Raw genomic sequence first — 72089 nt, forward strand, 5'->3', positions numbered from 1 at the left:
TTAAAGATGAAGTGAAATAAAGTGCCTCAGGCTTAGAACTGTGTAATAATACATAATTAAGATTCAATATATTTTAATTTTTTCATTATCTCATTTAATCCTCAAAAATCCCTTCAACAATAAATCTGCATTTTGCTGATATATTGGAGGAAATAGCATCCCATTTATCACAGAGGATAAATAAAAATATGGATGTATAAAATAAGGTCCTTACTTTTGAGGAGCTTGTAATCAATTACCTCTTTAGAAAGAACTATGTGAAAATAAACCTAGGTAATGATTCACCATTCAATTATAATGATATGATTGGAACAGTGTCTCCCAACCATAATGTGTAGAAAACTCAGTTGAAGAGCATGTAATATGCAGATTCTCAAGCCCAGACCCAGTGATTCTGGGTTCAGGAGTCAGAAATCTACTGTTCAACAGACAGATGGCTTCAGATGATTCTAAAATCACAGCTGATGTGTGAACTACACTTAAACAGTTCAATAAAGTTCCATCTGAAGCAGCTTTTTGAAGAGATAGGCTTGCAATTGAGTCTAAAAAAATCTAGGTAAACTATGGATCAGCAAAGGGGACAGGAGAGGTTATGTTTCAAGAGGGGACAGATTATGAGCAAAGCTGAGAAGACAAGAGTGGATCATATTTGCAGAACTAACCATGTTAATATACATAGTAATTCAAGTTTATTGGTTTTGCTGGACTTTAATAATGTAAGTATTTTCTCATTTTCATGACCTTTTCCTTGCAAAGAAACTTAATTAACAAACCTTTTCATTTTTGAAAGTCTCTCCAACAGCCCCACATCTCTTGCTGAACACCATACTAGGGAGTATTTGAATATGCATATTGTATCTAGTCACTGCGAAAGGTGACAGCAGCCTTGAAATTAAAAGACACTTGCTCCTCGGAAGGAAAGATATGACAAACCTAGACAGCCTATTAAAAAGCAGAGGCATCATTTTGACAACCAAGGTCCTTACAGTCAAAGCTATGGTTTTTCCAGTAGTCATGTATGGATGTCAGAGTTAGACCATAAAGAAGGCTGAACGCCGAAGAATCGATACCTTTGAACTGCGGTCTTGGAGAATACTCTTGAGTCCCTTGGACTTCAAGGAGATCAAAGCAGTCAGTCCTAAAGGAAATCAGCCCTGAATACTCATTGGAAGGACTCATGGTGAAGCTCCAATACTTTGGCCGTGCTGAGAAGAGCCAACTCATTGAAAAAGACCCTGATGCTGGGAAAGATCGAGGGCAGGAGGAGAAGGGAGGGACAGAGGGTGAGGTGGTTAGATAGCATCACTGACTCAATGGACATGAGTTTGAACAAAGTCTGGGAGATCATGAAGGACAGGGAAAGCTGGTGTGCTGCAGTCCATGGGATCTCAAAGAGCTGGACATGACTTGGTGACTGAATGACAAAATTATATCTAACTTATGCAGAATGGGAAGCTCCAAGGGTCACACAGGAAGCTCCGATCGAGGGTAAAGTGATGTGTAAAGTTCTAGGAACTCATACTCTCCCTGAGATGTGCAATTTGGGATAGGTTCCACTGAGAGCTGAGAGTGAAGGGGGGCAGGGGACAGGCCAGGCCAAGAGTTGTAAACCAATGCTCTGTCCGCCCCCCCCCCCCATTTCCTACTGAAGTTTGTTCTGTTTTGTGTTGTTTTAATCAGAGAGAGCTCTCCTCTACAATATTAAAAATTAGTGACCACAATTAAAAAAAACGGAATTACAAAAACGGCATGTCCTACTTCTCTTGAAAAGTTGGTTGATTGATTGATATATCCCTTCAAGGGGGAGGTGTATTTTCATCAGCAGGTAACAAATAAAACCTTACTTAGTCTGACTTGGCTTGAGCCATAAGGAAATTTGTTATATCATATAAAACAATTCCAGAGGTTGGTGCCAGGTGTGGTTTTCTGAGATTTCCTCCAGGTGCCCTGGACTCTGTGTGGCAGGATGGTGGCTGCAGCTTCTGGCATTTCAGAGAGACACAATTCTGTTCAAGGGAAGAAAGACTGTCTCTTTGGAAGTTCAGGCATCAAAGTGGCCTTTCCTCATGTGTCATTGACTAAAACCGGGTCATATGTTTGTTCGTATATGGGTCACTGACAAGGAAAATGGAAGTCTCCTAACTGGCTTAGACCAGTTTGGTTCCAGCCCTGGAGAACAGCCTGAGAATAGGATCAACTTTCTCTGGGTCACGTAAGCGGAGGGGATTACAAGGACAAAGAAGTGGAGAATGGGTGTTGGGAGGCAATCAACAAAATCTATTATAATCTGACATTACAGGTTCCATATTCCCTCTTGGCAGAAATTCACTGGAGCTGGGTTTACGTTCCCTCCTTTAAAAGTAGATGGATTCTTCAGTTTGCCATTGAACCACCGTATATTTTATACCCTATTTGCCTCAGTCGTTAAGTTAACTGCTTAGCTCCTAGAGGCATGCAAGTGTGGGACTCCATAGCTATCTGCTTCAGGCTTGCCATACTTTCATTAAGCAGCGGTTCCCACGGCGCCATCCGCTATGCTTGGGTGATCAATTAGAGTGACTGTTTAAGTGTTCCTCTGTCCCTTTGCCCAGTAGATGCCGCTTGCCAACCTTCCGAACAATTGATATTTGCTTTCCTCTTGCGATCAATTGCCCCCCTCATTTCTTACTTTCGGTGATGTACTGAGCCTGCGTGGGGCCACCAGGAAAATCCCAGCAAAAGTCTTTGGTCCTATTCCTACTGTGAAAAGGTCTCCAAGAGTTTGAGTCTTCAGAAAGCTGCCTCCTTAATGAACCAGTTTTAGTGACGAGAGAAAACATACAGTGTCAATCTTGGCTGGTGACAGGGTGTAATTAACCCCGGATCGAATTGCAGCGAGATGGATGGGGCCAGATGCTCCTGTTCTCCTAACAAAGGGATTGCGCAGTAAGTGCCCTTCAGAAGGGAGATGTTTTTCTACGTAGAACTCTAGAATGAAAAGAGACAAGGGCGAACTCTTCACAATTTCCAAAACAGATATTATAGAGTAGGGAAGCTAGCAAGTGATGTTTTAAATCATCATTCCATTTCTTAATTGGTGACTGGTAAGGCACGCATACACTGACAATTTTGATACTTCTTGAAGCTGTAGCTCCTAGGAAATTCTAGGTTGAAAATATCTTAGCCTTGAAAGGCCTCCATTAGGAAATTCAGAATCTTAAATACAGTGGGGTACATAATATATAGAGAGTATATGGAATGAATTCATTCTTTCAGAAAGAATTTTTAAAGTTCTTACACATGTGCTTTGAAGTGTTAGGGATATAGCAATGAGAAATTTGGATTATGTGTCTACTCTCTTTAGATTAATCTGGAAGAGAATTAATAAAAATGGAACACATAGAAAAGGTGATTTCAGAGCGGTGGTGCTAAAGAAAATGAGAAGAACCAAGTTTTGGGGAGGAGCCGATAGGAAATAGAAGTAGGCCGCTGCATGCTGGTAAGTGTCTCAGCACTGTTCTAGGGGGGGAAGACCCTGATTTATTGGCTTTGCCGATTTCTTTTTTAATCAATTTTTATTGGAGTGTAGTTGCATTACAATATTGCGTTAGTTTCTACTCCACAGCAAACCAGATCAACCCTGTGTATACAGATATCCCCTCTTCCTTGGATTTCCCAACCATTTCGATTTCCACAGAACGCTGAGGCGTGTTCCCTGCGCGGGACAGTATGTTCTCATCAGTTACCTGTTCGACACACAGAGGTGTCTGTGCAGTAACCTCCCAGTTCATCCCACCCCGCCTTCCCCCCTGGGAATCCGTGTATTTGTTCTCTATACCTGTGTTTCCACTTCTGCTTTGCAAATGAGATTATCTACAGCACTTATAGACTACACACATACGTGTTCATATGGTTTGTTTTTCTCTTTCTGATTTCCTTCCGTCTGTGTGGTAGTCTCTTGGTCCATCCATGTCTCTACAAATGGCCTATTTCATTCCTTCTTATGGCTGAGTAATATTCCGCTGCACGTGAGTAATATTCTGCTGTACGTATGCACCACATCTTCTTTGCCCGCCCCCCTGTTGATGGACATTTAGGTTGCTTCCATGTCCTGGCTGTTGTGAATATTGTGGCAATGAGTGCTTGCCAGTTTCTTTAGTGTAAACCTTCCCACTGTGGCTGATTTCAAGCTACCACCATGACTAGGGTTGGGAGCAGATGCCTACAGCGTGTGACAGCTGAGGAATACCTCTGGGAGTGTGTTACATGGCTTTCAGAAAAAAAGTGAGGCAAGAGGCAAAATCTGTTTGAGAAAGGATATTCATCCTCCATGTTATCCAAGATGGAGGTGATAAGGAGAGATGGCCGTGAGAAGGAAGGTCCAGGGGAAGAGCTTTCTAGGCAGAGGGGATAGATTGGAAAGGCAAAGGTTCTGAAGTGGAAACAAACTTAGTGTGTTCTCCAGAGGAAACGAGGATGCTGAGGGAGTAGAATTTAGGGGCAGAAGACATTAAGCGGTAAAAGAGATAGATGCGGTCTAAATCATGCAGGGCCTCAAAGATCATTTTAATAAATTTAGATTCCGTTATAAGTGTCATGGGAAATCATGTGACATTTAAGCAGGTGATCAACCATATCTAGGGGCTTTGCAGGTGGTTCAGTGGGAAAGAATCTGCCTGCAATGCAGGAGACCCAGGTTCAATCCCTGGGTCAGGAAGATCCCCTGGAGAAGAAATGGCAACCCACTCCAGTATTCTTGCCTGGGAAATCCCATGAACAGAGGAGCCTGGAGGGCCACAGTCCATGGGGTCACAAGAGTCGGACATGACTTAGCAACTAAACCACTGCCTCCAACCATATCTATTTAGCAAGAACCTGTGTTTAAGTTTTATGGAAGGAATTCAGGATATGGTTGCCCTGTAGCAGAAGGTGGAGAAAGAGAAACAATGGACTCTGTTGAATTTTAGTCTCTGTTTTGATTTTGTTTGCATTTTCTCAAAGAAAAAGCTGTGTATGAACCAACTAGCACAGTGCCTGGCACATAACAGGTGTAGGTGTTGATTATGGTGGGTGCTGCGTGGGGTTAAATTGGAGACGAGTCTCAGGGAAGGTCAGTGTTGTACTGACAGCAGGGCCTGGACCTCGGGGCTGGGACATCATAGAGCCAGGGGCACAGCGGAACTCAAGTTGCTGACGATGTGGTTATGATCGGCACTGTCTCCAGATTTTGAAACTTAGTTCAAGTGAGACAGATGTCAGGGTGACACATTCCCCAGGGATGAGAGTTGGCCAGACTATAAACTGTGCTTATGTCTTAAACTGAAGCGCATCTATTCATTTTCTCCCATCAGGAACACTTGTTCAGACACCAAAGTGGACACCATCTGGCACCTTCACACAGAACATTTTAATTGTACGAGTATGAAAAAAAGATTTCTCGTGGGTTTTTCCTTTTTGCTAGTGTTGATTTCCTTCTCTCCTTCCTTTATTAACTAGTAAAGGAGAATTCTTTATTTTTTAAACTGCTTATTTTTTAAATATAAATTTTTTTATTTTAATTGGAGGTTAATTACTTTACAATATTGTATTGGTTTTGCCATACATCAACATGAATCCGCCACAGGTATACACGTGTTCCCCATCCTGGACCCCCCTCCCTCCTCCCTCCCCATACCATCCCTCTGGGTCATCTCAGTGCACCAGCCCCAAGCATCCAGTATCATGCATCGAACCTGGACTGGCGGCTCGTTTCATATATGATATTATACATGATTCAATGCCATTCTCCCAAATTATCCCACCCTCGCCCTCTCCCACAGAGTCCAAAAGACTGTTATATACATCTGTGTCTCTTTTGCTGTCTCGCATACAGGGTTATTGTTACCATCTTTCTAAATTCCATATATATGCGTTAGTATACTGTATATTTTTTTAAATTAAAATATAGTTGATTTAAAATGTTAAGTTAATTTCTGCTTATAAAACTTTTGTGTGTGTGTGTGTGTGTGTGTGTGTGTGTGTGTGTGTGACTGCAAGGCTTGTGGGATCTAAGTTCACTGACCAGGGATTGAACCTGGACCCATGGCAGTGAAAGCCCAGAATCCTAACCACTGGGCCACCAGGGAACTCCCAATGAGCATCCCTTAAGAGAGGAAGGAATGTAGGAACCTTATTATTTTCTTTTTTTCCATTAAATTTATGTTTTATTTTATCTTGGAATATAGTTAATTTACAATGTTGTGTTTGTTTCAGGAGTACAGCAAAGTGATTCAGTTATATATGTACATATATCCATTCTTTTTCAGATCCTTTTCCCGTATAGGTGATTACAAGTATTGAGTAGAATCCCCTGTGCAATACAGTAGTTCTTTGTTGACTATCTATTATATATATAATAGTATATATATGAGGAATCTTATTATTTCTACTGACAGACACAAAAACATTGATATCAGTGGGTAGAATTTATAGAGAGCTCACTACATATTTGTTCAGTGTGCCGAACACTTTATGTTTAGTTGCCAAGTTGTGTCCGACCCTTTGTGACCCCGTGGACTGTAGCCCGCCAGGCTCCTCTGTCCATGGGATTTCCCAGGAAGAATGCTGGAGTGGGTTGCTATTTCCTTCTCTAGCAGATCTTCCCAATCCAGGGATAGAACCTGCATCTCATGCATTTGCAGGCTGATTCTTTACCACTGAGCCTCCTGGGAAGCCCAGTGCTTTATATGCTTACATAAACTTCCTAACAGTCTTAAGAGGTGGGCCATGGTTATCTTTATTTTACAGATGAAGAAACTGATGCTCAAGAAGTTTGAGTCATTGCCACGGGGTGAGACAGTGGTGGACCGCATTGCATGCTGGTTTCTGCGGCCACTAGAGCTTTGGCCCCAAGCCTACATAAAGAAGGCAGGGCCTTTTACACTTCTGTCCTGTGACTCCTGTGACTTTGCACTGCCCCCTTTCTCTTCTTGCTACTACAGTTTATGTTCTGCTCTCTGGGGTTTGCACGGCAGTTCCCAGGGGGGTGTCTACCCTTGCAATCTCTCCTATTCAATGCTGTCTTACGAACGCTCTGAATTGAATGCTTTGAAGGGCAGCTCTGGCCGTAGTGCACTGACTTAGAAACCTCAATAGCTCCCCATCGACTGAAGAGCGGACCTCCCATTCTGGCATTCCGAGCTCAGGAAAAGAGCTTGTTCAGCCAGAGGACGGAGCACGGGCATTTTGTAACGTGGCGCGCTGGCTGCTCTCTGCGCCCTCAGCCGTGGTGGTCTGTGCTCTTCCCTTCTCCCAAAATTCACGTTAGAGTTTGTGTTTCTGGACGGCAGGGACTTCACTATGTGTTTCTGCGTAAACAGTATGGATTTGCATCATGACTACACACAATGTCTCATACCTTTTCCTTCTAAATCAATTCCGGTGTGTTTATTCCAAGGCTGTACCCCAGGGTTGGTGAGCAGTCTAAGTCTCTCATGCGTACATATTTTCAAGAATCCTGGCTCTCCTTAGGACAGCAAAAAAGCTGCAGGATTTTATGAGTATCCTCCACAGTTGGATCAATCTGGAGTCACTTTCTTTGGTGCTGGGTGCCCCGGCCCGTGTGACCATTGGAAGGGTGTGGTACGTTCAGTATCATTTGAAGGGTGTTCCTTCAATGCCAAGTTCAGGCAAAGGACTGGGTCATAAACAGCCAGGGTATCACAGTGACTAAGAAAACGAGCTCTGGGTTTAAACTTCCGAGGTCAGACCTAGCCTCACCATTTATAGTCATGTGTTCGTGGACAAATAACCTTTGTGCTGTAGCCTTCCCCATCTGCAAAGTGGAGTATCAATGCTGCTGTCTCCTCATGTGCTTCTTATGAGGATAAAAATAATATAGGGCTTAAAACCATGCCTAGCAGGTAGGAAGTGCTTAGTAAATGTGAGGGGGTATTCCCCCACTTCCCCATTTGGGGCTTGTAACCTCACCAGAGATGTTGCAGGGTGTAGGAGAAAAGCGCCTGCGGCAAGGGCGTTGATATTCTGCAGTGGTAGGTCTCTTCCAATCTCTGCTGACTTTGTGAGGACATTTCTCTATGTACAGTCCAGTTAGGTGACCCTTGGTGGCTCGACTTGTCGCAGTGTCAGTTTCCTCATCTGTGAAGTGGGAGCACAGTGTGACTTTCAAGGTTTTGGAAAGGTCTTGCGTATTGAATATATTTGGCATAGATCTTAGCACAGAATGAATGTTGGGATCAAATCGAGCAGGCGGTGCAATGTGTTTAGCACACTATCTGCCAGGAAGCAAGGGCTCAGTTCCTGTCAGCTATCACCATTATCCCCATCATCACCCTCATCCTTACATCTGACCTCCCAGATCATTCTGCTTGAACATTCCAATGACTAATACATGCTGGTTACCTTGTGCAATTAATTTGAAAAACATCAAAAAAATAATAGGGAGCTTAACTCAAAGGCAATATACTTTACTAGAAGTTTTATGTAGATTCAATTCTTTTATGTGTATTCAATTCTTTTCTACAAACCATTTCTTAATAGTTGAGTCCCATGGTTTTGCAGTTAATAATATCTAAATATATTAAAAATATGTCTCAAAGGGCTGTCTGAGTGATATAGGGTTTTGATCAACCTCACTTGCGCTGGGAATGAATTGATTCAGTTTAAATACTTTGTCTAAAAGTTATTTGGCCTGGAAAATACCAATCTAATTCCCTCACAAGTAAGAAAATTATAAAGAGAGAGATCTAATCAGTGAGTAGAATATAGCCTCAGAAAATCTGTATCAGCATACCTTAACGAAAGTAGAATAAATCTTGGAACTTTAATATCCCCCTTTCTCGGACCTAAATAGGCCCCTTTGGAAAACTATTTTATTGTTTCTCATTAAATTAGAATTGTGCTGAGGTGCCACTATCCACTGTTTCCTATTATTATTAATGTAAAAAAAATCAGTGCATATTCAGCATTTCCCCAGTTAAAGCCAACAGAAAATCCTCCCCATGCTAATGCTTCACTCTAGCTCATTTTTAAACAAAATTCCTTTTTTTGTTGTTTACATCTGCATTTAAAGATAGCAATCCTTTCTAGTGACAATTAAGGAAATTTAATATATAGCTTTACTTCAGCTCTGTGAAACTAGCAGCTTTTGTAGAAGAAGCCTGGAAAGAGTTAGAGGCAAGAACCGTCTGGTTAACCTTGGGAGGATGCAGTCATCGCCGGGTGACAGAACGCAGGAAGCATCGTTTTTCAAAAGACAGGTAGTTTGCTAGTACATCAGAGAGGAGTAACTCAAAAATTTGATTTGCCAATGAGATGAAAGGTGTTTTAGTGTATTGGGTCTGTTTTATTAAAATGAATCAATGTCGTTGCCGTGTCGGGCCTTTGTTGCCGCTCGGGCTTTTTGCGGGTCGTGGTGGGCGGGGCCGCTCTCTAGCTGCGGGTGCCTGGGTTTCTCGCTGCAGCGGCTTCTCTTGCCGTCGGCCACGAGGGCTTCAGTGGCTCCGGGCTCGAGAGCTCAAGCTCAGCGGTTGTAGCGTATGTGGCCTTAGTTGCTCCTTGGCATGTGGAATCCTCCTGGCCCAGGGATCGAACCCGTGTCTCCTGCACTTGTGAGGGGATTCTTCACCACTGAGCCCCCAGGGAAGCCTATTTGGGCTGTTATAACAGAATCGCAGGGACTGGGCCGGCTACAAACAGCGGACATTTATTTCTCACAGTTCTGGAGTCTGGAAGTCCAAGGTCAAGGTGCCGGCAGGCTTGACTCCGCTGCGAGCGCACTTTTGCTTTTATAGATGGTTGTCTTCTCACTGTTTCTTCTTTGCATGGAAGCCAGCATCGACTTTCTCATCAGGTCATGGATTCTATTCACGAGGGCTCCACCCTCATGATCTAATCGCCGTCCAAAGGCCCGCACCTCCAGGTACCATCGCATCAGGGATTCGATTTCAACGCAGGAATTTTGAGGGGACACACATTCAGTTCTAGGACATGCTGGCTGTTCACAGTATTTCTCAAAAACGCTACATCTTCCTGATACGCTCATGAAACAGACCCTGGATGACAACAGATGCTGTGCGTTGGTGGCCTGCCAGCCACTGCGGGCCTAGAGATCTGTGATGTCGAAGGTCTCAGGACCCTATTCCACATGGAACAGTTACTGGAGCCTTGCTGAGACCAGGCACCCCTCTTTCATATTTCCAGCAGCTTCTTGCCCACTAAGAGTGTTCAGCCCCTGGATGGGAAACACTAAACATGTTTGATGGCTCTGATATTATGTTTGGGGCAAAGCTTCCAAGTCACCAGACGCACAGAAACTGGAGAGACTGCTTCTGCCATAAAGAGCTAATGTCCAGGCCCTCATGGCAGACTGTCAAGCCCCTACGTGGAGCCCTCTGTCTGCAGCCCTTACCATCTTGTCTGCTACTTCCTGTCCTGCTCACTCCATCCGGGCCACACAGACCATGTTTCTACCAGTGTCTAAAGGCAATGGCACCCCGCTCCAGTACTCTTGCCTGGCAAATCCCATGGATGGAGGAGCCTGGTGGGCTGCAGTCCATGGGGTCGCTAGGAGTCAGACACGACTGAGCAACTTCACTTTCACGTTTCACTTTCATGCATTGGAGAAGGAAATGGCAACCCACTCCAGTGTTCTTGCCAGGAGAATCCCAGGGACGGAGGAGCCTGGTGGGCTGCCGTCTATGGGGTCGCACAGAGTCGGACACAACTGAAGCAACTTCGCGGCAGCAGCCACTCCCTCACCTCTTCCTGTGTTTTGTTCACATGCCACCTTGTCAGGGTGACTTCCCTGCTCCTTCACTTTTAACTGACATTTTCTCCGTTCTAGCATTCACTGATCCCTTTCCCAGCTTTGCTTTTCTACCAAAGCCGTTATCGTTATCTGACGTACTAAATATTTCATTCATTCGTTCATTGTCTGTCTCTTCCAAATTAGACTGTGAGCTTCACGAGGGCAGCAGTTCCGTCTTACTGTTGTCTCTCTAGTACCTACAACAGTGCAGGTACCTGATCAATAAGATGACCCATGAGTATGTGCGCATGGTCTATGCTGAAAGAGACCTAGGACGCTATGGGAACCACAAGTAACTCATGAGGCTGGAGCCTGGAATTTGAGGTTGGGGCGGGGCGGGGTGAGGGTGGACTTGGACAGGAGGCCAAGAGGGAGCCACGGGCAGGGGAGTGAGCAGAAAGCAGTGGAAGGGTGAAACTGCTAGGACTATTGTACTCTGTTGTTTTGTGAACCCAAATAGTATACATAGCTATTAATGTCCATGAGTCTGAGAACAGCCCTTTCTGAAGATTTAGAAAATGCTAATGAGTCTGTTTAGATAGAGTTTTAGCCCCCAAATGCGGTTTACCTTGATTGTCCCCTAAGATGCTGGCTTGATTTCAAGCAACTTCAGCCTTAGGTAGACAAGAAAGTAAAAGGCAATAAGATAGATCCAGCTTGAACACAGGATCATTCAGATCAGACCCAAAGTCCTGCTCCTCTGCCTACTAACTCTGTGAGTTAGAAAAATGACTCAACCTCTCTGAACCTGGTTTCTCATCTGCAAAATGGGGTCAAATATGCCCATTATTCCAAACTGTCCAAAGGATGAATTAAAAAAAAAAAATCTCTGTCTCATGCCTCCTATAGTTGTAGGTACTGAAGATACAGTAGCCATATTGATGGAAGTAATCATACATTTTATTAACGATTATGCAAATTAATGCATCTTATTTTAAGAATGTTAAAGGTTGACTTAAGTTTTACAAGAAAAATGTAACTGGGCATATAATATTGCAGCTTTTCTTTTTTTTTTTTTTTGCTTTGTATGTCTTTTAGAATATATGGAGCTGTTTCTCTCTGCTGTTCCTTATGTACTTTCCTAGTATTGGTGTAAGTTGCTGCCTTGGTAGAGTGTATTCTTGACTTGCAGACCTATGTTACAAATGTCTCCCTCTTTTGGGGAGTCAGGTAGACTCTGTTTTGAAACCAGGGGAAGAGTACCTCATCATTTTCTGAATCCTGTGAGTACTGTGGATTATACTTTATTTAATGTATACAGCATGTAAATAAGTTTCAGAGGCATAAAAGCTTCAAAACTAAACGAAAAGGAAAATTTAATAACCAGCTGATTTTTAGATTGTGCACTAAATAATCTGCTTTTCATCTTAAGAAAGAAGAGGAGGAAGGCAGAGTTTAACAGACATATATAACAAATTAAAATCCAGTATCTAGGGGGTGTAAATCACATTCCGTGAACCGAACAATGTGGTTTTCATCAGATCACCTCGAGCCGCTCTGCCTGGGAGTCTGCATGAAATTCAACCAACTGGAGTACAGGAAGATCCTCCCAACAAAGGGAAGGACACCACACAGCGTCCACAGAGCTTGGCCAAATTCTGCCCGGCTGAGCTGTGTGTATACGAGCGTGTCTGTCAAGTGACGTGTTTGGAACTATCCTTCTAAGGGCAGGGGTTCAGAGAAGAGCAGAATGTGAAAAGGAATAAGTCGTTTGCACAGTGGTGCCCGTCTGCAGACAGAAGGGCTAGAATTGGTGCTGGGGTGAACGGAGCGGAGGGCTAACCGGGCGTGATCTCAGCCCCACGGGAACACGTGATGATGCCTGGAGACGCTTGTGGTGGTCACAACTGGGCAGGTGCTGTGACGTCTAGAGAGAGGGCGTGAGGGGTGCTGCTGCACATCCCATAGCTCACAGGACCGCCTCCACCCCTACTCCAGTAACGTGTTATCCAGCCCTCCAACATCAATAGCGCTGACATGGAGAAACCCCTGTATATAGAAGCTGTAACTCTGACTGCTGGTAAGATTGAGATTTTATCACATGATTTAGCCATCTGAAATGATGCTACTGCGTTGAACACAGTGTGTTCTCACCTGTTCTGGGTTCTTTCCTTGTGTTTGGTGGGAAGCCACTGGATTGATGCAGGGCTCTGAGCGATTAGTTGTGATCTGGTCAATGGAAGGGTCTTTGCTGACAAAGGTGTGGATAGTCAAAGCTGTGTATTTCCAGTGGTCATGTATGGGGGTGAGAGCTGGACCATGGCTAAGCACTGAGGAACTGATGCTTTTGAACTGTGGTGTTGGAGAAGACTCTTGAGAGTCCCTTGGACAGGAAGGAGATCAAACCAGTCCATCCTAAAGGAAATCAGTCCTGAATAGTCATTGGAAGGACTGATGCTGAAGCTGAAGCTCCAATAACTTTGGCCACCTGATGTGAAGAGCTGACTCATCTGAAAGGACCCTGATGCTGGGAAAGATTGAAGGCAGGAGGAGAAGGGGATGACAGAGGATGAGATGGTTACATGGTGTCATCAACTCAATGGACATGAATTTGAGCAAGCTCCGGGAGAGTGGAGGACAGAGGAGCCTGGCGTGCTGCAGTCCAGGATCACAAAGACTCAGACACGACTGAGTGACTGAACAACAGTGACAAGAGGGGAAGGAAACCATGGCTTTTCCTTCTCCTGGGTGAGAACTTGCATCCTGATGAAGCCAGCCTGTGAAATGACCACGAGTAACCCAAGCAGGGGCCACTGTGCCCTCTCCCACGCGTGTCTCCTCTGCAAGTCTGAGGGGCAGAGGTGGGAAAGCAGGGGCATTGCCACTGCCTATGTCTGAGTTTCACCCGGACTGTGGTTCAGCAGGAGCCTTCAGTCTCCAGTGCTATCAATCCACCCCTTTTTAATAGCATCCACTTTGTTTTAAAAAATTCATGCTGTGGGTTTTGAGGTAATAACTGTAGCTCCAGAAAAGTTTGTTAAAGATTGCATTGGACTGATACTTTTTAATGGACAGTGTCTGTACTGGGGCATTTATGCCTTAATGACAGATACATTTGGGGAAGGAAAAAGAGTGTGAGAGCTTTTTCACTTAGCTATTGCTGTCTTTGTCCAAATGTCTCTGAGAATTTGATGGGAGGAAGAATTTTTGTCTTTATTATGCTTGACTGAATAATTTGTTAGATTATGTTTTAAATCAGCATTTCCTCAAATTGAAAAACAACTAATGCTAAAGCATAGCATGGATTATTGTACATGCAATTTGCATAAAAGTTAAAAAATAGTCAGTACTTCACTAGTATCAGGTCGCTGCCTAGAAAAAATGCACAAAACCGATGGTTAAGATGAATATTGTTGGTATTCAGACCTTCTGCTTGCTAATTATAAAAAAAAAAAGCATAGCATAGCCACCCAATTGAGTGGGCTCATAATCAAATCATAATCATTTGGAATAAAATGGAAGCTTAATGTGAAACCGCTGATACAGCAAGTTTAATTAAAACTCTTCTGTATTTAGAGAGTAAAGTTCTAAATTTCTGTATTTCAGTGATTTCTACAAGTGGTAGGTCTGGGTCCGGTGGGGATTCAGGGTCAGAGAGACTGCTAAATGGACGTCCAGGCCGGCCTTGCTCACCAGCCCTTCACCCCAGGCTTCATCTAAAACAGCTGCAGGTCATCGGTCATATTTATTGGATTTCTGCAGTTTTTGTGTGAAGACAGGCATCTACAGTTAAGGAAATGCTGGAACACTGTTGGAGCAGTTGTTAAAGTTTCCCAGGTGGAAGAGCTATTCTTTAAGGCACATAATGCAGATGAAGAAATGAGATGAAAATGCAAGAGCAGAAAGCATTTTAAACAAGGTGAAAGGAGAAGGTCAGTGTGTATGTGACTGCATGTTTGCGTGCCGTGTGCTCTATCCGTTGTGTCCAACTCCTCGAGACCCTGTGGTATGAGACCCTGTGGTATGAGACCCCACGGTATGAGACCCCGGCCGTTAATTGAACCCGTGAGCCCTGCAGTGGAAGTGCGGAGTCTTAGCTGCTGGACAGCCAGGGAAGTCCTCCCGACCACTATTCTTGATGGAACTGAAGGGGAGAATGTGCTAGGTTGTGCAGGCATGCTAAGACACGTTAGCCATATCCAACTCTGTGACCCTGCGGACTGTAGCCCACCAGGCACCTCTGTCCATGGGATTCTCCAGGCAAGAATACTGGAGTGCGTTGACATGCTCTCTTCCAAGGGATCTCGCTGATCCAGGGATCGACCCACGTCTCTTATGTCTCCTGCTTCGTCAGGTGGATTCTAGTGCCACCCTGGAGGCCATGTGCTATGCTGAGGACTGTGTCTTTTAAAGAGCAATAATTCGCTCAACAGCTATAGGATGAGAACGAGGCAAGTGTGCAAAGATATAGATGTTAAATAGACATGTGAACATGGAGATATTTTGAATCAACTCCAGGAGGTCATGAAGGACAGGGAAGCCTGGTGTGCTACCGTCTGTGGGGTTACGAAGAGTCGGACACAACTTAGTGACTGAACAACAAGGTGCTCGCTCAGAGGGAACAGCTCTGCAAAGGCTTGGCGTGGGAGAGCTCACCATGTCAGGCGGCCAGATGCTGACATTCAGGATGGCTCTGGGGCCCAGATTCAGCTCAGCTCCCACTCCCTTCTCTACGCTCCCCTGCAGCGCTCTCACAGTGCTCCGGGTTGTCCCTCAGTAGGACTGCTGAGGGATTTAATACCTCACTGATGACAAAAGCTTACAGGCCTGAGAGGCCACTGCCAACAAAAACAGCAGCAGCAGCAGCATTAGCAAATAATTGTGTGAGATCCTATGGCTGTTTCTGGTACAATCCAAGAGCAAAATGAGTTCAAAGTTTATGAGGCATTTTCAGTTCAGTTCAGTTCAGTCGCTCAGTCGTGTCCAACTCTTTGCGACCCCATGAATCGCAGCACGCCAGGCCTCCCTGTCCATCACCAACTCCTGAAGTTCACTCAAACTCTTGTGTATCGAGTCGGTGATGCCATCCAGCCATCTCATCCTCTGTCACCCCTTCTCCTCCTGCCCCCAATCCCTCCCAGCATCAGGGTCTTTTCCAACGAGTCAACTCTTCGCGTGAGGTGGCCAAAGTATTGGAGTTTCAGCCTCAGTATCAATCCTTCCAATGAACACCCAGGACTAATCTCCTTTAGTATGGACTGGTTGGATCTCCTTGCAGTCCAAGGGACTCTCAAGAGTCTTCTCCAACACCACAGTTCAAAAGCTTTCGGCACTCAGCTTTCTTCACAGTCCAACTCTCACATCCATACATGACCACAGGAAAAACCATAGCCTTGACTAGTCGGACCTTTGTTGGCAAAGTAATGTCTCTGCTTTTCAATATGCTATCTAGGTTGGTCATAACTTTCCTTCCAAGGAGTAAGCGTCTTTTAATTTCATGGCTGCAGTCATCATCTGCAGTGATTTTGGAGCCCAATAATATAAAGTCTGACACTGTTTCCACTGTTTCCCCATCTCTTCCCCATGAAGTGATGGGACCAGATGCCATGATCTTCTTTTTTTGAATGTTGAGCTTTAAGCCAACCTTTTTACTCTCCGCTTTCACTTTCATCAAGAGGCTTTTTAGTTCCTCTTCACTTTCTGCCATAAGGGTGGTGTCATCTGCATATCTGAGATTATTGATATTTCTCCTGGCAGTCTTGATTCCAGCTTGTTCTTCCAGCCCAGGGTTTCTCATGAGGCATTTTAGCCACAGTTTGAAATTATTGCCATTATATTTCTCAAGTTAAAATTTAAAAGTTAAATTAACTATTGTTAGTACTTTTGAATATATCTGAAAAAAATTTGTTGGGAGGTGTATGTTGGATAAATATATAGTTGATATGTAAAAATAAAAGTGTTTTAATATATATGTCTTTCTATATATATATATATATATATTTACAAACTCTACCTCACTTTTTTTAATGCTAACTAATATTACATTCTTTGGAAATACCATCATTTATTAATAAGTCATTGGAATCCTGAGTTTGCCCTTAAGAAATTTGTTTAGTTAGGTCAGGAGAAGAGGAGATAACATTTTAGGTAAAAGAAATGCGTGTGAAGATATTAAAGTAAAGCAATGGGGAATCCCCTGGCATTCCAATGGTTGGGTCACTGTTGGGGCCCAGGTCCAATCCTTTGGTTGAGTATCTTTCATTTATTTGTTCTTTAAGGGGAATCCCCTCTAGAACTAAGACTAATGTTACAAACATTTGCTTTTTATTTCGTTACCTGTGAAGACTTTGCTTGGTTCTGTATGACTTGTTGAAAGAAATCACCAAGAATGAAAGGCCCATGGGCATACAGACACCCAATGAAGTGATTTCTCCCAAGAAAGAAATGAACAGGCTCTTTAAAAGGGGATTTGAAAACAGACCTCACAGACCTTCTTAGCATCAGAGCATTATCACATTTCCTCTTTAAAAGCTCTTTATTTAGAAATATTTGACTTAAAATATTGCAGAAGTAGCACACAGATTTCCCAAGGTATATCTACACCCAGATTCTCCAAATATTAACATCCTACAGAAGCATAATGATCTGAACCAAAAATTAAAATGGATTCAGTACGAACATGCAGATCTGATTAGAAATTCCAAGCTGTCCTAGTAATGCTCTTTTTCTGGTGCAGGATACAATCCAAACTGTCACATTGCATTTCGTCATCCTGTCTCTTTGGATTCCTCCGATCTGGGTCAGTTTTTCAGTCGTTTTTAGCCTTTCATGATCTTAATATTCTTGAAGAGTAGTGGACAGCTGTTTCGTAGACTGCCCCTCCTTTTGAGTTTGTCTGAGTGCTGTGCGTTATTGGGGAAGGTTCTGCGGAAGTGCTGGTGTGTCCTTCTAAATGCATCATTTCAGAGGGTAGTGATGCTGAACTGTCGTACCGTCTGACGTTAACTTTGATCATCCAGTTCCAGCGGCGTCTGCCAAGTTTCTCCACCATGATGTTCCTCTTTTTCCTTTTGTAATTAGCAAGTATCGCGTATAGAGAGATACTTTCAAACTACATAAATATTCTCTATTAATTTCCTATTCCTGGTATAAGGACAACAAATTTAGTGGCTTTAAACAACATAGATTTATGGTCTTTCTGTTCTTATAGGTCAGAGTGTGAAATGGGTCTCATGGGATAAAATCAAGGTGTTGGCAAGAGGCTCGAGGTGAGAGCCTGTTTTCATGCCTCTTCTAGAGTGTGCTTGGATTCCAGAGTATGCTTGTGCTTCGTGGCTTGTGGCCTCTTCAGTTTTCAAAGTCAGCAGTGGCCATTCTCACACTATATCACTCTGACACCAACTATTCTGCCTCCCTCTTCCGCTTTTAAGGTGATCCTGGCTCATATCTCCGTATCTGTAAGACACTTTTTATCCGTATTGGAGCACAGTTGCTTAACGATGCTGTGTGAGTTTCAGGTGTACAGCAAGGCGACTCAGCCATGCATGTACCTCTATCTATTCCTTTTCAAATCCTTTCCCCAATTAGATTCTTCCAGAATACTGAGCAGAGTTCCCTGTGCTGTACAGTGGGTCCTTGCTGGTTATACATTTTATTGTTTGGTTATGCATTTTAAATATAGCAATGTGTACATGTCCATCCCAGACTTGGTAACTATCCCTAACGAACCCCCACCGTCCCTCTCAGTAACCTGAAGTTCATTCTCTAAGTCTGTGAATCTGTTTCTGTTTTGTAACTAAGTTCACGTGTATAATTTTTTTTTAGATTCCATAGATATGCAATACGGAGAAGGCAATGGCACCCCACTCCAGTGCTCTTGCTTGGGAAAATCCCATGGATAGAGGAGCCTGGAAGGCTGCAGTCCATGGGGTCGCTGAGGGTCAGACACGACTGAACGACTTCACTTTCACGCCTTGGAGAAGGAAATGACAACCCACTGCAGTGTTCTTGCCTGGAGAATCCCAGGGATGGGGGAGCCTGGTGGGCTGCCGTCTATGGGGTCGCGCAGTCGGGCACAACTGAAGCGACTTAGCAGCAGCAGCAGCAGCAGCGGATATGCAATTTCATATTTCTCTTTCTCCGTCTTGCTTCACTCAGGATGACAGTCTCTAGGTCCATCCCTATTGCTGCAAATGGCATTGTTTCCTCCTCTTTGACGGCTGAGTAATGTTCCATTTAGGGATGCACCCCGCCGTCTTCATTCATTCTTCTGTTGGTGGACGTTTGGGTGCTCCCATGTCTGGGCTGCTGGCAGCAGGGCTGCAGCAAATGTTGGGGTGCACGGACCCTTTCGGATCTTGCTCTTCGCTGGGTATGTGCCCGGGAGTAGTGGGATTACAGGGTTATATGGTAGGTCTATTTTTACTTCTCAGAGAAACTCCATACTGTTCTCCATAGTAGCTGCACCGATTTACATTCCCACCAACAATGTAGGAGGGTTCCCTTCTTTCCACACCCTCTCCAGAATTTATTGTTTCTGGGGTTTTTGATGATAGCCATTCTGACTGCTGTGAGGTGATATCTCATTGTGGTTTTTATTTAAAATTTCTCTAATAATTAGCAACATTCTTGGTCTTTTTGTGTGCTTCTTGGTCACTTGTATGCATGCTTTGGAGAAATGTCTATTTAAGTCTTCTGCCCATTTTTTGATTGGGTTGTTTGTTTTGATGATATTAAGCCACATGAGCTGTTAGTAAATTTTGGAGGCTAATCCCTTGTCGGTCACATCTTTTGCAAATATTTTCTCCCATTCTGAAGGTTATCTTTTCATTTTGTTTATGGTTTCCTTTGTGTGCAAAAGCTGATAAGTTTAATTAAGCCCCATTTGTTTATTTTTGTCTTTATTTCCATTACTCTGGGAGACAGAGAGCAAAAGACATTGTTGCGATTTACCTCACAGAGTGTTCTGCCTATGTTTTCCTCAAAGAGTTCTAGAGTATCCAGTCTTGCATTTAGGTCTTTAATCCGTTATGAGTTTGTTTGTGTGTATGGTGTTAAAGAATGTTCTAATTTCATTTTTATGTGTAGCTATTCAGTTTTCCCAGCGCTTTCCATTGAAGAGACTGTTGTTCTGTGTAGTCTTGCCTCTCTTGTCGTAGATTAATTGGCCATTGGTGTGGGGGTTTATTTCTGGGCTCCCTCTCCTGTTCCATTGATCTACAATATTCTTATTTTAAAGTCAGCTGCTTAGCAGCCTTAATTCCATCTGCAGCTTAAATTGTCCCTGGCTAAGAGCACAGTATATTCATGGGTTCCTGGGAGTGCGTGTGGATATCTTTAGCATCATTATTCTGCTTACTGCAATTTCATTCTTCACCAAAATTTCAGTTTATTGTATGTTTTTTTTTTTATCATTACAGACTCACAGTTTTCTGTTTTATTCAACAGACTTTTTAGTTTTTAATATCTTTATTTTTTGATGCTTAAATTGCCTCAAATTGGGCACATGGATTCCCGGCATTATTCTGACATGCCCCCAGCATTATATTGGGATTATCTTTTACTTTACCTACTACAGGTCTGGAGTCAGCCATTTCTCCAAGGGATCCTGCTTTCTTTTATTGGAAAATGGCATTTAGAAGCCAACATTGGGAACTAAGTGTGCTCATTTCCGCAGGGGCGCTTTGCTTCTTGGTCCTTTCAAAGGACAGTTAGGAAATATATGTACAAAACTCTTTTCTTTCTTTCATAGACTTCAGCAAAATAGATTTATCTATTTAATTTTTTATATTGTTGCTTCCTCTGTTTAGCTCTGCATTTTATGAGGCAGAGGACTGGTCACTATACAGTAAAATCACCTCTTGGGTATTTGTTGCTGAAGTTAATCTGTAGAATGGAAGTTGCTTACAGTAAGACTTAAATTACTTCTGGTGACAACTGAAAATTCCTCAAATCTCCTGTATATTTCAGACTTCTATCAAGCCTCAATAAGTCCAGCACAGCCAGTTTTTCCTCTGGCATTGAAACCAATTGCTGTTTCATTATTTGAGGCACAGATATGTATCTTCAATCAATGAAATGTAGGATTGCTCAAACCGAGAGAAAAATAGAAAAGACCCTCTTTCCCCAAATAAGCAGCAAGTCCATCTCCTTTTTTATGCCTCTGGGCGCATACTCACTTGGGAACATATTGGCGGAAAGTCCGCACTGTTTGAATTGCCCGCATGCTCATAGCCTGTCTTTTATTCTGAGCACTTGTAGATGAATTTAAGGATGTTAACAGCATTCCAGAAACTATTTCAGTCCTGTTCACAGGCATAGTTCTTCTCTACGTAGCAGACATACTAAGGAAGTATGAGCTCAGTGAATAAATGAAAGTATTAGTGTTTTGTGTCCTTGAACCTTGGAGACTTGTCTGTCTTCCCCTTGCCTTAATGACAAAATTTAATTCTCTCCTTACATGACTTATTTTCATTTGTTTGAACTCTTTTATTTTTATGCATAAAATCATGTTGATACTGGGGTAGGAAAACAGGGAGTAATTCAAACACATTCTTGTACTGGGGATCTTTCAGAGAGGATATCATGGATTTGAAGTTTTCACCGGAGCTTTGAGAAGGCATGAACTTGAATTGTTTCTGAAAACACCGAAGCCCAGAGAAGACTGTTTAGGAAGACAAGATGCAAGTTTTATTTGAGGATCTCAGCTTATCTATTGCCAAACCTACAGCTTTCCAAACCTACAAACTCTTCCTTTCATAGATGAAGCCAGAAATCTTTCTGCAGGTAATTTTCCTATTTGTCCAATTCTGGAAATACGATTCAACAAGTACTTCCTCCAGGTTTATGATATACAGGGAGATCACGGACTTTAGGAAAGTTCAACATGAAGTGAAGCTTGGGCATACTTCTCTTTTAAAAGAATCTTAAAATTCTAGGCAAACTGTTCCATTCTGTTGCCTTTTTATACTGTTCAGGGGGTTCTCACGGCAAGAATACTGGAGTGGTTTGCCATTCCTGCTTCCAGTAGACCATGTTTTGTCTGAACTCTTCACTATGACCTGTCTGTCTTGGATGGCCCTGCCTGGCAAGGCTCATAGCTTCAGTGAGTTATGCAAGCCCCTAAGAGGTAGTGAAGGACGGGGCAGCCTGGTGTGCTGCAACCCCTGGGATCGCAGAGAGTCAGACATGACTTAGTGGCTGAGCAGCAGCACCATCCCATTCTGTTGACTAGGTTTTATTGTCTTCATTTTTCACCTAGTTCATCTGACAATTTTCTGTTCTGCCACAACAGGAAGACAAGTAGATGGCAACCTAGAAATTAGAAAAACCATGAGGGTATCTTCTGGGAGAAGTTGAAGATGGTTTAGGAGAGTTGCAGGACTATTGTTTTAATCAGTTCTGCTCTGCTCCTGATTAGAGATTCAGCGCTCCTCTTTAAAAGGATCGCTTCAGTACCAATCTCTCTGCCAACACAGTGTGGAAAAAAAACTGAGATGCAGCACCCATAAAATGCCACTCTTCCTATTTTTGTTTGGCTGATTCGGCCTCACCCCATCCCATTTTTTGCCAACTGAAAACAAAGGTGTTAAGCATAAGGTGTTAAAGTCCTATTTCATCTCCCCCTCCCCTTCTCTCTACTTTATGAGTGTGAACTGCTCTCTGAAGACATATAGTATAGTGCCAACCGTATAGTGTAGTGATTGACACCATAGCTTTGGTTTTAAACAAGTTTTAGAACCACTTCTCAATTTGTCCATTATTATGTCTGAATGTTCATATAAAATACTTAGCTCTTTAAAGCCCACTTTCCTCATCTATACAATAGGTGTAATACAACAGTGAAGCCATAGTTTACTCAGAGTTCAGATCTTAAATTAACTCATAAGATGTAAATTGGGTGTAGTTAATATTGTTATTGGAGAGCACTTATGTCATCCATAAAACAGAGGACTAATGGTTTCACACATACAACTACAGTCTGCTGCTGCTGCTAAGTGACTTCAGTCGTGTCCGACTCTGTGCGACCCCATAGACAGCAGCCCACCAGGCTCCCCCGTCCCTGGGATTCTGCAGGCAAGAACCCTGGAGTGAGTTGCCATGTCCTTCTCCAATGCATGAAAGTGAAAAGTGAAAGTGAAGTCGCCCAGTTGTGTCTAACTCTTCACGACCTCATGGGCTGCAGCCCACCACGCTTCTCCGTCCATGGGACTTTCCAGGCACAGTATAAGTGTTTGTAAATGTATAATAATGAATGTAATAAAATGCTCTCTATAAAACAGCACATATGCAAAATGTAATTTCATGGTATATTAGGTATGTCATCAGATTGCTATGTTTATTTCTTGTTCTTTTTTTGTTTTTTTGGTCTTTGCCAACCTGTCATGATTGAGTTCACATAGGATGCAACTCCGTGTATCTATGTCATAGAGCTGCTGTGAGGAATGAAAGAAATTATGTATGATTGGCAAATTGCTAATTCTGTATAAATGATAAAGGAGATGATGCTGAAGAAGAGGTGATGATGATAGTGAAAACGATGAGGATGAAAATGGTGACAAAAATGCAGATGACGATGGAGGTGAGGAGAAGAGTATGATGTTGATCTGAAGGTTTGATTCGTATTCAGGTTCTTTAGGCTTATCTTTAGTATTGTAGGCTTCTCCACACTGGCAGAGAGGGAGAGGTTTCCAGGCATAAGATGGTACTACTTCTAGTATTTTTAATCAACAAAATTAATATTAATGAACAGCCTCTAATACTTAATACCCAGAAGCCTGAGGTTCCCTCTTTCATTTCATTCTGCTGGACAGCCTCACAAGTCCAGCTTGCTGCCACCGGAACCCCTCAACCTGGATAGAATTACATCTTAACTGTATACACCAAAGCACTTTGGTCTCCACTGATGACAAAGATCAACTAGGGCAGCATTATTCTGTGGTTATAAGACATCTAACCACAGTGAACTTTAGTTCCTTAAATGACTCTTTAAATATTTAATATCATGTTAAAAGATGTCCAAATGTGAGAGCAGAGGGTGAACTGGAGGCAGGAAGAGAGAACGTTGTAGATCAAGGGCAAGCAACGGGCTCTTTGTAGGCTGTCGCGCTAGGGCTCCTCTTCCTGAGAAAGCAAATCACGTGGTTGATTATTTGCGCCAGATCTTCAGATAATAAACGTTATCCTGCAACTATCAAAACAGGCATTGTTACAGTCAGATGAGATTTCAAAGAAAAAAAGTTAATCTAGCCTTTTGAAATTCCCTGTTTAAATATAACTTTTTATTGTGGAAATTATCAAACACATACTAAAGTAAGGAGAGAAGTATAATGATCCCCTGGCTTCAACAATTATCAAGATTTCGCCACTTGTATTTCGTCTTTGCTTTATGAATCGCCATCCACATCTGCTCTTGTTTTAGGGGGTGGATTTGAAAGCAAATTCCAGGCATTGTGTATTTTCATTGTACATTATTCAACATGTGTCTTCCTAGAAAAAGCCTTTGAAAAAATTATGACCATAAAGTAAGAATAATTTATTTTCTATTTTATTTTTTGAAGAGTAGTTGAGTTGCAGTATTGTGTTATATATATTCTTTTTCATTGTGGTTTATTATAAGATATTAATTACAGTTCCCGGTGCTATACAGTCAGACCTTGTGGTTTGATATTTTACGTGTGTGTGTGCGCGTACTTTGTACCTACCTGTTCCAAATTTAAACTTTTTCTCCTCTCCTCCTCCCCACTTTGATAACTGTCAGTTTGTTTTCTATGTCTGTGAGTCTGTCTCTGCTTTGTGAATACATTCATTTGGATCACATCTTAGACTCCACATATAAGTGATATCATATGATGCTTGTCTTTCTCCTCTGACTTACTTCCCTTAGTATGATAATCTCTAAATCAGACCCATGTTGTTGCAAATAGCAGTATTTCAAAGAATAATTAATAATACCACAGGCCCTTTCAAGTAGCAGAGGTATTTAAAACTATCAGAAAACCTTGTCTTTGGTAACCTGTTTTGACGAATTACTATACTGGCACTTCATATTAAGCCTCTCATTCCATCCTGATTTTGACAAAGCATACTCTGGAGCTGTCGTGTTACAAGCGGTGTAGACTGGGATTAGCAAGCTTTTTGTGCAAAGGCTAGACAATAAATATATTCAGTTTTGCTGCCTGCGTGGTTTCTGTTATGACCACTCAACTCTGCCATGATAGGCAAGGGCAGATAATATATAAATAAATGGTCATGCCTGTGTTCCAATAAAACTTTATTTGTAACAAAAGGCCAGGGACTGGATCTGGCTCTTGGGCCATAGTTTGTTAACCCCTGGCTACAGATAAATTAATCCCACTCCTTGGAAAGCTGAGTGTGTCATGGTTGAAGAGCAGTGCCTTAGGAATCAAAACTCCCAAATTCAGACCTGTCCCAGCATTTGGAAGCTCTTGAATAGGCCACTTTTCAATTCATGGTTTCTTATTTATTAAATGAGGACAGAGGCTCCTGCCCTTCTTGCTTAAAGAGGTTGCTGCAGGGGAATTCCCTGGCGGTCCAGTGGCTAGGACTCCGCGTCATCGCTGCCGAGGACGTTGGTTCAGTGTCTGGTTGGGGAACGAACGTCCTGTGAGCCGTGTGGCGTGGTCAAAAAGAAAAAAGAAAAAAGAAGAAAGGAAAGGTTATTGTAAGACTGAATGAGACCGTGAACGTGGCCACGCTAAGGTGCTGCTCCAGTACGAGGTGTGACGGTCCACTTTATCTTGAAATTCTGGAGGGTTCTCTGTCAATGATTCTCAATTACATTTTAACCCTCACCATCCATTACCCCGGCTGTCAGACACAGAACAAGAAAAAGCAAACTCACATCCAATGAGCACTTTCACGTATATGCAAGGACAATTCGACAGGGGCTTATGTGCACAATCCTTTTCGATTAATCGGGTAGGATTGTCTCAATTTTAATGGCAATGGAACTGAGACTGAGAATGGTTAAAGAATCACCTAACCTCTAACGGGAGTGAGTGGCAGAGTCAGGATTTGAACTGTCGGACTCCACAGCCTTTGGTCTTTTACTTCTAGTGACACTGAAGGTATATTGTCACTTTCCTCCTTTCTGCAAGGGACAGAGGCTGTCCCTTGCTTGTTTGAGAAAAGTGTGTCACCAACTAACACTTTTGTAGTTTATACGGTGCTTTCCTACCTGCATGAGCTCATTTAATCTTCCCAACAGACACTAGGTAATTCACTCAAGCCACCAATCTGATTAACTCCTACTTATCCTTAAAAGTCTGGATTCGCCATCATTTCCCAGGAGAGACCTTCTCTTACCCCCCAGATGGGGCCGGGCCCCCATGTTAAATGTGTCGCTATACACGCTATATTTGCCTTGCCGTGTACATTCCACTCCTGTAGCTAAAGAGTCGTCGTGGAGAAAATGCCTTGAAAGCAGAAATTATGTTGTTCTTGTTCACCACCGTATCACCACCCCTGGCCTGTGGGTGCGCAGTAAATATCTGTGGAATAAACGTCTTTCTAAAAAATGGTGGGATTGGAAGTTGCATGTTTTCCAGTGAAGTTTGTATCAGAATGATATTTATTGCTCTGCGAGTTGAGCGCGTGAATCTTTTAGCAGGGAGCCTGTAGGAATTCCAAGGCAGTGATTCTATGCCTGGGGGGTGTGGTCTCTTAGGTGTCAGGTCTGCTGCTAAGTCACTAACCAGATGGGGACGGGGTGAAGGGGTGAGGGAGTGCTCATGCTACAGTGCTCCTGCCCGGGGAGGGGAGAGGCTGTCCCTCGCTTGTTTGAGAAAAGTGTGTGTGTGTTGGGGTGAGCTAACATTTATTTCCTAATTCTATATATGAAAGCACCATGGGGAAGCAATCTGAAAGGAAGGGAAAGAAGTGTTGTAAGCTGAACTGTCTTCAGAGGCCAAATGGGTTCCATAAATGTGCAAAGAACTGAAGATGAGAAGGAATGATGAATTCTTTAGTGATCTGGACCCCGTATTTAGCCTAAAGTTATTCAAGTTAAACATGTTAAAAAAAAAAATCACTTTGTGGACCAGCAAGACATAGGCAGGCACAGTGGTGTCCATGGACTTCAGCTTTGTGATTCCCCAGACGATGGAGACAGGGAGAAAGTGAAGACAGTAGAGAGGAGAGGACAAAGCAGAAGAGACATGATTCCTGGTCAGATGGGGAATCTTGGGGGACCCCTGTTAGCTTCTTCCTTGCTTAAATTAGTACAGACAGCCTTTGGGGTTTGAGACAGATATGTAGACGTCTATCAACAACGTGGTATTATTTGGCAGCAGTTGCATCCTAAACGTTTTGGGTCTCACGAACAATGAGACTAGTCCAGTGAAACAAAAGCATTTTCTCTTTCTTATTTTGGCCTCCTGTGTGTTTCTAACGAAGGTTGCTGAGTTTGGGTTTGGCCAACTCTAAATGGAAAATCAGAGCAATTCCGATGTTCCCGGGTGCTGCTCTTTGTAGACTGCCTTCCTCCCCATACTGATCTCTGGTTTGGCTTCCAGGGTAGGTAGAGGTCATTCTACTCCTATTAGCTTTAATTTAGGTCTGTGCCATTTTTCATCAGCAAGATCCAGGCAGGTGTGCCGAGGTGCCTCAGGGCTTGGGCTGGGGGCCTCCTTTGGCACTTACTTTTTCAGTAAGTGCAAAAGTCACCTCCTCGACCAGACCTCCATTTTGCCTTTAATTATCTTAAATGTTTCAAGTTCAGCTCTTCTGTTTGCTATGGTCTGTTGGTCGGAGAGACTGTTGATGGAGTTTCCTTTAAGTCGTTCGAAAGAGCCAAAGGTTAAACCCTTATGAGGCTACTAAAAACAAAGGGCCCTGGAGCAGGACTGACATTATAGAACTGGACCAAACTAGTATCTAACCCAGCACTTGCTTTATGAATACACCCGGAGGTGGAACATTAATTGGACCAACTGCTCTGAAACATGGACATTCAGCAGACGTGAAACCAAAGGACGCTTCCCCCTGAAATCTTGGAATTGGTTTCTTGCTGTGTGTGTGTAGGGATGAGTAAAGCGAGGAACAGATGAATACAGAAGCCCCCTTGGGAAGGATGAACACGGCTTAGAATAATAAAGTAGGGCTGGATCTCACAATTTCCTGTTCTCTAAACGCATGTCCCCAGCAGTTAAAGGCCACGAGGAAGAAGGAAGTCTCTCACCAGGAAGAAGGCGCCGGGGAGGGGAGACTGGGGCTTCGCGTGGCGGTGCTCCTGATTGCTGACACCCGCACGCTCACAACAGCCCACAGAGCTACAGCCACCGACTCCAGTATCTATCACTGTCACTTCCCAAGTGCTTGGCATTGTTCAGGAAATGGTATGTGTAAAGCAGAGCTGCCTGCGTCCAACTTGGACAAGGGAGCAGCCGTGCAAGGGTGCCTGAAACTGAGCCAGGCTATGTGTCCCATTATGCGCCCCAGCGAGAGTCATAAATAATTGTGACAAGTTTTTTTTCCCCTCCCATGTGACAGTCCTTGACTCTGCCTCCTGTCTCCTCTCCCCTCTGCCTCATAGACTAGACCTGCCAGGCTGTGTGATGATAGATGTTACCGGGCAGCAAATGACAGCTGGATAGATTTTTTAGTTGGTGCTTTAGAGGGAATCAGATATGCTGTATAAAGCAATAAAAAAAGCACACTCACAAGGTGGATTAAAAATAGCTAGCACAGCAGTAACCCACTTTGTTGTTTATCAAAAGTTAAATCTCACATGGTAAGTCCTAGTGATGTTTTAATTTTTCAGACTCCTGTCAGAGTGACACTGACAACAGCGACTAAAAAAAAAAAAAAAAATGAAAAGAAAATAGAGAAAGGATAAAAGTAATGACCATTTCTTTATTAAATTTTTGTGTGACTAATGAATCAAAAATATTTTCTTCTGTAAATGCTAACCAAGAAGAGAAATGGACTCATGCTGGGCGCTATGGCTGCATTAAAAAAAAACAAAAAAACAAAAAAAAAACCACCTCAATCTTGAATTTTAAACATAAAACTGGAAGTGTTATAAGGGAGGGAATTATCCCACTCCTGTTCAATTATTATTATTATTTTTTAAATGCTGCTCATCTTCCTCCAAACACTCTATTGATCTAGATCGTGTGTAACAAATGGTCTGGTTTCCCAGCCACCTTGGAAATGTCATGTAGGCGTCAACAAAACTACTTACTGTATGTTTTATAAAGAATTACAGCCTCCTCTGAATTACTGAGACTTTCATCTTGGGCAAGCTGGCTGGGTTACCTAGTGTCTCGAGGGATGTGTGGAGGTGCTGGGCCATGATTCAGTGACCTGGCCCGCTCCCCAGCTCACGACGTGACAGGCTGTGATGCACTTCCCTGCCCTACACAGGAAGTGGTCGCTGTGTAATTTAAGAGTGCTCGGTATATCAGATCACGACTATTTTCTCCCTTGATTTTTCTGATGAATCACGTTAGGAAGGCTGTAGCTTTCAAGCAGCAGTGTGCAGCATGAGATGGCTTGGTAGCACAAAATGTTTATTAAAAAAATATGTCTTTTGGGCTGAGTACCAGGCAAAGGGGATAATTTGAGCTGTGCCTCTATAATTCAAGTTCGAGGACAGTTCAATAACAGCACAGCTGCATTCCCAGCAACACCAGGTTGTACATGTGTTATTGGGTGGTGTTTATTATTTTGATCATTGTAGCATCATCTCCATTAAACAGTTTTCATAATAAAACCTATTTCCATAGCTTAGTCACTCAACTGGTTCAGTTTTTTTTTTTTTTTTTTCAGCAGAGACAGATAAATGGTAAGACATATCATGAAATGGTCAAAAGGGCATGTTTGGGGATCCTGCTGCCTGGATTCAAATCCCGTGTCCAATTTTTAACTCTGGGTGACCTTAGGCAAGTCATTCAGCCTCGCTGTGCCTCAGTATCTTCACTTGGAGAGTAAAGGTGTTAATTATCCCCACAGAATAAGATTGTTTTGAGGACTCAGTGAAATGAATGAGCTTTAGCACAAGTCTTGGTAATAGGTGTTAAATAAATTTTTATTATGTTAGGTATAATAATTACTTTCTAGTTATTATAGTTATTTTATTATTATAGTATAATGTTATAATAAAATTGTTGACTTATTTTCTAGTTATTATAATTATTACTGGGATAGTTTTACTCAGTCCACTCATATCTCTTTACTCCAAATCTTTATGGATTTGGTGACCACGTGTTGGATGACTGAATGTAGTTATTTTTGGAACAAAGCCCTCTTAAGATTAAACCAACAGTAATATTTTACGCTGCTTGATTTGGTGTAAGTAATCTTTGATAAAACTTCTAAGTACAAGGAAGCATATTCTCTGGATCACTGATACTGTCTTTTTGGTGAATTTCATCTCTTCCTCATTGGAAAAGGACCTTCAATGAGATGCTTTATGTGGACATAGTTGGTGTGTGTGTGGTAAGTCACTTCAGTTGTATCCGACTCTTTGCGACTCTATGGACTATAGTCCTCCAGGTTTCTCTGTCCATGAGGTTCTCTAGACAAGAATATTGGAGTGGGTTGCCATGCCCTCCTCCAGGGGATCCTCCCAACCCAGGGATCAAACCTGTGTCTCTTATGTCTCCTGCATTGGCAGGCAGATTCTTTACCACTAGCACCGCCTGGGAAGCCCAACATAGTTGGTCAGTCAGTCAGTTTAGTCGCTGAGTCGTGTCTGACTGTTTGTGACCCCATGGACTGCAGCATGCCAGGCTTCCCTGTTCATCACCAACTCCTGGAGTTTACTCAAACTCATGTCTATCGAGTCAGTGATGCCATCCAGCCATCTCATCCTCTGTTGTCCCCTTCTCCTCCCACCTTCGATCTTTCCCAGCATCAGGGTCTTTTCCAATGAGTCAGCTCTTCATATCACGTGGCCAAAGTATTGGAGTTTCAGCTTCAGCATCAGTCCTTCCAATGAATATTCAGGACTGATTTCCTTTAGGATAGACTGGTTGGATCTCCCTGCAGTCCAAGGGACTCTCAAGAGTCTTCTCCAACAACACAGTTCAAAAGCATCAATTCTTTGGGGCTCAGCTTTCTTTATAGTCCAACTCTCACATCCATACATGACCACTGGAAAAACCATAGCTTTGACTAGAGAGACCTTTGTTGGCAAAGTCATGTCTCTGCTTTTTAATGTGCTGTCTTGGTTGGTCATAGCTTTTCTTCCAAGGAGCAGTCTTCTTTGAATTTCATGGTGCAGTCACCATCTGCAGTGATTTTGGAGCCCAGAGAAATGAAGTCTCTCACTCTTTCCATGGTTTCCATTTCTATCGTCATGAGGTGATGGGACCAGATGCCATGATCTTAGTTTTCTGAATGTTAAGCCAACTTTTTCACTCTTTTCTTTCACTTTCATCAAGAGGTTCTTTAGTTCCTCTTCACTTTCTGCCATAAGGGTGACTGTGACCATCTGCATATCTGAGGTTATTGATATTTCTCCCAGCAATCTTGATTCTAGTTTGTGCTTCATCAAGCCCAGTGTTTCTCATAATGTACTCTGCACAGGGGTTAAATAAGCAGGGTGACAATATACAGCCTTGACGTACTCCTTTCCCAATTTGGAATCAGTCTGTTGTTCCATGTTCAGTTCTAACTGTTGCTTCTTGACCTGCATACAGATTTCTCAGGAGACAGGTACCGACATAGTTGGTGGGGTACCTGAATTTGTTAATCAGTCTTCTGTCTTTCTTTTCTTTTTTGCTTATTATTTGACTATGTTAAGTACTGGTAGACCTCCTTGAGTTGTAAGCACAAGATAAAGGTATGTTCTAACTTGCTTTTGGAATCACTGAAAAAAACTGTTTTTGCCAGTTATTCACAGGAACAAATACAATTATTGTGCTGCAGGCTGTGCGCACATATATAACATACGTGCATTTTGTTGATGCAAATGTTCTGTGAAACACTAGTTATTCTTCTCATATGTGATGTACTCTCGTATTTTCTCTTCTTTTCTAGTTCATTTTCCAAACGTGTTGGTCTAGCTCAGGGGTCTGTAAAAGGCCAGATAATGAATATTTTGGGCTTTGAAGGCTGACTCAAAACTACTCAACTCTGCCACTGTCATATGAAGGCAGCAAAGACAGTGCATAGATGAATGGGCATGGCTGCTCCCCAAACACTCTACTTATGGGCATCGAAAGTTGGATTCCATGCAATTTTTTTTATCACAAAAATCTCTTCTTTTGATTTTTTCAACTCTTTAAAAATACACAGACCATTCTTAGCTTGTAGTTCCTACGAAAACAGACAGTGAGATGGATCTGGCCCATGGGCTGTAGTTTGCAGTCCCTGCTCTAGTCCATTAAATTGATTTTATGACTTGTAGTTTGTAGAAAATTTCCCAAAGTGACTTTGGAGGGGCACTTGTTTAGCAGTGGTGCGAAGAGTTGCTAATGGAAAGAAGGCATCTCTCTTCAACTGGATTTGTGAGACCTCAGGGTGAACAAAGATGTCTACATTTCAGCAGAAATTCTGGGGTTCTTAATCATACTCTCAATCTTTCTGACTTTGAAAAAGGGGTTTAGGAAGCCTCCTACTCCCTGATAGTTTAACCACAGATTCTTATTTTGCACATTTCTGAAACTTGGGTTCAGAGGAATATACCATGGGAACCCTACCACAAAGCATGAATCTGGGGACACTATCCTCTTTCAAGGGTGACGAATAGGGAACCACAGTATTTCCCAATGGGAAAGGCCTTTGGAAATGATTAGCCTCCAGTCAAGGGTCACATTTTGGAGCCTACTGTGTGCACAAGGTTATGCTAAGCACACAGAAGATATGACGAACTTAATTCTGTATTCTTGGGAAGTCCATAGTTGGACTTTGAACTTGGTTACAGGCAACATGTCAACAAGCATAAAGTAACATGGTCTCATTTGGAATGAAGCCCCAAGGGTTGATGGTATTTCAATAGGAGAGAATAACGATAATACCCATGAGCATTTTATAATTTTATGTTTTTCCCATTGTTTTTTCATAAGTCATTTCATTTGATTCTAACAACAGCTGTGTGAGATGGAGGGAACAGAGGTCACGAATCCGTTTTATAGGCAGGGAAATGGAGTAACTCAGCTGAAGTTATACCTTCAGTGAAGTGCCGGGTTGAGGAAGCAGGTCTTAGAATTCTTACAGCTTCTACTAAGAGTAGTGGAAATCCTTTACAAAGGAGGAAAATTTAGATCAAGGTCTGAAAACAGCTCATGGATATAGATTGTTGAAAGAAATTGGAGGGATGCACAGAAATGTGCGTGTGTGTGCGTGCGTGTGCGTGCATGCACACAGGTAGGAGTGATTTTGGAAAAGGCACAGAATTAGAAATAGTAAGTACTGTGTAAAGGGCATCGAAGCTCTTTAAAAGAATGACAATAGTTGCCATAGGGAAAGAGAAATTAGCCAAGATGCTGGGGTTCAAGTTCCCTCGCCCCATGGCCTCATGTTCTCACTCCACATTTTGTAAATAATGGTTATGTAACAGCTGAGATCACTTACAGCAGCGCGCATGCGTCTCATGATGGCCCTGCTTGGCCACGGGCCACTTTTGTTCTGTAAACTTATATAAGTTCCACCTGAAAAGTCCCTGAGGCTGCGGTACGGCTGCGTGCTCTGGGTCAACCACGAGAGGGGAGCACACAGCATGTCCTCTGCTGCTAGGGCTGCTGTGCCAGCCTGGAGAGAATGAACGTGTCTGCAGTTCTGGGCTCTTTGAGTTTTCTTCCAGCTTCCCTGCTCTGGCCTTTCCTACCCTGGATTCAGTGAACAGAGAGATACAACAAGACAGTTGCTAAATTAAAATCAACTGTTATCAACCCTCTGCGTTGGTTCCCAACAAGGGTCCTTCTGCCCTGTGTTGCTTGAGCCAATAGAATAAGGCCCAGTTTTATGGGTCTTCTTAATGAAGAAGCAAAGGAAAGCTTTGTTCTTTCATCAAGGAATGAAGAGGTGCCAGCTGCCCACTCAGTCATAGGCCGCGGGCGGGGCTTTACAGGGTCTCTGTTGCAGGGCGGGCAGGGGGCGGAGCCTGGCAGGGCTGCGCCGCGGGGCTCCAGGTCCCGGTGTCTCCGCCCCAGCCGTCTCTGCGCACGGCCCTGCCGCCATCTTGGAGGGAGTGTCGTGTGCAGCACTTCTGCTGACGTGCAGGAGCGGCCATTTTGAACCAGGAACTCTGGTCTGAGGGGCCGGAGTGAGGCGTCTGCTCACAGCACCCTGTGAGCCGGCGACACCAGATGAAGCACAAAGAAAAAAAAAAAAAAAAAAAGAGGTTAGACTCTATTATCCAGCTTCTACATGTATTTCCTGGGAATTGTTAATGGGCTTTGCTGGTGACAAATCTCTCCTCTTTGGTCTTGTTCCTCAGTCTTGAGGGGCTGAGAGGACCTGAGGGGCAGAGTGGGGGTGCAGGTCCGGCTCTGTAAGTGCCGCCTACTGAGCGTGGGGGGCTGGCAGCGCCCTGGGTGGGGCAGTGGAGCTCCTCCTCAGCTGCCTTTAGGTCTGTGTGGTTGTCACCAGATTTCAGTTCTGGCTGTTCATCTCCCTGAGATGAACGTCTCCCCCATGTGTCCAGCCTTTTGGAGAGAAAGGATACCAGAAAAGGTAAGAAAGTGGCCCAAATGTTAGCAAGAGAATGATGGTCACATGTCAGATATTTCCTGAAAGTGCAGGTGTCTCAATCTTGGACCAGTAGGTGAGTGTGCCCTGATGTTAAAGCTTCCCCCCCGCCAACCCCCGGCCCTGAGGATCCCCAGGTCACACTTCTGTTGTTTTTCCGGAGAAGCTTTAGGTCGGAGGGAAGCTCACCTCATGTGAGCCTGGGTCATTGCCCCAGGTCATCTCTGCGGAAGTTGGGGCTTGGGACCCTTCATTCAAGTGTGATGTCCCCAACAGGTGACCTCCTATGACTTCAGGGTGTGGGTGGTTTGGGTCACTGAATGGAGTCCATTCTCTTAGGAGGGAGCTCGCCTTGGGAGGGGCTGATTTTCCAGGGCTTTAGGTGCACCGGGTCTCCTGGCTGGAGAGGGTGCAGAGCTGGGTCAGTGGGTGTGGGCAGCACCTGGTTGGTCACTGAATTCTGTGAGTGCATTTTCTGGTTTCTCCTACCTGGAGGGCAGACTGGAGTTGTTCCGTATCAGGAGGCTAAGGTGTCTCTTCGGGCTTGGGGAATGGGTCTACCATTCATGAGTTCAAATGCACTTCACTTTACCTTATCCCGTGGAGCTAATGTTACATGGAGCAGGGCAATTGAAAGCAACTTAATAATCCAGTTTTCTTGAGTTTCCTGGCATGGCTTGTCTAAGGCTAGTTTCAAGGTCTGATTCAATCACCCTACTTTTCCTGAAGATTGCGGTCTCCAGGATGAGTACAAGGTTCATTTTATGCCTGGAGCACTTACCTGCTTCATCACCTGGTAATGCTGGGCCATTATTGCTTTGTATGGATCCTGGGAGCCGGAACCTGGGGCTTTTAGTAAGGCCTTAGCCACAGCTGCCATTTCGGTTCTAGCAGGGAATGCTTCTGTCCACCCAGAGAATGTGTCCACTGGCATCGGGAGATGCCTGAAATTGCCCAGCACTATTGGCAGAATGGTGAGACTAGTCTGCAAGCCTTCTTCAGGATGTGTCCCTCTGGTCTGAATGGTCTGAATGACCCTGATATGGAAGGCTCTACTGGGTCTCCTTTGCTTTTCACTTCTCTTCTTTTCACAGCTATTTGTAAATAGCAAAGGAGAAAAGGAAAGATATAAGCATCTGAATGCAGAGTTTCAAAGAATAGCAAGAAGAGATAAGAAAGGCTTCTTCAGCGATCAATGCAAAGAAATAGAGGAAAACAACAGAATGGAAAAGACTAGAGATCTCTTTAAGAAAATTAGAAATACCAAGGGAACATTTCATGCAAAGATGGGCTCGATAAAGGACAGAAATGGTATGGACCTAACAGAAGCAGAAGATATTAAGGAGAGGTGGCAAGAATACAAGGAAGAACTGCATAAAAAAGATCTTCACGACCCAGATAATCATGATGATGTGATCACTAATCTAGAGCCAGACATCTTGGAATGTGAAGTCAAGTGGGCCTTAGAAAGCATCACTATGAACAAAGCTAGTGGAGGTGATGGAATTCCAGTTGAGCTATTTCAAATCCTAAAAGATGATGCTGTGAAAGTGCTGCACTCAGTATGCCAGCAAATTTGGAAAACTCAGCAGTGGCCACGGGACTGGAAAAGGTCAGTTTTCATTCCAATCCCAAAGAAAGGCAATGCCAAAGAAGGCTCAAACTACCGCACAATTGCACTCATCTCACATGCTAGTAAAGTAATGCTCAAAATTCTCTAAGCCAGGCTTCAGCAATACATTAACCGTGAACTTCCTGATGTTCAAGCTAGTTTTAGAAAAGGCAGAGGAACCAGAGATCCAATTGCCAACATCCGGTGGATCATGGAAAAAGCAAGAGAGTTCCAGAAAAACATCTACGTCTGCTTTCTTGACTATGCCAAAACCTTTGACTGTGTGGATCACAATAAACTGTGGAAAATTCTGAAAGAGATGGGAATACCAGACCACCTGACCTGCCTCTTGAGAAATCTGTATGCAGGTCAGGAAGCAACAGTTAGAACTGGACATGGAACAACAGACTGGTTCCAAATAGGAAAAGGAGTACCTCAAGGCTGTATATTGTCACCCTGCTTATTTAACTTCTATGCAGAGTACATCATGAGAAACGCTGGACTGGAAGAAACACAAGCTGGAATCAAGATTGCCGGGAGAAATATCAATCACCTCAGATATGCAGATGACACCACCCTTGTGGCAGAAAGTGAAGAGGAACTAAAAAGCCTCTTGATGAAAGTGAAAGAGGAGAGTGAAAAAGTTGGCTTAAAGTTCAACATTAAGAAAACGAAGATCATGGCATCTGGTCCCATCACTTCATGGGAAGTAGATGGGGAAACAGTGGAAACAGTGTCAGACTTTTTTGGGGGGGCTCCAAAATCACTGCAGATGGTGACTGCAGCCATGAAATTAAAAGACGCTTACTCCTTGGAAGAAAAGTTATGACCAACCTAAGATAGTATATTCAAAAGCAGAGACATTACTTTGCTGACAAAGGTCCGTCTGGTCAAGGCCATGGTTTTTCCTGTGGTCATGTATGGATGTGAGAGTTGGACTGTGAAGAAGGCTGAGCACTGAAGAATGGATGCTTTTGAACTGTGGTGTTGGAGAAGACTCCTGAGAGACCCTTGGACTGCAAGGAGATCCAACCAGTCCATTCTGAAGGAGATCAGCTCTGGGATTTCTTCGGAAGGAATGATGCTAAAGCTGAAACTCCAGTACTTTGGCCACCTCGTGCGAAGAGTTGACTCATTGGAAAAGACTCTGATGCTGGGAGGGATTGGGGGCAGGAGGAGAAGGGGACGACAGATGGCTGGATGGCATCACGGACTCGATGGACGTGAATCTGAGTGAACTCCAGGATTTGGTGATGGACAGGGAGGCCTGGCGTGCTGCGACTCATGGGGTCACAAAGAGTCGGACACGACTGAGCGACTGAACTGAACTGAGGCTGCAAATGGCTTCTTTCGTTTTCTGGGATGGCCTTCTCTGACCTGTGAGAATGAGACCTAGAGTGGGTTATCCCAGTTTGTGAGGTGTGTGTGTGCTTGCTCAGTTGTGTCCAACTCTCTGTGACCCCATGGACTGTAGCCCACCAGGCAAGAATAGAATTTCTCAGGCAAGAATACTGGAGTGGTTGCTATTTCCTCCTCAAGGGGATCTTCCTGACCCAGGGACCGAACCCACATTTCCTGTGTCTCCTGCATCACGGGGAGATTCTTTCTTGCTGAGCCATCAGGGGATTCTAGTTGGTGATATTTGACCCTTTTTATTGGACACCTTATCCTCTTTATTGACCAGGTGGTTCAGGATAGGCACAGTATGTCTGTCACAGGCCTCCTTAGGAGGGCTGGTGATCAGAATATTGTCTACATATTGGAAGAAGTTTCCCTCCTGGAGATGTAGACCTTTTAGGTCTTTAGCTAAAGTTTGTTCAAAGACAGTGGGGGAATGTTTGAACACTCGGGTCAGACAGTCCAGTGGGATTGCTCTTTCTGTTTTGTGTTTGGGTCTTGTCACTCAAAAGCAAAAATTCTTGTGATGCTGGGGTTAATGAAATACATAAGAGGACATCTTTTAAATCTAAAACAGAATACCTGGGTCCTGATGGACAGCAGAGTGGCCGGCAGGGCATAGGGATTGGGGACTTTGGGATGCATATCCTCGGTAGTTTCACTGACTGCCCTGAGGTTGTGGACCATCTGGTATTTCCCACTGGCTTCTTTCATGGGGAGGATGAGGGAATACAAACTGGTTGGCATAGTCTAATAAGGCCCTGGTATATTAGGGCATCCGAGGATGAGATGGTTAGATGGCATCACCAACTCAGTGGACACGAATTTGAGCAAACTCTGGTCTGAAGGGCCAGGTGTACAGGGTACCCTGTGAGCCAGTGAAATCAGACTAAACACAGAGGAAAAAGAAAAAGTGAGATTATTTCCCAGATTCTACTTTTATTTCCCAGGAATTGTTACTGGACTTTGCCTGTGACACAACCAACCAACGGACAAAATTACCCTTAAAGCTCCAACACTACTAAAGGCTATTCCGGGCTTGATGTCTTGAGTTAAATTCCACCTAATAACCAATCTGTGACCAGCTTCCAGTTTCACAACTGTTGGAAAGCCCACTACAAAACTATTTGAGGGAAATAAAAAGTACTATCAAATCATTTGGCATTGGGTTTGCAATAAGCTAGCAAATTGTGAGAAGAGCAGAAACATTGTTCACCTTTGGCCTGTCCCCCAGTGGCAACCCACTCCAGTACTGTTGCCTGGAAAATCCCATGGACAGAGGAGCCTGGTGGGCTGCAGTCCACGGGGTCGCTAAGAGTCGGGCATGACTGAGCGACTTCACTTTCACTTTCATGCATTGGAGAAGGAAATGGCAACCCACTCCAGTGTTCTTGCCTGGAGAATCCCAGGGACAGAGGAGTCTAGTGGGCTGCAGTCTATGGGGTCGCACAGAGTCAGACATGACTGAAGTGACTTAGCAGTAGCAAAAGGCAAATTAAGTCATGAGTCCCTTTATGATTGTCTGTTTTCCCCAAGAGAACCTTCATGAAGTAATTTTCTCTTGAAAAAAATATATTAGCAGCTGTGAAAAATAACGTTAATGTTAGTTCAATAGGATGTAAATAAAAGAGGCCCAGTCAACTCAAGTTTCTAAATTGAGAGTGTACCATTATTTAGACTCTTCAAGTATTGAAACGAGAGGAGAAATGACCTAAGGTTATGGCACTATTTTCAATTAAAAAAACAAAACAAAATACCTTGCTTTGAACCACAGTGCTGCACATTAAAAACTCCTATCTCCTAGCGACTGGGGATTAGGTGTTCTCAGCGCAGCACCTGGAAATTGTAATATTAATAGGTGTGCTTATTCTTACTAGCATATGCTTATCTTCTACAATTTTGATAACAGGGTCGGGTGAGTCAATTGCTTTGTTTTCTGATGCTTTCAGGGTAACTCTAGGAATGACTAATTAGGCGTAAGTGCAGCTGACTTACAGAATTAGACGCCGAGGGGGAGACTGCACCGCAGTGAAATGAGACTTGGTTGCTGGGTCTTGGGGAGGCCTCTGCTGACAGCTCCGTCTAAACCCCTCTCAGTCACTCTTTGCGTTGCGTTGCGCTGTGCTATGTGCTGTCAGTTGTGTCCAGCTCCATGCGACCCTGTGGACTGTCACCCACCAGGCAAGGATCCTGGAGTGGGCTGCCATGCCCTCCTCCAGGGGGTCATCCCCACCCAGGGACTGAACCAGCGTCTCTTAGGTCGCCTGCGTCGGCAGGCAGGTTCTTTACCACCAGCGCTGCCTGGGAAGCTTTTCCCATCCTTTGTTACTTCCTTCGCCTCCCTTGAGTTAACCTGGGGTCATCTTGTTTCGTTCTTTTACGCCTTTCCTGTGTCCCTTCCGTATTGTCAGTGTCATGGCAGCAAGCCCCTGCCTCTGTACCAGGCGTCGGGAAGCCTGGCCCAAGGGACATATCCAGCGAGGCTTTTTCCTTTTTCTCTTATTTGTTGTTATTCCTCCCTCCTTTTTCCTTTTTTTTTTTTCAGTTAGAATTGATTTACAATATTGTGTTAGTTTCAGTTACACACACATATATATTCATTCTTTTCCATTATAGGTTATTACAGATATTATATGAGTTCCTGACACTATTCAGTGAATCCTTTTTGTTTACCTGTTTTGTACATAGCGGTATAAATCTGTTAATCCAATATTGCTGCTTTGTCCCTTCCTCCTCCCTTTCCCCTTTGGTAACCAAAAGGGGATGAGATATTGCCATTTGGAGCAACATGGATGGACCTAGAGATTATCACACTGAGTGAAATAAGTTAGAGGAAAACAGGGTTATATGATATTACTTACATGTAGACTCTAAAAAATAATACAAATGAGCATATTTACAGTGCAGAAACAGACTCACAAACATAGAAAACAAGCTTTGAAGATTTTTTAAAAATAGTTGAAAAAAATCAGAAGAATGATATTTAGTGACATGTGGAAATTATGTGAGATTCGAGTTTTGGTGTCCATGTGGAAAACTTTATTGGTATGCTGTCACACGCGTTCTTTCATGGACTGTCTGTGGCTGCCGCAGCCCGCAAGAGCAGAGTTGAGGAGTTGCGACAAAGGTGGTATGACCTGCCTGCAGATCCTAAGATATTTACCAGCTAGCACTTGACAGGAAGTTTATGGATCCCTGCAGAATGCACAGTACAGTGCCTGGTAATGCGTAAGTGTCCAAACCGTGTTGTGGGTGAATTAATGAAACAGCAGAGCTTGGTAAATGTCCTTTCCCTGCCACTAATAGACAAGGAGGAACAGATGAATCAAAATTAAATCTTGACTCTGAGCTCTGGAACAATCACAGAATCAAAGGCGGAACATAAAAGACAGGGTGGAGTCCACTCGGAAGTGTTGCTTAACGTTTGTTTCAGAGATGACAAAATACCGTTCAGGAATGTCACGGGCTCTCATTCCAGTTTCTAGAAACTGGATCCTTTCACTTGGGCTAATGCATTTTCTCTAACCCAGCCTTTTTCCCTCCTGCTTTTTATCTGCAATCTGACTAAAGACTGAACTCTGGTTTTTATGGCCCCCAATTCAGTGAACTTCCTTTCCAAAAAAATGTCAGGCTCTAATCCTCTTAATAAAAAGGCCTGTGTAACTGAAAGAATACATTCGAAATAGTCCATGGTACAAAAAGACGGTCTGAAAATAACAAGGGGAAAAAAATGTACTAAATGCATCTGCGCACACAAAGTTGCTAGGGAAACATGGTCGTTCTTTGCAAACTGACAGCACCATCACATTTATAAAGAATCGACAACTGACCTTTGTCTCTTCTTTTCCTGCCTGCTTTTTACCAGAGCCTTGTGGCTTGAATGATGCTTTTGATAGGCAGATTTTTGGATTCTGTGCTGTCTGCCGGATTGCGGGGTGGGGGGGTGGGGGCTCCCTATTTACGGCTCTGCTAAGACCTAGAAAATCTTTTATGAGTGTCACCTCTATTATGACCCAGTCTCTGCAATTGAAAGGTGCATTTTCACATTGGGATTTGGCTTCTATAGTCCTGAGGCGAGAAATGACATATTTTGTTGCATTATTTAAAATATTCCTGCTGAACACCAAATTAAAAATATCCATTAAAGGTTTATTTGATATCTTCCTAATTATTGCCCATTGCGCATTTGACAAATTATTTACACATTTTAATAATTGTGACTTTCTTTGGAAGTGACACAAAAACAATTACTTTTTCAAAATTCCACTGTGTATATGCTTTTGAAACTACATAGCCATTAAAAACAGTCTGTCGAATTAAAGGTTGGGCAATTAATTAAGTGCAAATTCTGTAAAACTGGACCAAGGAGAAAATTCATCAAACCTATGAAATATGACCTATCTTGTCCAAAAGACAAATATGTTTAAACAAAAGATGAAAATTGATGACAAAATTACGGGTAGCAAAATGCACACAGAGCAAGTATAAGACAGCTGTGCTTGGTCTCAGCGTGTCGGGCTCACCCTTACAGGATTCATGATTCATCACCTTCACGTCTTGTAAAACTTTTCGTAGTTAATCTCCAAAGTACTGTATCTGGAATTAAAAAAAAAAAAATCTCAATCAGAAGAGCTCGGAAAGCCATTATATTAATGATTTACTGGTCTTTAGAGGAGCCCAGTTAAATGCAACCCAAGTTGAGGGTGGCAACTCCAGGGTAGGTCTGCCCAAGACAATAGAAACCCAGGGGGCGTGTGTGGTCATTTCCTTTAGCTTCTCTCCTTGGGATTTTTCTGATGCTGTCTACCTTTCTTCCTTGCTCATACCAGTTTGGGGTATCCAAAGCCCCACTGCACTTTCATCTTGAAAGAACTCTACCAGTGATAAAACTTTGGCTCTCATCAGGAGGAAGAACTGCTGTGTGTGTTCACACTGTATGTTGGGGGCCACCAGAAGGCAGAGCAGTGGCTGACGTGGGCTGTGTCTGTAATGGACCCTGTACATGTGTATTACAAGTTCTGGATGTTACACTCAGGCGTTCAGGTTCACAAATCAACGTCAACTCTGGGGCACGGTGGGCGGAAGAGGGAGGCGGATTTGCGGACTGTGGGGATTGTTAAGGATACAAGGCTGTTATTTCCATATTAAAATGTAATGGTCTCATTAAAGTTAAAACCACTGTTAAACTTGATTGAGTAAATTAGTTAATTAACCATAGCATCCCATGCGTGCCTCCAGGGCATACCTCTCTTTCTCAAGATGCAGGCTCAGCTTGGAGAATCTCATCGGGTAGGATGGTAACACTCATCGGACCCTGACTTACTGCAGAGTCTGTTAAAAAGGAGACGCAAAAGACAGAAGGTGAAGGTGTTGCTTGGTGTTAAAGGGAGATAGAAATAGCCTCTGATGAAAGAAGATTTATTTCTAAGCTGAATTCTCTGAAGATTTGCTTTATTAAAAGAAAAACACCTGATAAGCAGTTTGTGGATGTCTGTTTTAGCTAGCAGAATAAAAGGTTTTCTTTTTAGTGCATATTCTGCCTCGTTGTTGTTGTTTAGTCGCCAAACAACTCTTTTGTGACCCCATGGACTGTAGCCCACCAGGCTTCTCTGTCGGGATTCCCCAGGCAAGAACACTAGAGTGGGTTGCTATTTCCTTCTCCAAGGTACTTTCCCAACCCAGCGATGGAACCCGCATCTCCTGCATTGGCAGGTAGGTTCTTTACCACTGAGCCACCAGGGAAGCCCCATATTCTGCCTTGCTTGCCTTCTTTTTGCCTGAGTGTCCAGAGATACCTCTATAGGGTTGTATGGAACTCTGTCGAGAGGGAGGGGACATATGTATACCTATGGGTGATTCGTGTTGATATACGGCAGAAACCAACACAATATTGTAAAGCAGTTATCCTCCAATTAAAAATAAATTATTAAAAAAACATTTTTGAGGAGGTTGTATTGAATAGGTGACTTTAAATCAGGGTTGTGGTGGTTTTTGTGGGTTAAGTAGGTGGATGTGGGGACATTTAGGAAACCTCAAATTTGATATCCCATGACTGGTCTTGGAATGTTGATTTTCATTGGATTAATTTTTCATAATGCAAATGGCCAACAGAACCATTTGAAAGAAGTTCATGAAATCTGATGGAAGTCAGTCCAGTTCCTGGTATAGCTTACTGCTGCTGCTGCTGCTAAGTCACTTCAGTCGTGTCCGACTCTGTGCAACCCCATAGATGGCAGCCCACCAGGCTCCCCTGTCCCTGGGATCCTCCAGGCAAGAACACTGGAGTGGGTTGCCATTTCCTTCTCCAGTGCATGAAAGTGAAAAGTGAAAGTGAAGTCGCTCAGTCGTGTCCTACTCCTAGCGACTCTATGGATTGCAGCCTACCAGGCTCCTCTGTCCATGAGATTTTCCAGGCAAGAGTATTGGAGTGGGTTGCCATTGCCTTCTCCTGATATAGCTTAGTCTCCACAAATATGGATTGAGAATGATAATAACAGTTACCTCCTAGATAATCTCCAGCTATCTCAGCATACACACACATACACACATACACACACACTCACACAGAGGAGGGTTTGAACAGGGATGGAGAATGGTCCAGTGGTAATGCAGTCAGAACATTTGGTCAGCGTATCGCCTCTGAGACAGGCTTTTTCTTGGGTGTTGTGTCCACTTGAGGAGCCAGATACTCTCCAGATACTGAGTATCCAGGAAATGTGGGTTTCATTTCACTTGGGTTTTTACCTGCTTTCCCTTAACCCAGTGTTTCGCCTAATTAAACCCTTGAGTAAAGAACTGTGCTAGGTAGAATTCTGCTGACGCTTGGGAAAGTCTGACACTGAGAAAGACAAGTCTTGTAAATCCCATCTGCTGAGTGATCAGAGATAAACAATAAACTCAACCTGGACCTGACGGGACTGATTTTCTTATCTCATATATACATATGGTGCTGTGTGCGTGCTCAGTTGCTTCAGTCATGTCCAGCTCTGGGTGACTCCATGGACTGTAGCCCAGCAGACTCCTCTGTCCATGGGATTCTCCAGGCAGGAACGCTGGAGTGGGCGGCCATGCCCTCCTCCAGGGGCTCTTCCCGACCCGGGCTCGGACCTGCGTCTCTTGCAGCTCCTGCACTGGCAGGCGGGTTCTTCAGCACTAGCGCCGCCTGAGACGCCCATGCATATGGTGCAGACATATTGATAGACTTTACAGTTGCCTATATATTTCCAATAATTTCTGTATCATATAGTTGTTTGGGTTCCCCTCAAAAGGGCAACTTGAAGGATTTGGGTGCACGGAATACTTTTATTTTGAAAGTTTAGGCAGAAAACAGTGAAAGACTGGGAAAGTGACATGAAAAAGGGAAGAATGCCTATACACACACACATATATATATATATTTAAAACAGTAAATAACCATATACAGAGCTTCCCTGGTGGCTCAGATGGTAAAGAATCTGCCTGCAATGCAGGAGACCCGGGTTCAGTCCCTGAGTTGGGACGATCCCCTGGAGAAGAAAATGGCAACCCACTCCAGTATTCTTGCCTGGGAAATCCCATGGACAGAGGAGCCTGGCGGGCCACAGTCCACAGGGTCACACAGAGTTGGATACAGTTGAGTGACTAACACACACAGAGACATACATAAAGGTTTCCAGAAAGTAAACCAGGTCAGACAAATTATTTCCTAAAACTATAGGTTTGGGATGAAAATCAGGTATCAAGATATTGACACTGAGCCAACTGTGTACAAAAAAAAAAAAAAAAAGGCATTTACGAGGTACCAGACAACCATGAATTGAAGGTGCAACAATTATCCCCATTGTATAGATGACAAAACCGAGGCACAGAGACGTTCAGAGGTTACCACGCTAGTAAGTGGCAGTGTTGTTTGAAATGGTACAGTCTGGCTTAGGAGCACATATTCTTACCAGTCTGTCATGCTGCCTCTGTCTCTTTCAAGTCCGTTCTCTGGTGGCAGTGCCCTTTTGTATCAGCCCGCTTTGTGTATGAACATGGCTCAGGAGTCATACAGCCTTGCGTTTTATTTCCCACTCTTTAGTGATCTTGGAGAGCCTTCTTTATCCTCTTTGAGCTTTCAGATCCCCATCTGGGAAATGGGGATAATGCCAGTTTCTTTCTGCAGGTAGACAGTGTCTGCCTTTCCCGTGTCTCCATGGCTGCACCTTGGAAGTGCTCTTCTGATCAGAGAACTGTTCTCATACGTGCTGATAGCGTCTCACTTCAAGCACCAGCATCTCTCTGCTGGAAGGTTTCTTCCTGCACCCCTGGGAATTCTGGAGGTGATGCCCCCAGGTTTGGTGATCTCCCAACAGTGAGGATGGAAGTTGGTGAATAAACAGCAGCCTCACCCCCCCAGGAGGACATCACTGAGTATGTCCCACATGCCTCTCAAAAGGTCCTGAGTTATACTGAGTTCCAGACCCCCACGGTGGTAACCAGCTTGTTATAGCATTGGTGTGTGTGAGTGTGTGTGTGTGTGATCCACTGCTTCAATCGTGTCTGAGTCCCTCTGACCCCATGCACTGTAGCCCGCCAGGCTCCTTTGTCCATGATATTCTCCAGACAAGAACACTGCCGGGGGTTGCCATGCTCTTCTCCAGGGGATTTTCCTGACCCAGGGATCGAACCCACATCTCCTGCATTACAGGCGAATTCCTTACTGACTGAGCTACTAGAGAAGCCCTTTCCTTTGCTATGTTCCTGCCCTAACTTCGCAAAGAGATGACTCCTTTTCTCCTTTACAGGGAACTCAAACAAAGGCACGAACTCTTAAGGTGTTTGTGAGAATTCAGTGAAACGATGTGTGAATAGCGCCTGGCTGGTATGCAGTAAGTACCCTAATAACTGTCAGCTATGTCATCTATTGTGCTTATATGAATATATGAAAATCTGATTGAACAGGAAAGCTGTGATGAAGGGTCTGACTCCACTTTCTCGCTTCACCCATCCTCCTCCATCTGCCCACATCTGGCGAGCTGATAAGAAAGCCCAGGCAGTTCCTACTCTGTTGTCAGAAGGAACTCTCAGCTACAGATGGAAACCCTCTTGAGGGCCCATCCTTTAACTACTGTAAAAACCCCGCCTCAGTTGCCTGTCCCTGTTCTCTCGGGCCTTTGGACCTCCTTGAGCCTCCCCCACTCCCCTGGAGGCCTCATTTCGCAGTTAGTGTTCCTCCTCATCCCTTCTTGGCATGTGTGCAGTGTCAGGAGTCTTCACATTCAAGCCAAGCCTTGAGTGAGGGTCCCTCCTGTTTCAAGGCAGTGGTCACAATAGAAGCAAATTCACCACAAAATGCATGATGGCATTCCTTAAGATAACAGAAGCATCTGGGAGTTTTCAAAATTGGCCTTGTTTAAGAAAGGCTCTGTGAGGCAGTGCGGAAGGTCTAGGGCAGGGATCTGACCCTCAAGGGCAGAGACGGAAGGGAGGCGTCCCGAAGGGCTGCTGAAGGTCGAGACATGGACCCAGAGGGAGTGAGCTCACCTTTTCCTCACCAGCACGAATAAAAAGATCGGGGATTTCAGCTTTTCCTTAAAGGAAAGCATACCTTTTTGAACTTTGCAACACACTGGACCCTGGTGTGGACTGGGGTTTTAATGAGGAGAATTAGTACTCCAGTGCACCATCTGCATAAAAACTTGCAGGGAGAAACTTTATCCGGGGCTTAGGTCAAAGAATAGGCTAGGAAATACAGATGCTCAAAAATGTGACAAAAACATAAATGTTCTAAAGCCATTTTCTACTGTTCGTAGAAGACAAGTCTCCATTTTGGTTTTCACAATTTCAGAATAGGCTGCCCAAATCCAGGGCATGAATCAGAATTATGTAACTTGTCTTCTAGCTTCTCCAGCCCTCTATTTATAACACTCAGCTGTTGGCATGTATGTGCAAATTTAAAGGAAAGGCTCCTTGCCTCATGGTCTCGTGATCTTTACCTTCTACCTTTAACAAACATTCCCTCATGAAAACTTCTTAATGGATGATGAGAGAATTCTTTTCAAGATTGTAAAACCTTGATTTTACTCTGTAGATTTGTTTCAACTGATAGAAAATTCTGCTTAGTGTAAACATTTACACGTGAATGATGTTAACAGTCAAGAATACTGGGCAACTAGTTGCTGGAAACTGTACAAGTTTATAGATTTAGTTTAGATATTTATATGCATTTAAACTAGGAATGAAATTAGAATGTTACAAATAGATCTTTTTTTAAATTTCAAAAATTGCTGTAAAACCAGAGCATTCATTCATACATCGATTACAAAGAGATGGCTAATCAGAGACACAGGTGACATAGTTTGGGCTCATTGTTACATTGCAGTCATAAAGCAATGTTTTGCAAAGGAAAAAACATCAGAATCCCAAGGCATTCGAATTCTGGTGTCCTTGCTCTAATTGACATCTGGAATTAGAGTAAAATTATCTTCAGTGGAGATAAAATGAGCATGGATTGAAATAAAAGCGACAGAACCCCCGTTTCCTTCCGTGACCACGGATGTCTGATGGGATCTAGGCTCCCTAGTTCTCACCCATCTCAGATCTCAGCCTGAGGGATTTCTCTCACCATGGGAGTGTTAGCCTATGCCTGCGGGTGGAATGGGTAGATAAATCTTCCACTGTCCTTGACTGTCATATTGGAGACGTCTGAGTTGTGCTCCACGGTGAGCGCAGAAATTCTCCGCGGGAGTGAGCCTGGGTGCCCGCAGCGGTCACCTGCTTGCTCGCTCACTCTTCACGGGGGGCTTCTGCCCCGTGTTCACGGTCACATCTCCCTTCTTGCTCCTGGGATCACCCTCCATTCAGACCCTTGTTTGGGGTCTCCTTCTGGGGAAAACCAACCTAAGACACCTTCAAGGGATGAATTTGCTTGGTGTCCATTTCCTGCATCTACTCTTTCGCCCCCTCTTTCCGGCCGCCCCTCTCTCCCTCGTGTATTTAATACCAGCTGTGTACACACACGGTGGTAGATGTTAGGAAGCCTCCAGTCAAGGACTCTATCAAGACAGATATAGTAGGTACTGGCTTTAACCTCTGTGAAGTCAGCCGTACACAAAGGATGCAAAGTAAGAGAAAGAAAGAATTATTTAAATAGAGTTGTCATTCAACTCAATAGATGCAGACTCCAGCTGGAGTGCGAGTTGGGGATAAGAAACTGGGGTTTTCTCAGTGACCCTCTCATGGGATGTCTTCTTGTATGGAGGGCGATTCTGTCCGTTAAAAATTCAACATGTTTCTATTTTTCATGAATGTGGTCTTTAAATGCAAGCCAGCTATTTTATGAGGTGCTTAACCAAAGACACAGTGATTTTTCCAGTGCTGGAGGAAAAACTAGCTATAATGGACTCATGGAGAAAGTGCATGTCCATCTGTATCTGGGACCTTTTTAGAGGATTTTGAAAGAAAATTTTTCCTTATATAATTTTTGCTCCAGGCTCTGACTTTTCAACCTGATAAGAATCATAAAATATGATTCTTATTGCAATGTAATGTGGTAAATGTTTTCAGGAAACAAAGGGCCAATGGGGCATTTTGGGGAGGCAGAGACAGAAAGGACCTGTGCTGGTCAGGTTGGGGAAAATTTCTTAGAGCAGGTCGTGTTTGAGTTGGATCTTAACACATAAGTGGATGTTTGCTTAATGCTTGGCAGAAGAATAGAAGTGCAGCTCTTAAACTTCTACCACAAAATGTCAGCTTTGTCTTCCCTAATCCCTATACACAGATCTTGGCAGCCTTTACTTTAGTCGACAGTATAGGCTATCTGTTCTGTGTCTGCTTTGGGGAAGAGCAGCCTGAGATTTACTTGAGATAGCTGATGCTTGGACAAAACAAGCTAGTGGAGCATCTTCCTGCCAGTTCCTTTTGTCTTCAGAAGATGCTGTTAGGAAGGTCAACAGGCGAGCTGAGATTCTCTGAGATGCAAAGGTAAGGTTAGACCTACATGAGCCTATTAAAAAAATGAGGAGGGTCCTGGAGAGATGTTGGGAGGGCCACCGGTCTGAGCTGCGGGTCTGGTCCTTGTGAAGGAGAGATGTGGGATGGAAGGAAGCCTCTCAAAGTGCAGTGCAGTCCTAAGGGTGTTTGACAAAGCTGATGAGCCAAAATGACCTGTTGGAGGACAGCTTCATCTCCGGGACAACCACGCCTTCCCCGTATTGGGCCTCAGCCACTGGCGGGGAGGGCTTCCCAGGTGGCACTCATGGTAAAGAGCCCGCCTGCTAACACAGAAGACAGATGCAAGAAGCTCAGGTTCAGTCTCTGGGTCAGCACGATCCCCTGGAGGAGGAAATGGCAGCCCGCTCCAGTTCTCCCCTGGGAAATCCCGTACACAGAGGAGGCTGGCAGGCTGCAGTCCATGGGGTCGCAGAGTCGGGCACGACTGAGCGACTCGGCACGGCGCTGGCTGGCAGCGGTCTGGGGAAGCAGGGTCTCTGGGAGCTCGGCTTTCGTAGTAACAGCGTCTGGCTTTGACCCTCACGTGCCTCCTTGTTGTCAGGAACCTAAGAGGCTCATGTTCGTGGCCACCACGGTAGCATCTACCCAAATGTGGGACACACACCACAGACAGGACTTGAGGTGATTTTTGGAAGTGCATTGAATTGTTTAGTCTTAAGATTATTCTCTTTATAATTCTCCTTAATTCTGGTTAGTGAAGGAGGAAGACTCAGGTTGGTGCTCTCGTTTGTAAATCTCCCTTTCTGCACAGGCAAGCCTCAGGCTTATAGACTTTAGCAAGTTACGTTCTCCAGATAAAATGGGGTAATGTTATGTATTATTCTGTTTTTATATGTACATATTGTTATGAGGGTTTTCAATTTATATGTATGGCTAATGATACTAGTGTCCAATTTATACTCTTTGAAACAGCTTTTTCTTTTCAAATATATCTAATGAAGTAAATCAATGGAATAAATTTACAGAAAATATTTAATAACTGAATATCAGAGGGGGCAAGTGACCATGGGAAAAACCTTGTGAAAATGTTTTGCCGAGACTAGAGCTGGGCAGCCCTGCCTTAGGTTGTCGGGAAGTGGCTTGCTTGGTCCACATTGTCTCAGCTTTTCTTGAAAAACGCCTTCACTGGCTCACCATTTTCAGTGGTGGTTTTCCCTCCTCAGTGGGTTCACGGAAAGGACTCCGCAGTTTTACAACGTCTCGGTGATTTTCTGGCGGGAGATGTTGTTCACTGTGCTACTCATCCTTTAAACAAATCCCCAGAGGACAAATCCAGCTTGAATGTAGTTCTAGGGGGATGAAAAGTATTGTCTCCGAATGAAGGTGTATACTTTTTCCTGTCAGAAGAAGACAAGTACACCTGTCAAGATGCTTGCCTTACCTTCCAGAATCCTTAGGGCTGAATTCACTGCTTTTATGCTCTCATCTGTTCCAATCTGGCATCTGAAAGCACACTCTCTTCCTAGTTCCTTCGGGGGACTCTGTTATTTTAAAAAGATCTTTAAAAACATCTCTGGGATCCCTGGGCGCCACAGCTTTCCTAGGATATCCACGCGGACTGACTCAGTCCACTTGGATTAGCCAGGATAAGCCAGGTTGTGCTGCGGTAATAAACCACCGCCACGTTTAGTGGCTCATGAACAACAAAGGTTGATTTCTTGCTCATGTTCCGTGTTGATTTCCAGGTAGCCGGGGGCGCTTCTCCTCGCTATGAGATCGCTACGAGAAGCTGGCTGACAGAGGCTTTACAACGGTGTGGTTTTTGGTTCCCATGGCAGAAGAACTTAAGAGGGCATGGCTGTTTATTCGTTTTCTTCAAACGGTATCACCATGAAAGTGACGCATTCCACTCTGTTCAGCATAGTCCACAGGCGAAAGCCAGTCTTAGGAATGTGTTGAACTTGAACGCAGCAGGGGCACACAGTTACGTCATTTTCCTGAAAGGAGAGGCACTGAAACGTTGGTGAATAGCCGTAACTGTTACCACTTCGTAATGCAGATCTACTGACGCCTCCTTGAGGTCTCCAAGGCTTCCTGGGTCAGTCTCTGCTGCTGTCTGTCTGTCTGTCTGGCAGAATCTGTTTTTAACCATTGTGCCTCCCTCCTGTGACTGTCGTCTCACCTGCTGGTGTCGTTTTAACTTTCTTGGGCAGCCCCTGTTGTCCTTATCCCTCAGTGCACCCTTAAAACAATGCTTTTGTTCAGAGCGGAATTTTGGGATGCAGGGAAATTACAACCCGGCACACAAAACAGCCTCAAACTGCTGAGAGTCTCCTCTAGGTGATTTGTTATTTTCTTGGCTGACTTGTATCCCTGGTGCCTAGAACAGAGATGGCAACGGAGGAAGCCTCAGGAAGTGCTGAGTGACAGAAGTGTCCCAACACCTGCTGTCCTGGATTCTAGACATTTAGGTCCTTCCCTGCCATGTGGGACTTCCTGTAGCCTCACCCCCTCTGAATGCCTGGTGTGTTTCTTGGGATCCTCTTCCATTTCCTTCCTTTTTTATATCACATTTTTTTTCTCTGTTAGACTCCTCACCTCACACAGCCTCTAAAATTGCCAACAAAAGGCCATCACTTTCTTTTTCCTTTGTTGGTGTTTGTTTGCTAAGTTGTGTCCAACTCATTGTGATCCCATGGACTGCAGCACGCTAGGCTTCCCTGTCCTCCACTATCTCTCGGAGTTTGCTCAAGTTCATGGCCATTGAGTCAGTGATGCTGTCTAACCATCCCATCTTTACTGCCCTCTTCTTCTTTTGCCCTTAATCGTTCTTTTCTTATGTGAACGTATTTAGCAGTTTCTGTATTTTACTCTTGATTTCCATACTATGATCTGGAAGTTCTCAGTTTCATGCTCAGAGGAGGTTTCCCAGGTCAAAAAAGGGAGTCTTCTTTAGGATGAAAACTTATGTGACAGCTCTTGAAAGCTGAAGAGATTGCAGTCAGTGCTCGTTTTCAATAATACTTGTTGTCCTTCTGTTAAAGTGTATTTTCATTTGAATTCTTTGTGTCAAGATGTTTTTTCAGAGCAGGTATATGTATCAATAAATAGTTGATTCCTCTTTATTGTTCACTGAAATTCCATTGTGTGAATAATGCCGCATTTTGTTTATCCACTCGCCAACTGATGCGCTTTGGGGTTGTTTCCATTTCTTGACTGTTATAATCTAGCCATATGTTGTCATTCTTTTCCCTCAGAATGGAATTGCTGGATTGTATGATAAGTGTATATATTTTTAACTTTCTGAGAAACTGCAGATCTGTTTTCTAAAGTGACTGTATCGGTTTATATTTGTACCAGCAATATCTGAAGGTTCCAGGTATTCTACATTCTCCCCAATTTTTGGTATTATTAATCATTTTTACTTTAGCTATTTTGGTACATTTAAAGGGGTATCTCATTGTGACTTTAATTTGCAGTTTTTCTAAGGACCCATGATGCTTTATCATCTTTTCATGTACTTGTTGGTCATTTGTGTGTGTGTATGTGTATTTTATGAAGACTGTGCTCAAGTATTTCACATTTTTTAATGGTCTATTTATCTTCTTACTGAGATATTGTTTATATATTCTGGATACCAGTCTTTTGCAAGATGTATATTTTACAAGTAGTTTTCTATGATACTTTATTACTTTCTTGGAGTTTAATTTTCTCTTCTTTTACTAGCTTCTTAAGGTGAAAGTTTAGATCATTGATTTGAGACTGTTTGACAGTTGTAAATAATAAAGCCATATGTTGTCATTTTTCCCCCCTCAGAATGGAATTACTGGTCTGTATGATAACTGTATGTGTTTTGATGTCAACATGTATGGCCGTATAGTTCCCTCTAAGCCTTGCTTTGGCGACATTCTACAAATCTTAATATGTTGCGATTTCAAAGTTAATTTTTGTTATGGACAAATTTTGTGTGAGGCTAGTTCTTTTAAGTTTATTGGGACTTTAAAAAAATTGGTGTTTTTTAGAGTAGTTTCAGGTTTATAGAAAAATTAAGATAATACAGAGAGGTCTTATATACTCTACACCTGGTTCCCCCTATTATTAACAGTATATATTAGAATAGCATAATCATTACAATTAATGAGCAAATATTAATATGTTATTATTAACTAAAATCCTTAGTTTTTCACTTCCCTTAGTTTTTAATCGGTTGTTCTTTTTCTGTTGCAGAATCCCATCCAAGATACCACATTACATTTAGTCAACCTGTTTCCAAGGCTCCTCTTGGCTATTTTAGCTTCTCAGACTTTCCTTAGTTTTAATGGCCTTAAAAAATTTGAGGAGTATTGGCCAAGCCAACCTAGACAGCATATTAAAAAGCAGAGACATTACTTTGCCAACAAAGGTCCGTCTAGTCAAAGCTGTGGTTTTTCCAGTAGTCATGTATGGATGTGAGAGTTGGACTGTGAAGAAAGCTGAGCGCTGAAGAATTGATGCTTTTGAACTGTGGTGTTGGAGAAGACTCTTGAGAGTGCCTTGGACTGCAAGGAGATCCAACCAGTCCATCCTAAAGGAGATCAGTCCTGAATATTCATTGGAAGGACTGATGCTGAAGCTGAAACTCCAATACTTTGGCCACCTGATGCGAAGAACTGACTCATTGGAAAAAACCCTGATGCTGGGAAAGATAGAAGGTGGGAGGAGAAGGGGATGACAGAGGATGAGATGGTTGGATAGCATTACCAATTCATTGGACATGAGTTTGAGTAAACTCTGGGAGTTGGTGATGGACAGGGAAGCCTGGCGTGCTGCAGTCCATGGGGTTGCAAAGAGTTGGACATGACTGAGTGACTGAACTGAACTGATTGGTCAGGCATTTTGTAGGATGTTCCTTTACTGGAATTTGTCAAATGTTTTCCTCTGATAAGACTGGGATTATGGATTATTGGAGAAAGAGGACAGTATAATTTTCACATTATATTAAGGGTATATAATATCCATACGATTTATGACTTGATGTTGACCTAGCTGGGATAGTGTTTGTCAAGTCTCTTATTGAAAAGTTACTCTTTTCTCCTCATTCCATACTGCACTCTTTGGAAATAAGTCATTATTTACAGCTGGTTTTGCTGGATATAGAATTCTTGGTTAATTGATTTTTTTTTCCTTTCAGCATTTCAGATATGTCATTCCGTTTTCTTCTGGCTTCCATTATTTCTGGTGGGAAATTAGTAGTTAATCTCCTCTTTGTTCCCTGTTTGTAGCATGTTTTCTTTTGCTAATTTCAAGATTTTCTTGCATTTTTTTGTGAGGTGTTTTTGTTATGTAGAGACACATTTGATTTCTTCCGGAATCTTGAGTTCTTACCTGCTAGGTAAAAAGTGATGGTGATGGTATTGAAAATGGCATAGACTCTAAGTCGCATTTAGAAGTATCACTAAGACATAACATTCACTAAATGAGGCTGTGGTTTAATTTGGTCACTTTTCACTGCAGATGGTGAGTGCAGCCATGAAATTAAAAGACGCTTACTCCTTGGAAGGAAAGTTATGGCCAACCTAGATAGTATATTGAAAAGCAGAGATATTACTTTGCCAACAAAGGTCCGTCTAGTCAAGGCTATGGTTTTTCCTGTGGTCATGTATGGATGTGAGAGTTGGACTGTGAAGAAAGCTGAGTGCCGAAGACTTGATGCTTTTGAACTGTGGTGTTGGAGAAGACTCTTTGAGAGTCCCTTGGACTGAAAGGAGATCCAACCAGTCCATCCTAAAGGAGATCAGTCCTGGGTGTTCATTGCAAGGATTGATGCTAAAGCTGAAACTCCAGTACTTTGGCCACCTCATGCGAAGAGTTGACTCATTGGAAAAGACCCTGTTGCTGGGAGGGATTGAGGGCAGGAGGAGAAGGGGATGACAGAGGATGAGATGGCTGGATGGCATCACCAACTCGATGGACGTGAGTCTGAGTGAACTGCAGGAGATGGTGATGGACAGGGAGGCCTGGAGTGCTGCGATTCATGGGGTCACAAAGAGTCGGACATGACTGAGTGACTGAACAAAATGAACTGATGTAGTTGAGTTCATAAGAAAGTCTAGCAGAAAGATAGCTGACATTGCTACTGGCAGCTCTGGGTCCCTGTGCCTCCAGGATCCATCCTTTTCTCCTCCACTTCCTTGAGTAGTTCTGCTGGCATTTTTCAAAAGCTTGCTTGAATTTTTCTTTCAATGTCTTATTTTTTGGGCTCTTCTTACAAGCTGTTATAACCTTGACATTTTTAGAAGACATCACCGTCAAGTAAAAACTGTTCTATGGTGAAAAAAGACTTTCTTATTTCGATGAAACCGTTCTGAGAATAATTCAAATCCCCTGTTGTGATTTTCTTGTTGTGTACTATGCTGTTGGCTGTATTGGATCCCTTCATTCCTAAAAACATCATGAACAGCATTCTGTTTTGATGAGAATAGAGTCAGATAGCAAGAGAATACTCCTGGCATCCAGTCTTTGACAGCAGTTAAGGTGCAAAAAACTCATACTGATCGAGCACGTCCATCTGTCAGGTGTCACGGTAGACACTTTACATATTTTGTTTCTTTTTAAATCCTTATAACAACCTTTTAAGGTATGTATTAATATACCCATTTTACCCTTGATACTATTCTCAAAGAAGTTATTTTTCCCTCTTTCCCCCCTCTATGCAGCTGATTCTGGCCTCTTGATTGATGGTATATTTGGCAATGTAGAGAGGAAAAGTCTCTGATGCTGGGAGGGATTGGGGGCAGGAGGAGAAGGGGATGACAGAGGATGAGATGGCTGGATGGCATCACGGACTTGATGGACGTGAGTCTGAGTGAACTCTGGGAGATGGTGATGAACAGGGAGGCCTGGTGTGCTGCGATTCATGGGGTCGCAAAGAGTCGGACACGACTGAGCGACTGAACTGAACTGAGAGAGTAACCTTATGATTTGAACTCTAATTTTCTGTTATTACTCTGCCCACAGTTTGTTCAGTGTGGCCACGTGGTCTAATTCGATCACATGAGAACCAGGGCCAGGTCTTTTGTCCTAATTTTTTCCCTATAATTGAACATGGGAGAATACAGCCATGTGGCTGCTGTGGTCATATTGCTGCCACACAAAACCTAACTTGAATAAGGAAACGTGACCAAGAGCACAGGGAGGTGGGAACTGTAAGGTCTGGGTGAGTCGTGCGCCTGCGGGATTAACCCCTACCTGAAGCCAGGTGTCTCTCTACCTTAACTTACATGAGCCAAAATATTTTCTTTTGCTTAAGTCAGTATGAGTAGACTTTCTGCCTCTTGCAAATGAAATAACCCTGACTGATATAACCTTTGTTTCTCCTTCCTTCATTGAGCAAATCTGTGCAAAGCCTTCTTTAGAAGGGGAATTAAACTGAGATAAAAAGCAGTATTCTTTGATGTTTTGATCCTACGGTTTGAGGACTAAGTGTCCTTGGACTAGTCCTGTCCTTTCTCTTGGCTTTGATTTTTTTCTTTTAAGTGATACATTTGTTTCTCTATACATGGATTAAGCTGTATTTCTAATGGTCCCTCTTGGTCTGGAATTCTTTGGTTCTAGGAAGTCCTTATTTCAAACTAAAATGATAGTGCCTCTAAAATTTAATAGAAATTAAGATCTTAAGTTTTGAAATCAAACACATGTACATTTGAAACCTGGTTCTGCCATTTACTAGTTATATAACCAAAAGTAAGTTTCCCACCTGTTTCAGTTTTCCTAATTATAAAGAAGGATATCATTAATAGGGTGGTTTCAAGAACTAAATTAAATAATGCACATATAATCATCTGGGGTAAGGACTCAGAAAATGATAGCTATTATTATTTTTCACTCCCTGTTAATGGCACCCTTAACTTAAAATAGCATTTCCCAAGTTGTGTTTGGTGGAAAACAGTCCTGCAACTGCTGTCACAAAAGGATTTTGTAGTCATATTGTTAGGAAATGATGATGCTGTTTCCTCTATTTTCAAGACACATGAGCACATTAAAAGCTCTAGAAAGTTCTTCAGTAAATAAATCTGCTTAAATGTGTTGATCCAGTATCCCAAACATATTTGATCGCAGAGCACTTTTTTTCTTTCATAGGTGCATACCTATTCACATGTACTACCAAGAAAAGAGTTGAAACCTTTCAGGTATGATTTCAGGTGTCTATCAGCGGATGGAAGCAGTACAAAGGAGAATGTTGGGGGCATTCCATGCAATCCCCAGTTGAGTTCTTTTTAACGCCTCACTAGAAAATCAGGCTTTATCCAGAAACTCTAGCCTGCATCAGAAGTTGATAAACTAATGTTGGTGAACCTACCATCTGTTTTTATAAATAAAGCTTTATTAGAACATAATCATGTTAATTCATTTATGCATTATTTATAGCTGCTTCAATATTACAAGGGCAGTGTTGAGTTGTGACCGAGACTGAATGGCCTGTAAAGCCTAAAATATTTCCTGTGCACGCGTGAGAAGTTTCTTCAGTTGTGTCCGATTCTTTGCGACCCTGGACTGTAGCCCACCAGGCCCCTCTGTCCATGGGATTCTCCAGGCAGGAATATTGGAGTGGGTTGCCATGTCTCCTTCAGGGGATCTTCCCGACCCAGGGATCGAACACATATCTCTTATGTCTCCTGCATTCGCAGGTGGGTTCTTTACCACTAGGCCACCTGGGAAGCCCTGAAATATTCACCATCTGGCCCTTATAAAAAAAATTATGTTAGCTCTGGCTTGATGACAAGAGTCCATCTACAGGAACTGTGATTAGATTTTTAATCCGTCTTAGTAAATTCTTGTTTCTAGTTCACAAAGTGAGGTGATATATCTTTATATAAATAATCCTAACCACATAAAAGATACTAAAAGAACCCAAGAACTCTTTTACTTAAAGGGAGCAGAAGAAGAGAAACTCTCCTAAAAGACAGGAATTCATAGCTCCCAGGAGCTGTATTTCCCTTCAGCTATGGGGGCCTTAACTCTGCACACAGAGTACTTCTCTGAGGAATTGCATTGTTGCCCAGTTTTCTTATGAAATTTTCTCACGTTCTCTTTATGTCACCCTAAGTTGTAGTTTAGAATGAGTGATGCCATCTGAGATGTTACTGTATCTTTTCTCAGGCTTGGTAAGTTGCTCAATAATTCCCGGTGAATTACTTCGGGGGTAGCAGTGCCACCGAGGGGGAGAATAAACAAGAGAGTTTTTTTTTTTTTTTTACTGAAATGATTAAAAAAGAACCTACTGTGGGTCCTGTGGGTTTGGATTCATGGCTGGTACCACATAAGTAGCTATTAGGGAAGTGAATGGGATTTCTGAGAAGAGCCACCCAACTTTCTGATTTCTCTTATAAGGAGCTCATATAAATATCTTGTTAAAACTTATCTTTCCCAACTTTTAGAGTACAGAAAGAAGCTGTACCTTGTCATACAAACTAGGAATCCTTGGTCTCACAGGATGTTTACTTTGTGGTTGCAGAAATTAATTTTGAGCTCTGAGTTTTAGGAGTCTTTATCCATCCATTCATTCAACAATTTGCTTGGAAGTAATTTGATGCCATGCACTGAGTATGTAGAGGGGTGAGCAAATCAGATACATCCTTGCCCTTAGGAGATCCAAAGTTTAATGGGAGAGACATGCAAGAAAAAAGTACTGAGATAATTGTGTAGCCGTCACCTGTGATGTATGCTCTGAGTGGTAGGTAACAGGAGGGTGGGCCAGGGTGTCATCTGAGCACTTCACCTGAACCCTGAAGGGTGTCATGGAACCAGCTATACCTGGGGAAGAGAAGGACATTCCAGGCAGTGGGGGCAGCGTGAAGGGAAGGCTTTCTTAACTATGGTGGCTCCATTTCAGAAGAAGATCTCACATTCTGATCTCGGCATATTCTTGAATTAGTTCATTTTCAAGTGACTTCACTGTTTTTGGCCTCAACCTTCCTCTCTCTTATACATCAGTAACAACTTCAACATAAGTGCTTTCTAGAAAACCGTGGGAAATCTTGCTAGTTTTTTTTTTTTTTATCAGAATTAATGGGGAAAAGTTGCTTCTGTGTTAATGCCTTCTCATCTGTTAAAATCTTAGAATATGATGTCAGGCTGAATCTCAGTGGTCACTCAAGGACCCTCATATTTGTGCAGGGGTAGAGTGTGGCAGGATCTGAATAAAATAATTCCAGTCTATGATTTTTGTAATTCAAGGTGAATGTACCAAATCTGAGATAATATTTCTTCCAAACTGCTGACTGGAAGAAAAATTCCCAGCAATATTTATATCATTTATTGTGAGTTAAAAAATGAAAATAAAGCCAAATAAAATTTATTAAGCAATTTGCCCCAAACTGTACTAATTAAGTCCCCACAGATAAAAATACTCATAAATAGTCATATTTAAAATCAAAATCAAATATGGGGCAAATACTTGTGTTCATGCACTAATAAACCTGAGTTATTAAGTAAAATCTGTATTGTACTCTTTAAGATTCCATCCATTAATAAGTGTTTGATAAAAATGTAAAGATGGAACACCGTTTAAAGAGGAAGCACATCCCCAGTACTTCCAGTTGAATCCAGCTCAGTGAAATGCAAATTTTATAAATTCCAATCCATCAAACAGAAATTTTACTATAAAAGGTTTTCATGGAAATAATAGCTGTCAACTATCAATTAATGCACACGGTCCCATTTTCCTTAAGTACAGTATTGAACTTTAATGAAAGGTTACTTATTCTATCAAATTGCTTTATACTTCATAAGATTAAACTTAACCAAAAATTAACATCAGCATTCCATGAAGAGAGCATGCAAACAAAATCCACCTAGATGACAGGGGATCCTAAATGTTTTTGTTGCATACTGAGAAATATGCTTCCAACACCCATTTTAAAAATGCAAAGAATTCATTTTTTTAAAACCCATGCTAACAAAATTTAACCCATTCCCGACTGCGTGTCTCGCCCGTATTTCTTTGCCTCTTTACTTTCAGCCACATAAGACGCAGGGGCATTGTCTGTGTGTGCGTTAATAGAGGGGGAAAACCCCCCAAACTCAGCAGCAGCCGGTGTGGTGTGTGCCACACTGGGGTTTGAGCAACTTGGTTTCAAATTCCATGTCTGTCATGCGCAGGATACGTCATCCTAAGCTAGGTGTTTTGTCCTCCTCAGTTGAAAATTCTCCACCTGTGAGGTGAGGACAGTCGACTCACCTTTGAAGACTGTGCTGAATACTGAGGAGAACAGTGCTGAGGCACAGGAGCACAGCAAGTGTCCAGTAATGGATGAGTGGCAGTCACACTTATTACGACAGGACTGGCACAAGGTTAGGAGAGGGTGTCAGTGCCCTCATGTAGACAGTCACTGCCCAGCCAGATTCAAGGTGCCCACAGATAGAAAGGTCTTAGCGGACTGCAGTTCTGTGGAAGTGTTAGTCACTCCGTTGTGTCCGACTCTTTGCCATCTCATGGACCGTATCCTCTGTCTACGGGACTCTCCAGGCTGGAATACTGTAGTGGGTAGCCATTCCCTTCTGCAGGGGAGCTTTCCTATCCCAGGGATTGAACTTGGGTCTCTTGCACTGCAGGCAGATTCTTTACTTGTTTGAGCCACCAGGGAAGCAGTTTTGTGAAATGACCCATCTTCAAAGCTCCAGAAGTAACAACAAACACACTGCACTGTAAAGAAGAGCAACTGATGATAATGCTAATGACCCAGGCATGCTCTTATGGTCTTTGAAAACTAACACCAAGATTTTTGTTGATTATTTTTCTTCCAAAAACCATGTGTGTATCAATATGGAATGGCATTGACTGCTTCTAACTAAATAAAGTTGAATCAGGAGATCTGAGTTATGGTCCCAGCTTTGATGCTAACTGAATGCATGTCCTTGGACAGCCCTTCTCCCTTCTAGACACAGTTTCCCCACCTGTTAGATGGGCAGTGGGCAGGTGAGTGTGGGAGTGTATGAACAGTGGGAAGGGTAGGGCTCTGGCTAAATGGAAGCATGTGTGTCTCCCACAGGGCCAGCCTCCACTCAGCCCTGGTCGACTGTTGCCTTATGAGAACCCAGACCCAGTGTTGGCAGATCTGTAAGAAAATTCAGAAATTGAGACTTGGCAAATAATTAAAGATGATTATTTTAAAACAGTGTGCTAGTCAAACAAAGCACATTTATAGGAGGATTTCGTGCTTTTGGATTGCCCATTTTTTAACTCTGGGGTGGATGCTTTCTGAAAGCTTTGTCCAGGTCTGCAGAGTTCTAATTTTAGGGAAGTCTCCTTTTTGTTGGATTCTCTACACTATAATCCTGAAAAAAATGATTTACAAAACCCAAATAGATTTTGGCATGAACTAAGCTTAAATTGACTGCCTTCTATCATGAATTAATATTAACCAGAGCTTGTCAGATACTAAATATTTGTTTTAGGAATACACACAGCCTCGGCTTTCATCTGGGTTAAGCTCTAATCTTTGGCCTGTCAGTTCCAGGATATAGCACTGGATAAATCATGCTCTCTTGAACAGATAGATGCCAGGGTGGTTGTATACAAATGGAACAATGTGTCAATGAACACCCGAGTTTGGGTTACATCTACTATAAACATCGACATTCTTTTGCAATGAGCCCATTTGCTGCTTAAGCACTTACAGCTTTGGAAGGTTTGATGCTTCTGTGCTCAATCAGGTTCTAATGATTTCAGATGTTTGCAATTAATGAACCATTAGATTAATTGGTGGAGTACCAGAAGAAGGGTTTCAGAACTGGGTCAGAACCACAGACAAGCTATTACCCGGCAGTCACCAGAGGCAGAATGATGAGAAGTTGGATGAATGATTTCGTTCACTACTCCTACCCCTCCCTCCATATGTACTTTTCTTCTTGGTAAAAAATTTGCAATGACCAGCGTCTTAAGTTCAGCAAACAAGAGAAAGCGAGGAGAGGGTTGAAAAAAAGTAAAAGAAAAATGATTGTTTCCTATTACTCCAGTTAAGACTTGATCTTCTGAAGACTGAGACTTTCAGTGGTACCAAAAATTGACACCATTTCTCAGCGTTTGTCTGAATCTCTCACTCTCTCTGGGCTTTTTCCCTAAGCTCCTATGTTTTATTAATTATGTAACATGTCGGCCATCTTAGGAAAGTGATTAATGGGACTTAAGAAACATGGAAATAAATAAGCCAAGCTTCGATATATGATTATGTAGGCTTGCTATAAACCCCAGGGTAGCCATCTTTTAAGAAGGGTGCCTAAGGAGTTGAACACAGCCCATCGCTATAGTACTTAAAGACGGGCAGCACTGTGAGTTATCACTGGCGGCGGATGGCGCTTTAGATGAATTTGTAATTTGAAAAGTTAAATTAACCCTGAAATATATTATTTGTTTGTTTTCCACTCAGGAAAGAGATCTTGACATATACAGATTCTGGCTGGTGTGAAGGGGCATTCCAAGGTAAGCTAAGCTCAAATACTTGCTTAATTAATGGTGGCTGGTATTTTTTCACAGCAAAAAAGTCAGTTTTTGGAAAAAAGACACCACCACCACAAAAACATTTTCGAAGAAAATGCTGGTGTTTCCTTCATTTCGGTTTCCCCACTAGAACATAAACTCCATGAGCTCGCGGTCTTGGTTATGCCATTCAGGGTTCTGTCAGCACCGACTGCAGGAATCTGGCACACAGCAGGTTCTCAGCAAATATTTGTTGTGTGAATGCAGAAATAAATTTTATTTTGTCAAGAGAAAATATTTGTGTGGTCCTGGAGGAATATTGGGGCTTCCTAGGTGGCTCAGTGGTAAAAATCTGCCTGTCAATGCTGGAGACGCAAGAGACATGGGTTGGATTCCAGGGTCGGGAAGATCTGGTGTTGGAAATGGCATCCCACGCCAGTATTCGTGCCTGGGAAATCCCATGGACAGAGGGGTCTGGCAGGCTACCGTCCATGGGGTCTCAGAGTCAGACATGACTTAGCGACTAAATGGCAACAGCAGGGGACTACTGACTGGCCCAGGCAATGATCTAACTGCTCTGTGGGCAGGCTCGTTTATTTGGTTACTCAGGTAACCTTTACTGATGATCGGATATGTTCTAGACCTTGTTCTAAATATTGCAGATAGCAGTTCACAGTGCGTGGTTTCTGCTCCTTCTGGACCTTACCTTCTCATGCGGAAGACAGAGATCAAACACATAGTTACACAAGGGATATATTTAATGAAAAGTTGGGTAAGACTTTCGAAGAAGAAAATCCTGGCATCTTGAGACCATGTTGAAATGGAAGCCTGCTCTAGCTTGGAGAGACCAGGAAGTCTTCCCTAGGGAAGTGACATGTAACCTGATACTTTGAGGATAAATAGGAGTTGGAGAGCTTTTGGAGCAGACGGAAAGTAAGCAAAGGTCCTGAAGTGGGAACGGCTTCCCTTTGAAATGTAGCAGGCAAACCAGCGCAGCTGTAGTAGAGAGAGGAAGGTGGAGAGGGCGGAGGCTGGATGCAGCGACTGGGTCTGTAAAAGCCATCTTAAGGAGCCTGCCTTTATTTTGAAAGCAGTGTCATCGACATCTTTTCCCAAGGAAGATAGTAAAGTGATCAAATTTTAATTTAAAAAATGTTATTAAAAAAGAAATAAAATTATTTTTAAATGGTGAAAGGAGTCCAATTTTAGGTTTTCTTGAGTTCTCTTACAAGAAGGAAATAATAAATGCATTTTCAGTAAAATAGTAAAGAGCTAATGGTTGGGGGCAAAAAGGACTTACCTCCAATATCCATGTATTAATTCAGTGCTGCTCCAGAAACATCTTCATCTGAGCCTACTTCTGAAAGTAACACAAACTTCAGAGATTTCATGAGGTTGATTGGTTTTGTTTTCAATTAAATAAGAAATTTCTAGAGTGCAAAAGTGTTCAAAATGTTTTCCTCCTTTGCTAAACTTGTGTAGATGCTGTCAGTTCATGGAATTATTTGATTGCCCAGTTGTTCCTTCATTTGTACAGGAAATGTAAGCACCTTGCATAGATCATGCCTTAGCTGCCAGGGCTAGGAATGGGGGTAAAGATGCTCTCTGTGAGCCATATCAGTGGTGTTCAGCAAGTGATTGACGAACGGTTGAATGATGAAGAAGGTGTTTCCAATCAGGAATGACACATAGGTAATACAGTGTGGCCCTTGTTTTAAGAGGTGTAAGAAAAAGATAATGCTCTGGGAGAGACCAATCTTATATGAGCATAGCAGGAATAGGAGGCTGTCAGGGAAGACCCTAGTGAGGAGGCAATCTTTAATCTGGGCTTGAAGAATCAATAGGAGTTCCTAAGGAAAGAATATAGTATAATCAGTAACCAACAGGCAGAATTGCCTAAATCGTCATCAATTTGTGATTTAATCTCTTACATACCACATTCTTAATTTTTGCCGTGGACTTTTCTTGTTTATTTTAAATTTTAAAAAAATTATTATTTTTTCTCGCCAGTATCTACCTTGATTACAATCATAGATTAAGATTGGAATATGAATGGAGGGAAACTTAAAGATATTTCTAGCTATTTTATTCTTTTTGATTGACTGGGAAAAAAAGATTATTTTCTTGATTTCTCTTTCACTAGTTCATTGTTAGTGCATAGAAATGAACATATTTCTGTATATTGATTTTGTCTCCTGCAACTGTGTTGAATTGTTTGTTCTTTCTGGTGGTCTTTGGTGGAGTCTCTAGGGTTTCCTTTAGACGGTGTTATGTCACCTGCAAATAATGACAGTTTTACTTCTTCTCTTCCAATTTGGATGCTTTTTTTTTTTTTAAATTTTTGTCTGATCGCTATGCATGGGACTTCCAATATTATGTTGAATAAAAGAGTGGTTGTCCTTGTCTTGTTCTTGATCTTAGTGGAACAACTTTCAACTTTTCACCATCGGTATGACGTTAGCTGTGGGTATGTCCTACATAGCGCTTATTCTATGGAGGTGTGTTACCTTATGTTAACTCTATTAAGAGTATTTATAATGAATGGATGTCAATTTTGTTAAATGGTTTTTCTGCATCTATTGAGGTGATCATGTAATCTTTATTCTTTGTTTTGTGGTGTGGTCTATCACATTGATTGATTTGCAGATGTTGAACTATCCGTATATCCTTGGGATAAATCCCACTTGATTGTGGTGTAATGTATTGTTTGACTTGGCTTGCTAATATTTTGTTGAGGTTTTTACTCTTGTTTAATATTTTAATTTAAATAGATTTAAAATTTTAGCCTTACCCTAGGTAAAAAGAGCTATGAGAGCATGGTTCACTGTGTTCATTTCATTTTCCTTAAATCATATTTCAAGAAATAAATATGCTAAAGATTGCTTATCCAGTATCCATTTTCCCCTTCCCTTTTTTAACCAAACCCCAATGTGGTGTGTTATCCATCCACCTTTCTTCCAGCTTTCTTGAAAGAAAGCTGAGCACATCCCCAGTTCAGCAAGGTAGAAGCTGATTAGTCATCACTTATCAAAATCTCATTTGCTTCTGTGGTGATTGCTTCAGGGGTGGTCATCTGTCCCAGTTCTAGCCAATGAGCTGTAAGAAGACTCTGCAAGGGGATTTCTGGGAAAAGTTTCCTTAATCTGAAACAGACATCTGAAGAGGATATTTCTGCATCTCTGGAGCTGCAGAAACTCATCTTATGACTATCAAAGAAGCCAGCCTGCAGGTAAGGCTCACATGTTAAGTGGCAGAGTGGACACTTGGAAAGAATCTTAGTGCTGATGAATCATAGAAGTGCTTTCTTAACCAGCTGAGAGTTGCTCTAGTTCGGGAGCTCTGACTGTATGAGAGAGTACTAGAGGTCTAGATAGTAAATATTTTAGGTTTTATAGACCAAGAAGCAAAGACCAAGGATATCACATATTTATGTAACAAGAGACAAAACAAATTTCCACCAATTAATTATTGATGAAGTTCAAAATAATACAATAATAGAGTATAATTGTCATATAGGGATTTACTAAGAAGAATGGATTTGTGTGTGTGCACGCGTGTGTGTGTTATCACCAAGTTGCTTGCAGTTATTTATCTGTAAAAACCGTTCTTGATGTTCAGAGCATATGAAAGCATACAAAAGTTCAGATTTGACTGGTGGACTATAGCTTGCCAGCCCCTGTTTTAAGGCAATTTTTATTTAGCAATTTATTTAGTAATTGGAAAATTCTTCACAAATAATCTCTCCTCTTCATAGCCAAGGGCATCCTAATTGACACACAGTAAACATCAGAATAAAACTTTCCTCATGAGTCACTCCAGTCCATCTTATGTTCACCAAAGGGGTGATTAACCAACTTTAGGAAATAACAGTTTGCATTCATTAAGTACTTATTATGTACCTGGTATTGGATTCTGAATATTTTATATATATGAACGAATTTAATCCTTACAAAAACTCATCAGGTGGGCATTATCATCATTGCCATTTTGTGGTGTGAGGAGAGTATGTCACAGAGCCGGTAAATAGTTCTCTGCAAAAGTGAGGTGGTTGGTAGTGTTAATAATTCTCTTCCACTGTGTTGCTCACTGTGGTGTGGCATCCCTGTACGTGTGCAAATGGACTGTATACGTGAACTTGCTTCTGATTTCGAGCTTCCCAAACTAACTGGCACATCTGAAGGAAGTCAGGTATGGAAACAGATGATGCAGCTTAAAAAAAATTATCATTACATTTCTTTATGGTGAAAGAGCATCTGGAGCAGTTTAAGAAGTTAGAAGGGGATACGCCATTTTACAACATAATGTGCCCCAGGATTGCCGTCTGAGTGGGAAACGTGCTAGTTGAATAATGGCTCTGTGCCTTCCTTTCCTGGTTTGCCTTATCCAGATTCTGAGAACATTACTGTAGTGAGGTCGGCTCTTTATTTATTTAGTTTTAAAGAATTATCTTTAATTCTAGCATTCCAGGGAATAACATAGTACTCCAAATAATAATTCTTACTAAAAATGGAAAAAAATGGAGAAATCGTATCCTTCACAAAGTAGAGAACAAAGAATGAAACTGTGAATCCTTAAAAAGCAAAAAAAAAAAAAAAAAAAAAAAAACAATGACTGTAAATAAACCCCTGTAATTATGCATCACAAAAGGAAAGTCAACTCCAAATGGTTCAGTAACCTCCTCACCAGCCTCACTAATAATCATTGCAATCTCAATCTCTCCCTTAAGATAATGAGCAGCACACATTGAAAAAAAAAAGTGTAAACACGAGCAACAATTTTTCATCTAAATACAAAACAAAACGCAGCGGCTCGCCTTAAGGTTTGCTATTGAGCCCTAGTGCAGAGAATTTTAATTTACAATCTGTCCCTCCCTTTAAAAGGTCAACCGAGGGGGAGACAGAACAGAACTGTGAAAATCCCTTTCTCACCAGGCAATACATTCTCCCTGACCTCCCTCAGTGGTGGTCCCATCTGAAATGAACCCAGAGAATTAATACTTCAATAATTAACCAAATTTAAAGACAATAATTAGTAAACAATTTTGTCACCCTTAAAGCTGTACTGCTGCCATTAACATTTCCATAGTTCTCCAATTACATTATAAATCAAAAGTAATACAAGAAGACAGTGTACTGATGAGAATGCAGAGGCTGCACCAGGAATCCCGAGGTCAGCTGCTCCCTCCCTCTGCCGTGCTTCTGCTAATTTATTTTATTTTCTCAAGCACTGGAGCCGCAAATGCATCATCATAATAAACGCCCCTTTTGCCCCAGGAAATGATTATTAGTAAAGTCAGGAAACAATAGAGTAGAGGGTTTGTTATTTTTTTCTTCTCCACATCTACCCTCTCTTTTTTAGAATTTATTTTGAAAGAAAAAAAAAATCCTCATGGACAGGGAGGGAAGGACTGAAAAAGCATTATGTAAAACAGATGTAAAACAGTCTCTATAATATTGCATGCTACTATTGATACTTTATTTCTGTCTCTTTTGCCTGTCAAGGCAATCAATAGAGTTCTTCCCCAGACTCATATCTTTATGTTTCCTCTCAGTTATGGTGGTTCAACATAAAACTGGATCATCTCAAACACACCTACTAGGGTAGAAGGAAAGATAAGTCAGACTTTTTAAGATGATGTTTTATCTGTTGGAGTGGGTTAAATTGCTGTACTTTCTGAACACATTCTATTTTCCTGCTCCTTCAAGAAGTCATTTGCAGCTCTGCTTCTGCGGTGATGTAGCCTATTTCATCAAAAAAAAAAAAAAAAAAAAGAGTAGCTTTCGGTTTGTTGCATATACATGGGCTTCTGGAGTGCTTGTGTGTTTGAATATCATACATGCAATTCAAGGGCTCCCTCTGACTTTTCGCATTGGGCAGAGCAAACTCAATATGCCATTCCCAGCTACCTGGGTGCTTATGCAAGGATATCATTTAGACATGGGTAAGGGCGATCATGATGATTTGAAAGTCTGCTTCAATTATTCAAGAATGTTTTGCATCTCAATCAAGTATACCCCAGTATAAGAGGTGTTAGCCACTTGTAACTTGTCACCTGGTGGATTTCCAAAAATGTAACTAGAATATTCTTTAAACCATACACAACAATAAACTCAAAATGAATAAAAGACCTAAATGTAAGACTGGATACTATAAAACACTTAGAGGAAAACATAGGCAGAACATTCTTTGACATAAATCACAACAATATCTTTTTTGATCCATCTCTCAGAGTAATGGAAATAAGAACAAAAATAAACAAATGAGATGTAATTAAACTCAAAAGCTTTTGCAAAGCAAAGGGAACCACAAACAAAATAAAAAGACAGCCCACAGAATGGGAGAAAATATTTGCAAATGATGTAACCCAAGAGGGGATTAGTCTCCAAAATTTACAATCAGCTTATGGGGCTCAATTTCCAAAAACCAAACTACCCAATCAAAAAATGTAGAGAAGACCTAAATAGACATTTCTACAAAGAAGGCATACAGATGGCCAAGAGGCACAAGAAAAGATGCCGAATGTCACTAATTATGGAGAAATGCCAATGAATACTACAGTGGGGTGTCACCTCACACCAGTCAGAATGGCCATCATCAAAAAAAAAAAAAAAGTCTACAAACATAAATGCTGGTCAGTATGTAGAGAGAAGGGAACCATTCTTCGCTGTTAATGGGAATGTAAATTGGTGTAGTCACTATGGAGAACAGTATGGATGTTCCTTAAAAACTAAAAATAGAGCTACCATATGATCCAGCAATCCCACTCTTGGGCATATATCTGGAGAAAACCATGGTTCAAACAGGTACATGCACCCCAGTGTTCATTGCAGCACTGCTTACAATAGCCAAGAATGGAAGCAACCTAAATGTCGATCAAGAGAGGAGTAGATAACAATAGCCAGGACATGGAGGCAGCCTAGATGTCCATCGGCAGATGAGTGGATGAGGAAGTTGTGGTACATGTACACAATGGAATATTACTCAGATATAAAAAAGAATGCATTTGAGTCAGTTCTAATGAGGTAGATGAAACTGGAGCCTATTATACAGAGTGAAGTATGTCAGAAAGAGAAACACCGATACAGTCTATTAATGCATATATATGGAATTTAGAAAGATGGTAACAGTGACCCCATATGTAAGACAGCAAAAGCAACATAGATGTAAAGAACAGACTTTTGGACTCTGGGAGAAGCCGAGGGTGGGGCGATATGAGAGAATGGCACTGAAAGGTGTGTGTGACCATATGTGAAATGGATGACCAGTGCAAGTGTGGTGTGTGAAGCAGGATGCTCAAAGCTGGCGCTCTGGCAACCCAGAGGGAGGGGGTGGGGAGGGGGCTCAGGATGGGGAACACATGCACCTGTGGCTGATTCATGTCAATGTGTAGCAAAAACGACCACAATATTGTTAAGTAATTGGCCTCCAATTAAAATAAATGAATTAAAGAGAGAGGAGTACATAAAGAAGATGTACGTATCTGTGATGGAATATTACTTGGTCATTAAACAGAATGAGATGATGCCGTTTGCAGCAAGGTGGATGGACCTGGAGATTATCATACTAAGTGACGTAAGTCAGAGACAGCCAAACATCATGATATCACTTTTCTGCAGAATCTAAAAAAATGATACAAATGAACTTATTTGCAAAACAACCAGATTCACAGACATAGAGAAAGAATTTATGGTTACTGAGGGAAGAGTGGTGAGAAGGGATAGATTAGGAGTTTGGATCGACATGCACGCACTGCTATATGTAAGATGCCAACCAGGACCTACTGTGAAAAAAAATTAAAAAAAAATACAGAGGTGCGAAGCTGATGGCAGAGTAGCCTCTGTTTCCCCGAAGCTTCTGAAGCCTCTGTGAGGGAGGCGCAGAATTCACTGCCACACAGCCTGCTCGCTGGCAACACTGTGGATCTTGGGAGAAACCTGGGATTTGTGCGTTCAGTCTCCACTGGAGCACAGGACAGAGCCTGCTCCTGAAGATCCACACGGGTGAGCTGAGAGACCTGCTAGAGAGGCGGATGGGCTCTGTTTGGCAAAACCTCCAAGTACGTACATCCTAAGTCGAATAGACCATCCACGTTTGTAGGGAATGACTGTTACAAATGGATCGTTCACTTTTAGGGTGTTTAAACAGAAGCATTCTTTTAGCTAGGCAAATTTTAACCCCCAAGAAAGAGGATTAGTTGTGAAATTACTTGAACAGAATCTATTGTACGCACAACTGACTCGATCAACATGGATTTGAACTCCCTGGGGCCACTTATGTGAGGAATTTTTTTTTTTTCAATAAATACTACAGTGTACATGGCCTGAGGTTGGTTGAATCCATGGATGTGAAACTGCAGATACAGAAAACCAACTATGAGATCTGAGTGTCTGGAGTTTGGCCTCTGTGGTGGGTCCTGTAACCAATCCCTTGTAGACACCAAGACACGACTGTACTTTGAAATGAGCCGCTTGGGGTGGGAGTGGTGATTGGTCACAAAATTCTCTCTGTGACGGGAATAGAAGTTAAAATGTTGTGCTTTTATCTTTCCATCTAGTTTCTATTGCCTGAATTTTAACAATGAGGAAAGTTGTAATCAGAAATTGATCCAAATCAATTGTCCTGGTTTTATTTCGTGACTTCATTTAAGAGTTGCACTGTGCTCAGTCACGTCCAACTCTTTGCTCGCCAGGCTTCTCTGTCCTTGGGATTTCCCAGGCAATAATACTGGAGTGAGGTGTCATTTCCTACTCCAGGGGATCTTCCCAACCCAGGGATTGAACCTACGTCTCCTGCATTGCAGGCAGATTCTTTATCACTAGCGCCACCTGGGAAGCCCCATTTAAAAGCTGAGCTAAGTCTAATTACAATGGTTGAAAACGTGTTTCTTGTTCTTTGCAGGCATCTCTGTTCATACACAATTGAGCAGAGATTTTTCTAAGCACATTGAATCTATGTATTCTCTCTTCTCTTCATTATAACAAGGTTTAGAAAAAATAGTATAAAATAAATATTAAAAAAAGAAAAGAATTGAAAAGCAAAAAGTCTGCTTATTAAGAAGCCCCTTTTTCGTGAGTGGGACTGCAAATGAATCCAGGGACATCTGCTGTTCCTCACCTGCAAAATTATTTCCTAGTCTTAGGAAGTCTAAAATCCTCTGAAGTCCAATATGGATCCCAGATACATTGATAGGATTAGAAATAGCATTTTTAAATAGAAAAATGCATGACAGAGTAGGGCATAAAATAATGTTTTTCTTTTTGAAACCATAAACGTGTACCATATTCGTCTGGAAATGTGTCTGTGAAACTTAAACAATCCCTGGAGAC

The sequence above is a fragment of the Capra hircus genome, chromosome 13 (assembly GCF_001704415.2).
Source record: "Capra hircus breed San Clemente chromosome 13, ASM170441v1, whole genome shotgun sequence".
Lineage (NCBI taxonomy): Eukaryota > Metazoa > Chordata > Mammalia > Artiodactyla > Bovidae > Capra > Capra hircus.